The 70089-nt window shown below is 41.8% G+C and overlaps 4 protein-coding genes across 11 annotated transcripts in view; 1 reads left to right on the top strand and 3 right to left on the bottom strand.

Moving 5' to 3' along the window:
* FAS (Fas cell surface death receptor) overlaps positions 1 to 8408 on the bottom strand; it is a 13337-nt gene extending 4929 nt beyond the window's left edge. Inside the window, exons 1-3 of the mRNA XM_071439086.1 lie at positions 8074 to 8408; positions 1731 to 1878; positions 1037 to 1171 (exon numbers count right to left, since the gene is read on the bottom strand). Of these exons, the coding sequence (XP_071295187.1) occupies positions 1037 to 1171; positions 1731 to 1878; positions 8074 to 8211 (421 nt within the window). The 5' untranslated portion in view covers positions 8212 to 8408. The remainder of the gene's footprint in view (positions 1 to 1036; positions 1172 to 1730; positions 1879 to 8073) is intronic.
* A 3183-nt stretch (positions 8409 to 11591) lies between these two features.
* ACTA2 (actin alpha 2, smooth muscle) lies at positions 11592 to 33221 on the top strand. Of its 3 annotated transcripts, none has more exons than XM_071439084.1 (9): positions 11592 to 11663; positions 25635 to 25806; positions 27516 to 27644; positions 28546 to 28656; positions 29148 to 29232; positions 29319 to 29480; positions 29707 to 29898; positions 30805 to 30986; positions 31757 to 33221. In XM_071439084.1, the coding sequence occupies exons 2-9, from the start codon at positions 25678 to 25680 to the stop codon at positions 31898 to 31900; spliced, it is 1134 nt and encodes a 377-aa protein (XP_071295185.1). In that variant the 5' UTR covers positions 11592 to 11663; positions 25635 to 25677; the 3' UTR covers positions 31901 to 33221. The 3 variants fall into 3 exon arrangements, with proteins under 3 accessions (XP_071295185.1, XP_071295186.1, XP_071295184.1); XM_071439085.1 differs by lacking the exon at positions 11592 to 11663 and adding an exon at positions 13583 to 13652; XM_071439083.1 differs by lacking the exon at positions 11592 to 11663 and adding an exon at positions 23074 to 23127.
* Positions 33222 to 33646: 425 nt separating this feature from the next.
* Positions 33647 to 54976, bottom strand: STAMBPL1 (STAM binding protein like 1). 6 transcript variants are annotated; one of them, XM_071439079.1, is made up of 12 exons: positions 54823 to 54976; positions 45379 to 45542; positions 44000 to 44160; positions 42903 to 43120; positions 41418 to 41493; positions 39898 to 39993; positions 38923 to 39277; positions 38200 to 38324; positions 37202 to 37339; positions 36454 to 36566; positions 34890 to 34989; positions 33647 to 33953 (listed from the first exon to the last, which is right to left on the bottom strand). In XM_071439079.1, exons 3-12 carry the CDS (start codon positions 44081 to 44083, stop codon positions 33897 to 33899), a joined length of 1362 nt encoding a protein of 453 aa, XP_071295180.1. In that variant the 5' UTR covers positions 44084 to 44160; positions 45379 to 45542; positions 54823 to 54976; the 3' UTR covers positions 33647 to 33896. The 6 variants fall into 6 exon arrangements, with proteins under 6 accessions (XP_071295180.1, XP_071295181.1, XP_071295179.1 ...); XM_071439080.1 differs by lacking the exon at positions 45379 to 45542 and adding an exon at positions 53954 to 54211 and having other exon boundaries at positions 54823 to 54933; XM_071439078.1 differs by lacking the exon at positions 45379 to 45542 and having other exon boundaries at positions 44000 to 44193; positions 54823 to 54973.
* Positions 54977 to 58282: 3306 nt separating this feature from the next.
* On the bottom strand, positions 58283 to 67406 carry LOC139595661 (lysosomal acid lipase/cholesteryl ester hydrolase-like). Its single transcript, XM_071439200.1, has 9 exons — positions 67272 to 67406; positions 65169 to 65283; positions 64722 to 64920; positions 63866 to 63975; positions 62902 to 63038; positions 61825 to 61965; positions 61044 to 61115; positions 59677 to 59745; positions 58283 to 58516 (listed from the first exon to the last, which is right to left on the bottom strand). Exons 1-9 carry the CDS (start codon positions 67398 to 67400, stop codon positions 58283 to 58285), a joined length of 1206 nt encoding a protein of 401 aa, XP_071295301.1. The 5' UTR covers positions 67401 to 67406.
* Between the last annotated feature and the right edge of the window lie 2683 nt (positions 67407 to 70089).

Genomic DNA, 70089 nt, shown 5'->3' with positions numbered 1-70089 from the left:
ATATAAAATACTGAATTGTTTCACTCTTACCAATTTCATCACCCACACAAAAATGCTTATTTATAGCAGAAAATGAGAGGAAAGTTTTCTATCCATATTGAGGTCCTAAAGGAAGGAGAGGGCAGTAAAGATTGATATTCCAACAGGTGATCTGAGTACAACCATATTGGAGTTGAGAACTGTCTGTCCATTCACTAAACTTAATTTTGGGTATGAGGAATGAAGAACTGTCATTCCCTAAATCCAAGCAGAGCAGATCTACAGGACACCTGGTGGAACTGGTAGGAGATGAGTTTAATGGAATTTTTAAAAAAAAATCTGTGATGGGTATTTATGCAATGGGTAGTGAATTTCTCCTGTAACCCAGCAGGTTCATGAAAAAAGGGCTCATAAATAGACACTGAAATGACTGGGTAGGGACAAATCTTCCAATGTCCTTTCCCTCAGCTGTGGATGCTGATAGCCTGCAGGGCCCAGACCAGAAAGCAGACAGGTTGGTTTGTGTTCTCTCTAGCCAGCCCCTCCTGCCTCCACTGCTGAATGCAGAGCTGGGTGGGTGGGCCCCTGCTCTGCCCCAGGAGGGCTGGCCTTCCAGCCTGACACACTGTCCCCAACTGCATCCTGAGTGTCTTGCAAAAGACAACAATCAGCTTTAAATAACATTATCCATTATGTGAAAGGCTATTAAAAAATCATTACTTTTTACACCCCTCCTTTAAACAGAGGGTGAAGAAGAGGGAGAACTTGACTCCCTTCCTTGACTCTAACCGGTTTGTACAGTGTCAGCTCAGCAAGGACTTTGGCAGATATTTGGAGAAATAATGGACCAGCTATTTGTCTTCCTACTTTGTGCTTGATGAAAGGGAGCTGCAGGATAAACTTACTACTTTCTCACAAATTCATTCATGTCCTACCACTAAAAGTTTTTTTTTTTTGACTCTGAGTGCTAACCACGACTAGGTATTGTGGAGACTTTTCAGTGAAATCCTGTGTAAAAGAGGAGTCATTGCTACAGTTGCTATTTCTATAGACATACCAAAGTTGCTGTCACACAATCTGCATCTAAAACACTTGTCTAAGTCATTGGGGTGATTCATGAATTCCTTTCCTTTCTGACATGGAGCACAGTGTTTGGTAACATCTGTTGGGCAGGAGACATTTTTAACAAAACCTGTAGAGACAGAAAACCAACAATTTAGAGAGCAACCATCAGCTCTAAGCCTAACATCAGAATTTCATTTTTAATCCCTAATACTTTTGATTCCAAATATGGAATGTATATTCTTTGTGCATGTGTAGATGCACTCCAGGAATGTAGTATACATAACTTTTGATTATCCCCACTCTTCCTCCAATTTAATACTGAAGGAGAACACACTAAACAAAACTGTACATGAAAAATTGGAAAACCCACAAATGTATGGAATCCTCTAGGCAAAAGCATGTGTTTTCACTTTTTCAACCTTTTTCAAATATGCATATGTTAATTCTTGGCTCTTTTGTAACAAGCACATTATGAGAGAACTGGTCTCTGTAGTGAGAAGTTATTGGTGCATTGAGCTCAAGAAATATCTTTGAAGTGGCTAATGTCCTGTAGCAAAACAAAGATACAGCTGGAACGAAGCACTGCATCCAAGAAACCACCTCATGCCACTTCAGTACCCAGCACAAAGCAATGTGCATGCTGTGGTGTCCCCTGTTAATGACTTCTCAACACATATCATACTCACCACTTCTACATTTCTTGCAACACTGAGAATCTGAACTGTATTCATCCTCCTTGCAGTTAACTTCCCTCCTGGAAATGATCCTCCTATTGGATGTTATTGGAGCTTCAGTATCATTTTTGCAATGTGCTTCAATAACTAGGAGAGCCACCTAGGAGAGAACAGAAAATTGGACCGAAAAAATGTTTAGGACTGTGCACTAAAACTGTGTGTTTTAGTACTAGAAGAGTCACATTAATAGTGTTACTCTATAACTAAACATATTAAAATTCACTCCCTTATTAAAACTGTTCATTACTTTAGATTTAATAGACAATGAGGGCCCATATTAAAGCCATGAACCCTACCACTACGCTCTCCTTTCAAATTAATTTACAACAGATCCATTTCTTTGAATTTTTTGCACTGTCAATTTGCACTGTAAATTGCATAGTGCTGGGAGCTTTTTGTTTGTTTGTTTTTATTTCTGTCATTAGGCAGTAGAGGTTTACTAGTGGCCCCTGCCCTGCCTCTTCTCATGATAATAATAAAAGACTGTGGCCCAGAGGCCAAACCATGGTTTTTATATTATTTTGGAAGAAGGAGGAAGAATGATAAGGATAAATCTGGCATAGTTTGCCTTCTTCTCAGCAACACTTTCTGGGGAATTCTATATTTACTGTGCATACACTAAATATGAGATGTCTATATAATGGAGCTATGGATGCTGACCACAATTTCAGTTAGATGCTGAAAACTCTTTATGTTAAATTACCGAAAAAACATTTTGGATATCAAACTGGCCTGTCAAGTGAAGGAAGTGTTATCTGTTGCTAACTAATGATGTAACCAATAAGACCATTGCCTTCTACAGGTAGCCATTTCTTGTCATCCTCTAGTCTATTCACAAGTGAGAAGGTGAAAAGAATTTTATTTCCTTAGCACCTGTCTGTTTATAATATATATAATATTAGTTACTGGATATAATTAAGAAGGCCTTTCTCTGCACCTGGAGGTGCAAAGCTCCAGCAGCTGAAACAGCATAATTAGCACTGGAGAAACTCTGAGTAGGGATGCTCAGCCCATCCCTTCCCCTGTTTGGTGCTCTCTCTTCCTTTGCTGCCAGAGCTTTCGGGGTGCTCTCCTCTGAATCCTAGTGTAACGATGTTAAAAAATTAAAGTTTCCACAGAAGCTTTCAAGGGGATGTGTCAAATTAGTGTGATTTGTTTTCCTTTTTTCTAGGAGAGCTACCTCACTAAACACTGGATTAGAATGTCCAATTAAAAAATAATCACTGAAATATAGTCAGAGATGTATGACCAGTCTGGTTTGGTTTTTCCTAAAGCACTATGAAGGAAATGTTGAGAGAGTCATGCAGAAAATAGAATATAATCAAAGAAGGAAACATATTTCTAAATTACTAATACCAGTAAAACCTTGCTTATTTTACCAAATGCCTGCAAACATAGTGTGTGCAGAGATGTGTTCCCTCACATCCACAAAGCTCTCTGCCTCTTTTTTATGCTTTTGTACAAATGGGCTCTGCTGGTATGAGGGGCTACAGAAGCAGAACATTTTCTGCTGGATGCCCTCTGCTCCTGCTCACGGAGATGAACTTCCTGGTACACTTACAAGAAGTGGGGGTGACTTCTCAGAATTTGACACTAAAGCAGCACCAAGCACCTACATTGGCTCTGCTTGCAGGGATGTCTTACAACATCTTCCTGTGGAAGGAATAATGATAAAGCTGTGCAGACTTTTTTTCAAAGTAACGCCCTAATTTTTTCAAACATTTTTCCTCCTGGATTTGCACCCTCATAAAAGCAATCTATTTGCTATTTACAAATTTTGGGGTGTCTCATAGGAAAAAAAAAAAAACAGAAAAGAATCAATAGTCATTTAGCTTCCTGTGCACACCTTAGTTGCTTTTTCTGTAGTCACTGAGCAGTAAACACTAATATCAGAAAGGAAGCAGTTTAGGGGCTTTTAGACAGGCAGGGATGATAGGTGCTTTTTTATGACATGTACACTCAAGCAGGGGTTGTATGTTTTCAACCCAGAATGAGTCACGGAGACTCTCTTTTAACTTTCTCAACCTAAAAAAAAAATAGTTTTGGTATCTAAACTGAAGACTTAGATTGCACTAAGCAGTCAAAGGGAATAAGATCAATCAGCTGGGGACATCTACCCTTAGCAGAACCCATAAAAATATGAGCCCAGATTTTCTGCTTTTGCTGCATTTGCATTGCCCAGAAAACTAAAAGAGATTTCTACCTGCTCCCTCTCCTTCATTCCAACAGAGCCCTCCAAAATGCTTTCAGGTATTTGCTAAGGACTTTTATGAAACCTGTTTTCATTGCGTTTGTAGGGCACAGTGACAAGAACTTTCATTTCTTTGAATACTCGTGTCATTTTGGGAATCTCAGGCCTCCAGTTCTTCCTCTGTCAAAGTATTCTTCATGATATCTCAATCTATTTCAACAGAAAAGCTTCTGAAAGACACAGCTTATAGGTATGTAATCTCAGCTTTGAAAGTGTGTGAACTTGTAATTTGCATACAGGACTTTTTCAAACTTTACAATGTCAACTCTGAGAAAAAAAAAAATCACTGTTTTCTCCTGTTATCTTTATAATACATTTTATTTTTAGCAAGCCCCTTCTTCCATTTCTCATCTATAAATGCTGATGGATGAGTAGACTGATGGTTACAGTATGTGGCCTTTTTTTCCACTCCACATTTGTTACATGGACCAAGGTGCATGAGCTCATCAGGGGCTTTCTAAGTGTTAAAAAAGGACGAGGAGCAGGGATTTTTCTTGCTTTTTTTTTGCCTCGTTGGAAGTTAAGTTGCCAGAACTAACTTTATTTTAATATGTTTTTCTCTGTAATTAATTTCCCTTGTATTAACTCTGTCAGGCTGGCCTTTTCAAAGAGTAATTTCACTCAAACAGTAATCTTAAGAGGATACTCTGCTCTATTTCTTTCACTATGATGAGAAATTTCTTTTTCCAAAACCTCGAGTATCATTTTTCCTCCAAGTCTTTTTTTCTCCCACCTAGGCTGAATCTCAGATAGTACCAAAATAACCTCTAAAAATAGTATTTCACAATCTAAAATCTTTTATGAAAAGAACAAAAATAATCCAGTTCCATTTTTTAAAGCCCAACAATGGGAGTTGGTATTTCCCCACATCTAGAAGCACCCCGAGCTTCTTAAATTCCAAGGGAAATGCATGTGAGAGCAAATAGCCTCAGACTGTTCAGCACCTTAAAACACTCACTGTTCAAATTCAATCCACTACCTTTTCACATCTCAGCTGACTCACATGCAAACTGAAACAACATACTGGGGCTGGGGGTTGTATGATTGGTTATTTTGTTGGGTTTTGCTTTTCAAAAGTACTGTACTACTAAGCACCTACTAGTAAATACTACAGTAGTAAGTGTAGTAACTGCTACACTATTTGGAGAGTTGGGAGAGATATTGACAGCTCTCACCTCACTTTGTTGAAGCTAAGCATGAATTAGAGCTTGTCAGATAGAAATCTAGCAACTCTCACCCTTTTCCTTTTCTAACACAAAATGGTTTTCTTACGATTTTCTCTTTGTTCAGTGAGTTACTGCAGAGATGAAGGTGGTTCCTGTGGAAACATGCACAGACATGTTTCCAGAACTGGGGCCCTTACACTTTTCACTTGAGTCTTGGGTCATCCCACCATTTTATGGCTGTTTATGCATGTACATGTAAATGTGTGTATTAGTTTTCCATGATATGAGGAAGAAAGGCCAATGCAGTAATGCAGGAACCTTGTTTTCAAAGGTACATCTTCTGAACTTCTAGAAAAGTGCCTGCTCTGTAGTCATATCGTAATTACAAAATATTTACATAACAGTTCACTCTCTGGCCTATTCCTGTGGAGGGCTGTCTTGAGGTGATTTTATGGTGGTCCTTCATTCCTGCATGGCCAGGAGAGGTTGAAGATGAAGCAGGAGGCTGGGCTGGGGCCCGGGAAGGCCGGGCGCGGGCTCGGTTCAGCTCTCTCTCTCTCTCTGGTGTGCTTCGGGCTGTGACTCGGACTGTCAGCTCACTGCCTTTGCTCCATCTGTATCCCTGCTTGCTCAGGAAAGAAGCTCTTGTCTTTCCCCACCTTTTCCCCTGGACTTCAGCAGAAATCATTCAGTGGTTTCTTTTTGGTTTTTTTTCTTTCCACGTGATCTGTTTCGGCTTGCAGTCCAGGGAGCCTGCGGGGGTGGTGGGAAAGACCCAGGCCAGCAAATAAAGGACACTAAAACCCACCAGTTTCACCTGCTGTGAGGAGCAGACCAATGCCAGATGCTCTACAGGTTCCTATCTACTTTTTGCCTGAGCTGCTGCATGGATTTTTTTTTCTTCCCTTTCTTGAGATAAAGGGAGCAGCCACCATCCTTGCCCCCTGGCCATGGGGCTGGGTTGGGAGTATAAGGTTCAATTTCTTTTTTCTGTCTTGTGGGTATCTTGCTTTGTTAATAAACAGGGTTTATTTTCACTTGCACCCACTAGTATTCATTTCTCTCATTGGCAAAAAGGGATTATTGGAGCCCTTCTCTTTAGGGGAAACATTAATTCCAGAGCATTTTTTCCTAAAATCTGTCTCTAAACTGATACAAGTGTGTTTCTCATTCATATGTAATTCTGTAGCTTTTTCTACATGGAGAACTCAGATGTTTTCTAACTTCATAGACCATGGCTATTTTTGCGTGACTACCCTAAATCTTCTTTTACTTGAGTGCAGCATGGATTCCTTGCAAAATTGAGGTCTCATTCAACAAACTGTTTTCATGTTCTGGTTTAACCAAGTAACATGCCAAACTCTGACCACGTTTATTATTTTATAAGTAGTGAAACAACACACTAATTAAAACAAAAACCTTTTTAAAAATAGAGATTATGTAGGAATGCTACAGTCTTTCTAAGGTATACTGAAATTTGGAAACAACTGGAAAACAAGAGAAAATATATATATTCTCTGGAGCAGTGTTATAAATGAAAATATTTTTAATCTTAAGATATATATTCTGAATTGTTTCAACATACTGAGCTACACTGACATTTCTGCCACTAACTGGCTGCTCCTGTACAGGAAAAGGTAATACACACTTCTGTCAGCAGATGAGAATCCTCCTTTGTATTTAATTATGCTTTGATGATTTGTGCAGGGGCATGGATAGAACTCTCTGAAATAATTTAAGTATTTTACTGCCTGTTATGCAGTTGGTCAGATCACAATTTGATTTGTTTATACGCTAAGACTAGATTTTAACCTGACAAATCACAAAACAAGCTGTGTTTGTTACCAATAAAACCACATTGCGAAGATACTTCGGTCAGCTGCAGTGAGATGTCTCTGGAACAGGAGAATTGGGCTGGGCAAGCAATGTGTCTGCAGGCACACTTGCAGGTGGCTGTGCTGTCCAGCAGGGCTCACTGCCACCCGCCTCATCCCCCTGGCATCCCTGGGCTTGGGGCAGCCCTGCCTGGGCAGGCACTCACCCTGCACCTGCCCAGGTGTGCGGCCCTGGAGCTCCCTGCCGCGGCAGCAGCGCACCCGGAGACCCTGCGCTGGCACTGACACACACTGACACACTTCCTTCCTTTTCCTGCTGACGGCGGCCGTTCGGAATGGATCTTTGTCAAGGTAACTTTACTGATGAGAGTGAGACAGAAGCTCTCAGAAGCCGCAGGGACTCACTGTGTGCACAGGCATGGCGAAAGGGAAGGCCCCGCCCTACTGTTCCCGGTAAATGCTGACGCCAGGCTTGGACCATTCCTCTGGCTTCTCCTGGGCCACTATCATAGAGGTTCAAACTCCTCCTCCACAGGTATTTGCTTTTATGTTGCTTTCCTTGCTCGCTGGTAGGGATCGGCTGAGGTGCAGCGCAGGTCGGCTCTCGCCGAGCCCGGTTTTAGCCCGGGCACGTCCCGCACCTCCCCGCGCTGGCGGAGCGGGGACTCTGCACCTGCCTTGCCCGCGGCTCCAGCCACTATGGGTGCCTGCGACCCGCGCCAGCTGTCCCTGGGTGCCCCCACCTACAGCCACCTGCATCCATCCCCCCTTCTCTTCCGTCCGCTGGACACAACACGCACTTCACTGAGCACCCTTCAGAAGTGCCTGAAGTTGAAAGTGAGTTTTTTCCACTTAAAACATCGCCTAACGAACTGACTGAAATGTCGGTAACAAGTTTGCCACGGCCGGTGGCGAGCAGCAGCCGGGCAGCGCTCCCCGCCCGGCGGCGCCGCGCTCCTCGTCCCCAACCGGCCCCGCCGCCCCGGCCGGGGCTGTCCCGCCGCCCGCCCGCCCGCCGCCGCCCCGCTCGGGCGGACACTTACGAGGAGCAGGGCGAGGAGCCCCTGGGCCACGCCGCCGCCGTCCCGCACCGTCCCCATGCCGCCGCTGCCCGGCGCCCTCCAACGGGAAGTGGCCCGTCCCTGCGGGACAGCCCGCGCCCTGCCCGCCGCTCCTCCCATGCTGGCAAGCACGGCACGGCACGGCCCGCCCCCGGCCCGGCACGGCTCGGCACGGAGCGGGGGGCCGGGCTGGGCCGGCCGTGGGGCAGGGCGGCCCGGCCGCGGTGCTCCGGCCCCGGGCAGCGGCTCCGGCCGCCGGGCGAGCCGCGGACACCGGCGGGACAGCCCCGAGGAGAGAGGGCTCGGAGCTCCCGCTCGGGTGTCCCGGGCACCGCGGGGACCGCGGGTGCTTGGCCGGGGACACCCACTCGGCTGCTCGGGGGTGCCAGGCACGGCCCCGAGGTCACCGAGCCAACAGCCTTAGTGCTGGGAATGAGACATTCGATTTCTGTGCTACAGGTGCTGGGCGGAGCTATTGCCTCCCTACCAGGGCAGAAACACTGCTTCTCAATACTGCCAAGGACGGGCGGTCCTGTATGGGTAGAATGGAGCAGGCGCTCAGGCTAAACTCACTGCAGCAGGCAGTACTGCCCTTTGCTGTCTTATTGAAAGGGTTGCTCAAGCCCGTGACTTCTATTTTCTACCTATTTCCAGTCAGTTCTTGTGTTTTTCTGCAAGCTTTCAGAGGTTTGAAATGCTGGTAGTCTGGCCTCCTTTGTAGAGTTAGAAATGACGTGATGGAGTCAGTTATCGATATGTGTTTTCATCTTTCAGGTTTTGACATGATTCGATTGCCTTGGGAGGACCATGGTTGCAATCGAGCTGGCATTTTCATTTTAAACACCATTTTTCAGTGGTTTATGACTCAGATTTTCAAAAACTCTTCAGCTTTTCTGCTGATATGGCTCTTAGCTGCAATACATAACATGGACAAAAAAATAGCTACTGTTTTAAATACTTCAGGCTTTTAAACCACTTCCGGATAAACCAAAAGCACTGCTGACACACTTTTAGAGATGCTGCCTTTGGAGTACCCTTGAACAATCTACTTTTTGCCTTCCCAGTGGCAGTATGGAATGTAAGGAAGGAGAGGCATCTCTCTTGGGTGCAGTGCCTGGGTTACACGTCTCTGGTTCCTACTGGGCAAACCCAAAGCAGCGTGTCTGTGAGGCTGCTAATTTTAGTGGAAATTTGCGTGCGGGTAGGGGTGGAGTAGGGACTGCAAGCAATGTTGCCCAGATCCGGATCATTGCTGCAGCAGAAAGCTTGGTAGAATTGTTTCCAGATCCATCGCTCGAGGGGATTGTGTTTTGTCCTAAAATCCAAACCTTATGTGGCCGGGCCCTCAGCAGGCATTGCTCAGGGTTCAGTGGCACCTCGGTGTGCCTCTTGCACTATTTGCCCGATACCTTCCTCTGATGTCACTCTAGTCTGTGGGGTGCATGTGGTTTGCACTCCTCCCTGCCCCCAGGGTGTGATGACTGTGAGCATGTAGCTTCTTTGCGGTGAGCTGTTTTTCTCCTAGGTAGGGAGCTTTGAGAGATGTTTGAGAAGCCACCAGATTCATGTCAAAAAAACAGTGCCTGCGTGTGATGTGAAGTCGTACCTTATGTAGTTAATAACTGTAATTGTGGGGAGGTTTTATATATATAATAAAGAAAGAGAAATGTGTTTGGAGGACTTTTTTGTTGTTTGATGAGAAGACAAAGGACTCTGCACGATTTAATGTGAATCAAGCAAAAGCTGTTTATTGTTCTTCTAAACATTGTTTATATTTACTTCTTATCTTAGCCTACCCACATTGTTTAATTGGTAGCTCTGCTTTGTCCATGCATCTCTTGATTGGTAGCTCTGCTTTGTCCATGAGGCAAGCACGCATCTTTTCCTTAATCTAATTGGTAGATGCTGTGTCATTTTACTTGAGTTGACACCCCTGTGTTTGTTCAACAACTTTTCTGCTTCTTCTTTCTTCTTGCAACATCAGCTTTTTTATCCACAAAGATGATGTTGTTCTTTAGTTCCAGAAGGTTAGGCTGGTTCATTTAGTATATATTCATTGTCCTGTAAATATGACCCTACACTTTGACTATTCTGACTGTGAGAATAGTCAAACAAATAGTTGGTATCAGTGAGGACTATAAGGCCAGTGTTTTCATCTTTGCTCTGTTCCTTGTGTTGCAGCAGCTTCTTTTCAGCTGGTGAAAGTGGAAGTATTGACCCTTTTCTTTACTCACCCTTCATCTAGAGCTTAATTCTTGTTCCAGCAGCGGCCTGCCAAGCAGTACAGGCTCTGCAGTTTGCCAGCAGATGGCCTTGTGCCTTGCTTAATGTGGGAACAGGGTCAGGCTGGGGCAGGATGCAACTCGAGGAACACACACTTTTTAGCTCCTTTGCAATTCCAGCTTTAAAAATGTAAGGTTCTGGAATAAAAGTGATTTTTTTTTTAATTTTTTTTTTTTACTGTGATGATTTGATTTGTGTGTGGGTGTGCATTGTGTTTCTTTTTTCCCCTTGTAATTGCTGTCCTATGTCACATGTACACTGCTCACAGGAAATTCTGCTCTGAGCAAAACCACCCAGGGAATAATTTTGGACACACATGGTGACAGTATTCTTGCATTTGTTGTTTCTGAGTTGGAATCATTATTCACACCTTAACTGGCATCCAACCTTTTCTTCCCTCTCCAGAAAGCTGCTGCACCTAAAGAAGCAAGCTGATTCTGTTGATGTGTTATGATATTGTGGATTGCTAAGTTTTTGAGAAGGTTAACTTAGCTAGTTGCTCCAGGTGAAGAAAAATTTGTCAAGGTGCAATAAAACATAATTGGGCACCCCGAGCCCTGTGCATTATATTTGTCTCACCTCAGAATATTGAATCCATATTTATATCCCAGAGGGAAAATAATGGGGGAGGAAGCATAAGATCTGACTTGCTTTCTACTACATTTTTATCTGATAAATTAATAGAGATTTTTAATTTTAATTTTTTAAGAAAATATTTGGTTTAGATTTGTTTTGGCATATTTGTAATCTTTAGCAGTTCTTTTGTACTAAGATTGGGCAATTAGATTAACTGTGTAGTATAACTTAACCAAAGTAGTTCCATCAAACTTAAATTCTCCTTTGACCTAAAATACACATTAGAAGACCGTTGTTGGTTTGTTTTTTAGTTGTTTGTTTCAGTTTCTGTCTTTTGTTTTCTTTTGCTTTCCTGTTTTGCCTCTCCCCTCCCTCATGTATGTTCAAGTACAACCAACCTTTGTTGGCTGTTCATGCCAACTTTTGATTTTTTGTTCAAGTACTAGAGTGAGTGATCCATTACTCATGCAGTTCGATGGTATCTCCTTCATCTTCGATTCAAGCCTCTTCAGTGATGTGACTCATGTCACAAGCATCAGCTAACACTATTGGGAAATCATTAGAGTGGCATCAGTCTTTAAATAACTAGCTCTTGCCCAGTAGTTTTATGATGCTTGCATTGTTTTCCAGGTCCTCTGTGAAACATTGGAACAGTGACCTTGCTGCACCCTTTGCCTTATGGCCTCAAAGACCAGAGAAGATCTGTAACCCCTGTAAGTATGGCTATTTGGTGCAGTGTGGTGTGGCCAGATTCTGACACCCTTTGTTCATAAACCGCTCTGAACCACTACTTCCAAGGCCCTGGGTTTGTGGTGCAGTGAAAGGTTCTTTGTCAGGTGATGTGGTAGTGAAATGCTTTGTTGGCCCTCACACCCTGTTCTGTGTGTGCAGAAGCTGACATGACAGCACAGAAGAGGGAAAGCAGGGTGTGACCAGAGAGGTTTATGAGGACCCTGTGGGGTTTTCTCATAAGGGTGCTGCCTGGTGTTGCATCAAATCACAGATCAGGGTGTTCTGGCATGCAGTGTACTTCTTTTAGAAGTAACAGTGATCTGATATACCTGCCTGGGGAGCCATAGATGCTACTGTTTATCTGAAAAAACCCCACACTAGCAAGAAAACAGAATGGAAACAAAACCCCAGCCTGGAACAAAACAGAGTGGAAACCGAAACTCACAGCAAGTGACTTGTGTCCTCTAGCAGTTCTCCTCTGGAGAAGGAGATAAAGGAGAACTGGCCATAAACCCTGTCATTCTTAAAGAAAATCGAAACATATATGTGTCCTTTTTCTCATAATTTAACTTCCCGACACTACCCTGGGTCCATGCTTTTGTTCAACAGACCCAGTTTGATGACGTCAATGCATTCTTCACAGCAGGAAAAAAAAAAAAGCATTTTCAAACAAACTGAGCATTTCCTTAGACTGGAAAAGCAAATTGGCTGGATGCCTGGTGGCTCCTACAGCCAATCACCATAACCTTACCATAAATGTAGATGTGTTTCTGTCTTAGGGTTGATTATTGACTTTATTTTAGACATGGGACCATCCTGTCCCAGTCCTCTGTGTGTGCACTGTACAAGGGAATGCTGAGATTCTAAATGCTGCATTATTTACCAAATATTTTGCACATTACATGGACTGACATAAAATTTGACTTGTGACTTGATAGATTGTAAATGCATCAGTTTTAATTGTTTTGCAGAGCTCCATATCCATCCAGATCTTGCAGCAGGCAGCTTTGTTTCAGAGGCTGGTTGGTGATATTTTCTCTTTTTTTTCAAGCAAATTGGTCTTAGTGGTTTTTAGAAGATGCTATTACTAAGATTAAGCTTTATACTTTCAAAGCTTGGTGTACAGCAAATGCTGTCAAATGCATAACAGATCAACTGTAAAAGTTTTGGAGATAATGTGCTAGGGATGTTAAATGTTCTTCAGAGATGAGTGAGGAAGGGTTCAAACCTTTTCCCTTCAGGTACTGCCTGGACAGAGCACTGCTGATTTAATGTGTGGGTTTCTTCCATTTGTGAGATAAACCCAGGGCTGAATCCTTGTTCTAAGGATGAAAGAGGAAAAAAATCTATAGAGAAATGTCTGGAGTTAAAAGGTAAATATGAATAAAAGGAGATCTTTAGTTCTGCTTTTGACCTTTAATCTGAAGATGGCCTTAACAGGTGCACCAGATGGCTTCATTTCCCATGTTGAGTAAGTGATGCTCAGAGCCACCCTTCAAGGATGTTTTCCTTACAATTTTAAAGAAAACAAATTTTAGTAAATGTGGTAGTGAGGAGGAGAAGCTAAAGGAAACATTTTAAAGGATCTTAGCGTGCTGTAGTTTCTGATATTGTAAGAAATATTACAAGTTTGGAATTCAATTCCACTGTTTTGCTTTGCTCTGTCATGCTTCTCTTTCTGGGGCATCATCTGACAAGTGAGACTAGCAGGCTTAGATAAAAGCAGTGTCTTGTGGCTGAGACTCCAAACGCTCTTGTTTTGGTTTCTTTTGATATCACTTAACCTTTGAAATTCTTTGGGGGTGGGGAAGACACCAGAGTGATGTGAAAAGCCTTATCCCTCCCACTAACCTCTGATGCAGCTTGGCATCCGCTGTGACATCAGAGCCAGAGCAGCATGCAGTGACCTTACTCTGGGTGTTTGTCTCCTGGGCATGGCTGTGTGCTTCTCAGCAGGACTTGTGCTTCAGGTAAAGCTGCTGTGCAATAGCTAAATCCTGGTAGAGAGGGGCTGTTGTGGTAGGAACAAAGTTGGAGGTCGGGGGGTTATCCCTGCCTTCACCAGCTCCCCCACTTGTACCACACATTTGCACAAACAGAAGAGAGGCCTGGCTAGCTGCTGAAGCTACAGGAGTGAGTCATATTTTCTCTATTCAGCTGCACAGCCCACTGCATATTAAGGTTTTGTGAGCTGTAGCAGATGGACTGAGTATGTAGTACAGACTGATTTATATTTCTGTCAGAATGCAGTGGATTGTTTTCTGTTGGTGGTTCTCATCAGCAATTAAATGCTGTGCTTAAATAGCTGTGCATCTCTAAGGGTGGTCATAACCAGAAGGAATGCAGTGGTGTTAGCTGTCTGAAGCAGTCTGTTCAATTCCCAGATAAGACACCAGTGTTGTTTTTCAGCTGAATAATTTCTCAAATACTTGGAGGCCAGTATTTTGAAAGAGGCATCCTTTCCACACTGCACAGTAGCTGTCTCTCCTGCTGTCAGCCAGCTCAGATGCAGGAATGGGATGAGGGACTCTGCAGAGGGATGGGCAGCAGAACATGCATTTCTGGTTCCCTGGGATGGGCAGCAGAGCCTAGTGGCAGTGCAGGCCATGGCTCTTAAAGGGACAGGTTTCCCATAAGTCTCTCCCAGCTTGGGGAGTCTCAGAAACCTTCCTGCCTGGAGGCAGCCAGCTGAGAGGAGAGCAGCTCCTCAGTTTCATGTGAGAAATGAAGAGGAAGTCACATGCCTTTGCTATTAGTGTAGGGAAATGGTCTTACCTTCTGGATGTAGAGGTTTTGGACAGAATTCTCATCTTTCATTTATTCACTTCAGAGAGTCATCATTTTTTAGTGTTTTTTTTTTTTTTTTTTTTTTTTGAGATCAATGGTAATTTTGATATTGCCTTGATTGAAGCTAAGATTTCACTACCTGTGCATAAAGCATATGTAAAGATATGTTGTATCAATACCTGGGGATTTGCCTCTCATGGGCAGGCAGGGCTGGCCACCAGCCCCTTCCCCATCCACTCTCTGGAGGGGCAGCATGCTCTGTCCTGCACGGCCACATGGCAGAGCCTGGAGTGCAGTGAAAGGCTGTTGGTACATGGAGTTTATTCCTTGTCCTCACAGCTTCTGCCCCACTGTTCCTGACTGACCTGGTACAAACCCCACCTGGTTTTCTCTTCAGGGGGCCCACCTGAAAAACAGGATCTGACAAAATAAGATACTAAAGTATAATAAGTCATTAAAATCAAGGTGATAGGGAAGGTTTAGCCCTCATGAAAACAGCTTGTATTGTATGCAGAGAAAAAGAACACAGATGTTAGCCCTTTTTCCCAAGTGTGGTTGTCCCCTGTTCCTTCCAGCCCCTTTTCCTGAGAAGGCCTCACACATTTGCAGTGTGAGTGGTGCTCAGTCTCTAATGCAATAAAATGCTATAGCAACCCTGTTTTATTTAAATGCAATTCAGAAAGGGGGATGTATTTGTGCTGAAGATCTGCTAATTGCATCATTTTCTCTTGGTATTAAACAATGTGTCCATGCTGTGTAGTGCAGAGTAATCAGCGTGCAGGGAAATGATTTATTTTATATTGAAGAGGTCTGAGCTTTTGACCTTGTAAATGAATTCCCAGAGACAGCTAAATACAATGCAGTGAGTAACAGGCTTTAATTAGGAAGCTGGAAGAGTTGTACATAGTTCTGGTATCCTGATGTGGAAACTATCCAGGCATTTTCAGGATGCTTGTACAGCAGTGTTTTGCAGCAGTGAAAGGAGTTACTATGCCTTCAACGAGTTGCTAGCAAGGAACTGAAAGAAAGGGAAACTTGGGAAGTACTTACAGGACTGACAGCATGGTAGAAACTATAATTCTGAGACTTGTCTTTTGTTTAGTGATGTTACTGGCTTGCAAGAAGAACAGAAATGGATCAAAAAGCAGTTGAGTTTGCAGAAATCTCCCACTGGCAGGCTAGACCTGAGTCCAGATAGTTTGCATTCCCCTTGAGACCAGTGGTACAATAATTGGCCCTGAAATGGGCTGGAATGAAGAAAAGCTTTAGAGAATTCTGAGTTTTTCCATGTTTCAGGAGGATGGTTATGTTTGTTTCAGAATTATGTATCTAAGTCTTAAAAGGAGAAAGGAACACAATTTTGTTCTTTGGCCTAAAAGGGAATTTGAGCAAGTAGTTAAAGCTGGGCATGTAAAACACATTTAGTGGAAGAGGAAAAGAAAACCCTAAGTTTGATTGGAAAATGTTTTTACACCTTCAGAAAACCAAATTATTGAACAAAAATAGCACATTATCTGTACTTTTCAATAGTTTCTTATGGCTGCCTGTAAGAAAGAGGAAGAAAGAGCAGCCTTTTGTAACTTAGATGCATCTGCACAGCAAGGACCAAAAGCCTGCCTGCTTCAGTTTTCTTGTGAGGCTTTAGCATCCTTTGGGGAGCAGTTTATAAATGGAATATTCTAGAGCATGAGACACAGCTGTGTGCTAAGTGCCCAACCATCGCCAGCTGTCTGTCTCCTGGGGCACCACACTTTGTAACAGGAGGGTGTCCCATGGCCAAGCAGCAGCCAGGATGAGTGCAGGGAGGTGTGACAGGGCAGGTTGGCACTGCACATGGGCCACAGGAGAGCACCAGTGAAGTCCTGTCCTTCCTGCAAGCTGCACTGGGTCAGGCACCGCATTCCTGGGGGTGTTTTCATCAGCCAAAATGACATTCAGCAAAAGTGCCATGGGAGCATCGGGTGGGAATCCTTCTGCACAGGTCACCATGAAAAGAGCCTTCTCCTATTATAAATTCTCTACTTATTCTATAATATTCTCCTATTATAAATAATTCTCCTATTATAAACAGGATTCTGTTGGAGAGAACTCTGTTTTATCTTAGATCTGTAATGTAGGTTGTACCAAGTTATCAAAATACATACATGGTCACACAGATTTTATCTGTGACTTTTTTCTGTAACCTATGTTATTGTTCAGATCACTGATAAAGGCATTAAAGTGTACAGCCAGTGCTGGGTCCCACAGAATTCCTCCCCCTCAGCAGTGATTTCCCTGCACTGTTGTCCTGTAAGGCTTCAGAGGCAGCTCTCATGCTATTCTGTATATGTTGGATCTGCAGTTGTTTTGTTTTTTTAATGTTTTAGAATGTAAAGGGATTTAAAGGGCTTTTACAACTATGTTTATAATATTCCTCAAAAAAAATTTACAAGTCATTTTTATACAGCCTCGTTCTCAATGTTTATTATATTTTCTCCTTTTATTTTTGTTGTTTGAATTCTGTATTGGCAGCTGTGATAGGTTGACTTTGAGTGGTGTGTTCATCTGGCATGTTTGTAATTAACTACTTCTTGTCATTACATGCTTGAAATTTTTGTTAAACTGCCTTTCTTCCTGGGGAAAACCCCACAAGCATTTTTAAGGGCTAATGAAAGTAAGTGTTGATTTTTCTGGAGGCACTTTGGCCTATTTGTAACACCTGTGTGGATGCAGGCTATTCCTGCCTGCTGCAACGTCCATGCCCAACTTTATTGATGGCTCTTTTAACGTCCTCTTGCCGGGGAGTTGAAATCAAAAAAAGCCCCAAACAGTTTTTGCAAACTTTCAAATTGACTTCTGACTTCTTTTTTTCTGATACAGAAAATGCACATGTATTCAATATGACTGCATTTGCTACATTACTTTTTACTTTTTGCATATATAACAGCACACACTTTCATATAATGGTATGCCAATTCCAAAAGTAAGTTTCTTTTTTATCCTTTTTATTAAAAGTATGTGTTCACTTTAGTCACAAAGGTGATAGAATTCCCCTTGTATATTTTGTACATTCTTTGGTTTATTGCCACTTAACGCTCATTCCTTCACTGTTATTTAGTGGTTCCTGTGAAGTTAAAAAAAAAAAAAAAAGTTCAGCTGTGCTCTCAGCTGTTTGTAGGTTGTGCTGAGTGACTCATACAGAAGACAAGGAAGTTGAAGTGTGGCCAACATCTCCTTGTCCTGCCCAGCAGTGACACCTAAACTCCAAACGCTCTAAACCCAGTGCCAGGAGCAAGAGATGGAGACCAGGGCTGGGCCTTTGGGAGAGGCTGGTTCTGCCTTGGCGACATTTGTGGTGAGTGACTCCACAGTTTGCCATCATCTTGAGCCAAAAAGTGAAACTCCAGCACTACAGCAAATGATTAAACGTGCCAGTGAAAGCCATGACCTTGTTGAGTCTGGGAAGTGTTGTGGAGGAAGGGCCCCCGTGCCCTCCCTGTCCCACGCACAGGCTGCGTAGGCCTGACTTCCCTGGAAGTACAGCACTTGTTTGCCGCAGCGGCGGGGTGGGAAGATGTAACTTACATTTTGACAAGTTTGGATAGCTTGTTGCTGCAGAGGTTCTAATCATCATGGGGAATGTGGCTTTGAGAGGTGTTCCAATGTAACATTACTGTGAGGCCTTACCGGCAGTGCAATTTTGGGCAGTTGTGTCAGTTCGAGCTGTGACCCAGCACTGAGGGGCTGCGGAGAGTTCGCACACCGTGGGTCACAGCTCTGCCCTGGCCGTGGCCTGAGGGCTGACCCAGCATCTCTGCTGGATTTGCAGCTCTTGGTAGACACTGTGTTCCTTTGACTATCTTTCTGATTTATTTGTTGCTTTCCTTGTAACATTAGGGATGTCTACACCAGTTGGATTGTGAGCTATGGGAGGTGCCTTGCAGACAAAATGCAGAGTTTATTTCTACCAAAAAAAAAAAAAAATCGTGAAGGGCATTCAAAACTATGTATTTAAACTAGTCAAATTTATGGAGGGAAAATTTGAAATATATCTGCATCTATTAATCTATTATGCATGAGGATATGGGTACATATGCCTGTCTCAAGAAATCCTTCTGCTTTACATAAGGAAGGAGAGAGGATATAGGAAGTGTAGGTGTCCCATTTCTTTCCAAGCATCTGGTATCAGGAAATCTCACACACAGGATACTGAGCTATATGGATATCAGCCTGACCCAGCAGGACTTGTGCTGATGTGCTGTTTATTTATCTAAGAAGGATGATGGGGGAGACATTATCTCATTTTTACTTTGAACATCTTCCTTTGATTTTGAATGAAGGATAATTTTACCCCATTACCAGAGGAAGATACCTTGTTAAGAAGATGAAGGAAGGTTGTGAATTAACATTCTTTATCAGCCTACTTAAGAGGCCCAGATGGCAAACACTGTCTCCTTTAGCTCTTGAAGAGTACAAGCAAAACTATTTTCCAAATTTTGAGGGTTGAAAACTGCCATACTTGAAAATGATTAGAGCACTTTTGTCTTAGTTTTTAGAGAGGGACCAGTGCAGGAGCCTGACAATCACAGAGAAAGCTAATCTATGGGTCTGACAGTTTATGGTTAATCTGACACTTTACAGAGGCTTACTGAGTGACAGCTGCAATGAATCAGGTTATTAGAGTGACTTTCTGCTCCCTAAAGCTTATTTATTCCTGTCTTTCTCAAAATAGGGGGTGGGGATGTGTAAAGCCTATCAATGAGATAGAGGAGAGGGCCTGAAGCCAGACAAACCAAAACATTAGAGATTCTGCTAATGTTACGAAGATGAAAGGAATCCCCAAATAAAAGGGAGCCAGAGACATATTTAGCAGAGCCTCATTCCTAAACAGCCAATTGGATGGAGGCAGGAAGGTCTCCACACACATCTCAGAAGTTGTTTTCCCTTATAAAGTAAAGGAAAGAGATTACTTTATTCACATTCTTCTATAGACTGGGAGAAGCCTGCAGCTTCTGTCCTCCTTTACCAAAAAAGTATGGCATCTACCCACTGGTGCTGGGCCTCTGAGCTGGCACTCTTGGGGCCAGCTGGAGCCCATTTCCTAGGCATGGGTGGATCTACAGCCCCTGCTGCCATGGAGTGCCAGGCACACTTTGTGTCCAATCCACAGTTACTGAAAAGAAGGAGCTTAAGGAAGGTGTAGCTAAATTTCCACTGATACATGGAAGGATGCTGGAAGTCAATAGGAGAGTATCCAATGTGCACTGGAGCATTGCTGGGATCTCTATTAAGAGATCAGGGGAAAAGATACTGAAGAAAGGGGCAAAATTAATTTTTCCTCTCTTTTTCTTTTTGTGATTGTACTCCAGACATACTCTTGTCATGCAGACTGCAAAAGGGTTTAGCATGGAACACCTGAGAAGTTCTCAGGGGAGTTAAATAAAAACCATAGGTTTTGGCTATGGATATAAAGAAAGAAGAGGAACCTTGGGGTACAGACACACCAGGAAAATTTTGCTGTGCAGTTTCTGTACAAATGAGTGGGATAAGGACTGAAAGGCAGCAGAAGCTGGTGTTGGAAGTGGCCTCCAGAGGGAAAGCTAAACTACTTTCAGGAATGGTGTTTTGTTCTTTTCCTTGAAAAACAAACAAAAAACCCAAATCCATATATATAGATATATTTCAGATGGGCTCTTATTTGCCCATAGCTGCAGAGGAGGGTTCAGAGGTTTGATCCCCAGCATCTAGGCTTGATTCTCAGACTTTTTCTATGCAATTCTTTTTAGGTTCTCACTCATGTCTCATGCCGAGTTCATTCTTCCCTCTCCCCTTGCCCCTCTGGTAATGACCTAAGTTACTGAGAAGAAAGGTGTAAGCTATTAATGCCATTTTTTTCACATGAGCTTTTATGTATAGAAATATTTTTGTGATCATAACTTCAGCATGGAGCCACTAAAAAGAAAAGAAATTCTTTTATTCTATAATGTCCCTGGAGCTAGACTGACCTAATTTCCTTGTATAGTTCACCTGTTTGCCTTCCTTCCTTCCTGCCCTGGCATTTTCCATAGTGTCCCACTGCAGAGACAAGCTGCCTGCTGAGCACTGCTCTTCATTGTGCTCTGGAGCTGTGGCTGGGCAGCACCTCTGCATTTTTCCTCTGCTGTTGCTGTGTATTCATCCCTACTGCTCAGTCAGCCTCTGGGCTTACTTTTCCTTGCAGCCTGCCTATGCCTGCCTCTAACAAATATCCTTCACAGGGCAGCTCCTTCCAAAGAACTGGTGTTCACTCTGTATCCCCATATCAACACCTGCCTGCTCTGAGTGAGACTCTGTATCTTTCAGCTGTATCTCTTTCATGATCATCCTGAAATCCCCTGTGCCCAGGGCGGGGAAGGTGATGTGTGATCCCCACCCAAACAACCATTCCTGAAAGCAGCCAAGGGGCTGCTGCTGCCACTACTGCCAGGAGCAGTAATTGTGGTGTGCACCAGGATAAGGTGACAGCAATCATGGTGAAGCTTAACAGAGGTCCAGTCTCTGGCATCAGCGTGGCCACTGTCTCCTTTATGTTCTCAAAGGTAGAAAACTGTTGCCTGTATTTCTAGCTGTGCCAAGGAGCAGTGTGGATGATGTACCAGCTCTGCTGAAGCGTTGTTTACTTGGCTCTGCAGTCTCACTTGTGCTGCACCTGCCATAAGTTTTTTTGGGATTGTGAACTTCTGCTCAGTAAGGCAGAAATTTAGGATTCTTTTGAATCTTTGTCCTAGTCTAGGTATTCAAGGATGATGTTTCTGAAAACCTTGGAGTGTGCTTCTTCTGATCTAGAAGGTAATTGATGTTTGTGTTGAAATCAGACATGATACTGCACTGAAGGGTTCTGCTGTGTGAAATTCCCCTTCCCCTTGACCAAGGTTTCCTGATCTGATACCATATGTTCTATATGAGGTATGCAAGTTTTCTCAGCTATGTTGTTGAGTGTTGTTTAAAAACTAAGAATTTGGTTTTGGCTGTCCTTTGGATGCCAGTTGGAGATATGCAAAAAAGGGCCTGTTTAGAGCCTCAGTTTTGAGTTGCTTACCTCAATGGGTATTTTAATTTTCTTTCTCTTTTTCTTTCCCTTTTTCTTTCCACTTTTCTTTCCCTTTTTCTTCTCCTTTTTCTTTTTATTCCCCTTTTTCTTTTTCTTCCTTTTTTTTTTTTTTTTAAGTATCTCTGTCTTTTGCCCTGATTATGGAAGTGAAATAACAAATAGCTTTTGCATGGCTCACGTTCCAGCACTTGTTAGCTTCTGTTTCTGACTCTCCAAAGCAGTTACATTCCTTAGAAGTTCCTTTCCTTAAAAGTTAAATTCCTTTTGGTGTTCAATCCATAATTCTGCCTATTTACTATCTCTGCTAGTAGTTTATTCCTCACATTTTCACATCAGAAAAACTTTCACTGTGGTTTTCTGGGAGGTTTTCTTGCATGAAAGCTACTCAGGCAAGCACTCCATAACAAAGGCACGGTGCCTCTCCCTGTTGTAACAAGACTTGCAAAGCAAGGATCTCCCTTGGGTTATCACATCTCTCTTGGCTTGTGTGCCTGGAGATCTTTTGAATTTGCAAGGTTTAGTATTGGAATTAAGAGATGCTGTTTCCTGTCTGTTGTACAAACTTAATGACAAAATGTTGTTGGCTGTGAAAGGGCTGCTCCACCAGAATTAATCTGTCCACAGAACAGTTGGCTACAGCTGTAGAAATCCAGGCCTGTGCTGAAAATAACTTGTGCAGTGAGAACTGTTCCTTTGTTTGCTAAAAGTGAAAAAGATAGCTGGGGTTATAAAATTCAACAACTTTATTATGAACAATTTGGGATGTGAGTTTCTCACAGTCCAGATTTGTGGGCATCAGTGGAGCAGCTCTAGGGCAAATTTGGCCTGAAGAGCCTAGAGCTGGAAAATAAGCTTTCAAAGAAACAGAATGGATTCTAACCCATCACAGACCAGAGAGGATCATAACAATCTTTTAACTGAACATTTTCACAACCTTCAAGGACTTCTCTGTGAATCTTGTACAACAGCTGGTACTTTTTTAACTACCCTTAAGCCTGTGGGCAATATTCATTATACAAGCAAAATTATAAGCTTTTAAAGAGACTTTGTAGAAAAATTGAGCAGCTGTTTAGCTGGTCAAAAATATTTATTCATTGTTTTTATCAAAATCTTCAGTGACAGCAAGGTATTTGTTTAAAAAGACTTTTCCTGTTATAAATGACTGCTCTTCTGATTTCTCATTCTGCTTCTTGGATGTTACTGTGGAATCCTGGACCTCTCTTGTTTGAACACATGATCCTCCTGCCAGAGGATGTCTGCTGTGGGCACACTCTCTCTGGATTTTAGCAACTCTCCTGAAGTTTAAAAGTGTTTATCTTACACAGCTGAAAGTCTCCTCCTGTTTCATGAGCTCTACACTGGAATGCAGTGGAAGAGACCCAGGGCCTGTGGCCACCCAGATTAGAATTTTTTGTATTAAGGTCCCTATATGGTTTTGTTAGAGACTTCAGCTCTGTCTCTGTCTGTCTCTGCTCCTTGTTTGGGAGGCTAGTGGGAGGAGAAGAGCTGAAGGGGCTATAAAACCTCTGGGGTTTCAGATACAGAGTGTACCACCCTAGAGCAGCCATCCTCAGCCAAGCGCTGTCAGGGTAAGTGGCACGGAACCAATGGCATGATTTACAGGTTGCTGGAGGATTTCAATTAAATAATGTCAAGTGGAAGCTGTTCAGGAGGATGTACTGCTGTGCTGTAATTTGCTTAAAAGACTTATTAGAATCAAGTTGATAAAATGCTTGCAGTATCTATACTGAGTTGTCTTTATTTTATATTCTGAAAGGAAAAGTTCTGCCCTAATAATTTTACTGCTTCTACCATCACTTCAGCAACTGTATAAAGAAATGGTTTGTGTAATGCCGCTGCTGGAATTGCAGATATACTCTGGTTTAAATGAACCCGTGTGACATTGGGGTGTTAGGTTGGGACAGAGTTCCTGATGGGGTGTGTAGTTGTGTTTCTTAGCAGATTTGCTTCAGTGCTTTAAATCAAGTGTAAAGTGAAAGAGTGTTTCGTGGAATGTGACTGCAGGAAGAGCTGGAAGTATGCAAACCAGCAGTGTCTAATAGGATAAATTAAGGATGCATGGGTATTCATCCTTGTCTCTATGCATATGAAACTACTGTTCTGTAAAATGCAAAACATTCATTAACAAACAGGCTACACTCAGCACTTGTGGAGCTGGAGTTCTCTTTATAATTTATTGTGGAGATTGGGGAGGTGATTGATTATATTTGCATGTAAAACGGGGAGAAGAAAGAGGCTAAAGACTGTTTACTTGGGAGAAAAATTTCCTTTCTTCCACAGCACTCAGTGACATTTACTGCTCTAAGATCTTGCTACTGCCTGCCATGACAGTCCTGAGCTGTAACTCATTGGTTGGTAGCAGAGCCCTCTGTCTGATTTTTCAACTTTTTGTGCTTTATTACTAAATATGGTTTTCATTTAGAGTCCACTAAGCTCAGAAATGTAGCCTCTCCTGCCCCCTTCTTCCCCTCCCCCAAGTGATTTTTGGCATTGCATGAGCTGCATTGGTTTGAGCAACCCCCCTGACCTCAAACGCTGTTCCAAAAACAGACGGCTGAAAAGCATATTTCCTAATTAGGAAATGGTTTGTCCAAACCAGGCTGTTCATTCATGTTAGATAACAGTTGTACTCCATTCAGTAAATCTTTTAATATAAAGAGCCTAAGGAGTTTAATAAATGAAAAAATTGTAACTTGCTTTCCTTCCACAGTTATAATGATAAAATATCTGGAATACAAAGTTAGGATTTCCCTATCCTTGTCTTTTCCTGGGAGCTCTGCCCACACAGCCTGCAGGAGCAGGGCTGCAGCCATGTCTCGTGGCTGCCTGGCTGGGGAGAGACAGAGGATCTCAAATGAAGCATTTGGGAGAACTGCCTGTGCCTGTTCCATCCATTGTAGAGGCTAAACAGATTGTGGCCTCCCTTGCTCATTGGCCATGGCTCTTGCTGACCCCATTCCCATTTCTGCCTGCACTTCCAGTATTCCTGCAGCAGAAGGTTTTGGAGCCTGCATGTGGAGCCAGCTGGTCCGTGGATGACAGCTGTCTCCCTTAGCTGTTAACACACTGCAATTTGTTGAACTCTGTGTGGAAGCCCAGGCTTGGAGTGGGCCAAGTGATTCCCTACCACGCTATAAATTGTGAGCAAATAGTTCTTCTTGAGTCCTGGTATTCAGTGCTTGTTTCTGTAATTGACTTCAATACAAAGCCTTCAAAGCATTTTTATTACCCATATTATCTTCCTGTTGCCAGAGGAGGAAAACAGTTTCTTTTTACTGAGCCAAGGAGCCAACATAAATTGATCTGTCACTCTACAAATGTAGTTTATTAGCTGCTTTGAAATGATGATAGAGCAGACGTATGGCCTGTTTTTAAAACACATACTGTCTCTGACTTAATTTTAAAGGTGGGTTTATTTTTCTGACTGATTAGGGGAGAACTCAAAAAGACTTGCTCCTTTTTTTCTCTTTTTTATTTGGAAAATTTTGACCTTTTTAAAAGGTTAAATGTAAACTTAATTGGCCATCTTCACCAGCAGATTAATATCTGCATCAGGAAAACACCCCTGGTACATGTACAGCATTTAATATAGCTAGTTTTTGGGAAGCCCAAGACTAGAATGGGAAGTTGAAGTGCTCTTACCTTTTAACAGCTATCCACATGTGTCAGGATTTTGTCAGGGTGATAGAAAAGCAGGAGAAGTTGTGTTGAATTCAATGCAAATGAATCTTTGTTTTTGCAGCTGTCAGTCCAGTGTTCTCTTTCATCTCCCTCCCCCAGCCGTGGATTTCTGAGACCAAATTTAGATAAACATTTGCTGCTCCCTGATCTCTCTGCCTGTGCTGCAGGGCTGGAAGTCTCCTCTGGAATTCCCTGGGTAATCTCTAGTGCACCCAGGCATGGTTGATAGCTCTCATGCTTTCAGAAGGAAGCCCATTCCCTCCCACAGCCCTGCAGTCCTTGTGATTCCCAGCCTGGGGCCATTCCCCTCCTTGCAGGTTCTGGTGGCCAGGGGGGCTCTGCTACCTGAGTGTGATTTGGGTATTGATTTAATTCTTCCCTGCTGTTTTCACAGGGTGGTTTTCTGTCTGGAAGGCCAGCAGGCACTGCTGTAGAAGATGTGTGAGGAAGAGGACAGCACTGCCCTTGTTTGTGACAATGGGTCAGGGCTCTGTAAAGCCGGCTTCGCTGGAGATGATGCTCCAAGAGCAGTTTTCCCGTCCATTGTGGGTCGTCCCAGGCACCAGGTGATGAACTACTTTGGTTGTTCCTTATTGGGCTTGTAGAAGGCTTTGCTGCCCTGTCCCCAGCTCTTCAGGCAGGACCATCTGTGTCTGGGGCTAGTCCAGCCTGGAGTCATCTGTGTAACACAGTATTTCCAGGCAAAAATGAGTCCGGCAGCGCACTCCCCTGGATCAAGGGAGGTCTCATGCCTTGTAAAGGAATCCTTTTAAAATTTTTCACTCCCTTCTATGCCATCTTTTCCCTGCCCCTTAATTTTGAATCACCCAGAGAACTTGGTGAATAAAACTCGGTTAAAGAAGCCCAACCCAAAATCCAAATAAGCCCAACACAGGAAGATCTGGAAATTCTGATTGCTCTTAAAGCTGATAATAGGTAATGTGTGGAAGACTAAAGGAGGAAGCAGAAGTTTTCAGTTAGCTTTCTCCTAACCTTTCTGACTTTATTCATTAGGCTGTACCAGAAATGGGTGCCTGTCTAGGGCTAAGTTTCCTTAGCTTCAAGGTTTACATTTGAGTATATGATGCACTCCACTATATTTTAATAGTTTGCAGAACATATTTATTATCTGAGCTGTTAATTAAGAGAGTTTATGAGACAGATCACCATAAGCATGAATTAGAGCAGCTTGTCTAGGTCACAACAAACTAATCCAAGTAATTAACAGATCCACCTAATTGCTTCTATGTGATCCAAGGCCCTGGTGGAAAGAGGCAAGCTCTTTACAAGCTGAAGACTTTATATACCCAGCAAATTAATTTTAAATTCTCCAGGATTGGAGAAATACCTGCCTTTCAATACAGAAACTAGGACTGAAGGGCAAAATGATGCCTCTGGGAATTACCATAATTTGAAAAGTGCATTCAAATGCCATCATCTGTAGCTAGTGTAAATGATAATAATTGCTCAAAACCAAGCCATATAGTTACAGTGGAAACAAATACAGATTTCTAGAACCTTTCTTTCCTGATCATTTATGATGGGTCATCCCATTAAAAATTGCAAAGCTGGGATGCCTGTTTTTAAGACATGGATTTAGAGAGGCCGAGGTTTGGATTCTCTAATGACTAAGTTCTGATAGGAGTATTATGCACTTAAAGGATCCTAATATATTCTGTTTTTCTTCCATTATTTCTGATTTTAACATAAAGTCTAGTGTATATCCAGAGTAGTTCCCAGCTTCTGGTCCTTTAATAATTTCTACAGGATCTACGAAAATATCTGTAAAGAAGTCCATACAGTAGATTTAACTTGTCCATCCCTAATTACAGTATTATGGCATTGAAATAAAGGATTAAAAAATGTTGAAACTGAAGTTTTGGGAAATGTAAATTGTGTATCACTCAATCTTGACCCTTAGATGGCACAATATCACTTTCTGCTTTTACTCCACTTTATTATCATTTAGCAGACTGTTCATCCCTAAATAATAACAAACATAAACCAACTCAGTTTTCCCATTTTATCTTGATGCATTTAATGTTGTACTTGTTCTGTTTACTCAACTGTAGTGGAAATATGAACTCCAGAGATTTAATAATGAAACATTTAATATTGGCAATTTAAGAGCAACACATAATATTCTATTTGTTAGTATTAGTAAGCTATGTTGTAACTAGTATAACTGGCAACTGGATTTGTTTCACAGCTAATGTTCTGTCTACTTTATGACACTTTTCTCTGAGAGACTGACACAATTTGTATTATTTTATAGGGTGTGATGGTTGGTATGGGTCAAAAGGACAGCTATGTGGGTGATGAGGCTCAAAGCAAGAGAGGAATCCTGACCCTGAAATACCCCATAGAGCACGGCATCATTACAAACTGGGACGACATGGAGAAGGTATTTCAGCTTTGAAAAGTCAATGTGTACTACCGATAAACAGAACTATTTGAACCAAATATTTGCAGAATATCCACTAAATTTTAGATGAAAGTGTCATGCTACCCAGTACGGTTCAAGGAGAAACTTGTTATTTGGAATGGTCTGGACATCCCAACACACTGTAAGTGTGTGGAGTCACCGAGAACCTAATGACTCTCAGTATTGAAGAAATTGCTTGAAAGCAAAATATCTTAGATGCCAAACATATCAACCAGTACTTAATGACCACCAGCTTGAAAACAAGCTTAGGAAAGACTTTTTGGCCTTCAGATTGAAATCTCTGGTTGTTTTACTTCTTATCAGTGTATTAACCTCCTCACTGCCTCATTTGGCCTCAGATTTTTACAACTTGTAGGAAAAAGTTGTGTGAAGGTGATAAACACAAGACTACTTTCAACCTCATAAACCATTTATCTTTATTTCTTTTCTTGACTTCTTGGGCTGGTCTGTACAAACCAAAAGAGGAAACTGTCAAGAGACCCATTATCCATTGAACTCTGTGTATGTTCTCTGAGTTGTTCTGGAACTGTTTCCCTTTCAGTCATTATTGAAATAGCATTGCTGGAACCAGGTGTGTTCTGTTCTGTCTTTTCTGTTGTAAGAATACTGTATTCATATTCCTTAGGTGTCCCTAAAGTAAGTCATATATTACTGGTAGCACCACCTGAGGATGGTGCTTTTCTTTCTACAGTTGTTCTGGTAGTCTCTGTGGAGGCAGTAAGAACAGCTGCATGAGAAACATCACCAGCCTATATCTACAGCTGTAAGCAGAGTGCTGGAGCTCAGTACCTGTCTGGAAGTGATGCTGAGCTGCTGACTGATGGTGTTTCTTTCCCTTGGCTTCTCTCACTATCCTCAGATCTGGCATCATTCTTTCTATAATGAGCTCCGGGTTGCACCTGAGGAGCACCCAACTCTGCTGACTGAAGCACCCCTGAATCCCAAAGCCAACCGTGAGAAAATGACACAGGTGAGCCACACTAAAGCTATGTCATAGTCCAACCTTTCTATTCAACAGGATGTGAATGCCATCCTTCCAGGTAGTCATGCTGTCCAGCAGTCTGTCTCTCTCGGTTATGGAAGATGGAAAGCACATAGTGACCACCTGTCATATTTACATATTATTACATATAATTTAGAAAATCACTGTATTCACGTTGAATGTGAGCACTCCAGTCCGTCCGAACTTTGTCATCTTAATCTGTTTTTATGTCCTGGCCTATTACAAAATTATCTTTAATATGTGCATGTGGCTATATTAATATGATAAAAATACAAGCCAAATACAGGGACATACCTTAGAGGACAAATATTTTTGGATTTAGATTTTGTATTTTCCTTTCTTGCTTTTACCAAGCATAGAGAAATATCAAAATCTTGCATTCTGCCTCTTTTTCAGTAAATTGCTTCAGCTAAGCTAAACCCTCTAGTGTTACGACAATCATTTTAATTGCATTTCAGATTATGTTCGAGACATTCAACGTGCCAGCCATGTATGTAGCTATTCAAGCCGTTCTGTCCCTCTATGCCTCTGGACGTACCACAGGTAAGCCTCAGGGGAACGTGGCACAGGTGTTTGCAATGGTTCTGTGGGGATGACGGGGATGAACCGTGTGTGTTACCGTCCCAAAGGGATCGTGCTTGACTCTGGGGATGGCGTCACCCACAACGTGCCGATCTACGAGGGCTACGCGCTGCCTCACGCCATCATGCGCCTGGACCTGGCTGGCCGCGACCTGACCGACTACCTCATGAAAATCCTGACGGAGCGTGGCTACTCCTTCGTCACCACCGGTAAGGGCACGCCAAAACAGAGCCTCCTGCATGGGCCTCAGAAGCACTATCAGTGGTTCTGCAGTTGAATAGGCATGGGAAGGTCTCCAACATGAAAGCCCCTTGAAAGGCTAGCAGAGGATTTGTTTAAAATATGGGGAGGGTGTTGGAGGGTGAAAGGGAACAAGCAGTCAACGTGTCTGGGTCCTTCCTGCATGCCATTTTAAAGATTGAATCCTCTTTACAGCGGAGCGTGAAATTGTCCGTGACATCAAGGAAAAGCTCTGTTACGTGGCCCTGGACTTTGAAAATGAGATGGCCACTGCTGCATCTTCCTCGTCTCTGGAAAAAAGCTACGAGCTTCCTGATGGCCAGGTGATCACCATTGGGAATGAACGCTTCCGGTGCCCAGAGACTCTCTTCCAGCCGTCTTTCATTGGTGGGTTCAGTGACTGTTCTGCCTTGGTAACCTGCACAGAAATACCAAGCCCCTATTTCCTTTTGCTTGTGCTCCATTACTAACTCACCCAGACCTATACATGTGTCCTAGCACCTATTATAAAACAATCTTTTAGAACAGGTCTATTAATGTGGTGGGAAGAACTTCACGTTAAACAATTAGCCAAATTGCTTTCCCAAAATAAACCCACAATGTTTATTCCTGCCTTCGGGCATTGGGCCTGTGCCATTTTGCATCTTTGAATGTTCTTGCCAGGAGTGGGAAGAGGTGGGAGGGGCATGCAGGCAGCAAGACCTACTTTTATTTTTCCAAAAGACTGCTCCAAATCCTGAATCCACGGTTCATTGCCTTTTCAGAGCAAAGTCAAGATGATGCCATGCTAATCAACATCCATGAAGGCAGATTTGCAACTAGGTCACACAGAAATCCAGTGTCAGTTCTGCCAATAGGCAGGATTTCAACTCAGAGATAAAGCAGTTGCATGCCTAGAGGTATTAGGACATATTTTGACTGTTCTGTCTCTGAGTTGACTTAATTTGAAAAGAAAAAAAAAAAAGGGAAAAAAAAGAGAACAAATTATTCCAAGACCATATAAGGAATTCTTAGACAATTGAGATTGCCTGCAGAAGCCTAGTGGAAACTTTGCTATTCCACACCCCCAACTTTCTTTTTAAGGAGGACTTGTTGTGTGTAAGGGGGAGAGGAGGGCTCTTAAGGAACTCTTAAGCAAATAATTTAGGCAACTGCAAAATGACTTTCCAGATTTCCAAAGCTCTGAGACTGATGTCTTCCAAAGAGTCACTAAACAGCACATCAGTTCTGCATTAACAATGTTAAGTCTCTGTATGGAGTTGCTTCCTCAGTGTTCTTCTGTACCTTCCCCAGGCATGGAGTCTGCTGGCATTCATGAAACCACTTACAACAGCATCATGAAATGTGACATAGACATCAGAAAAGATCTTTATGCCAACAATGTGCTGTCTGGAGGCACCACAATGTACCCGGGTATTGCAGACAGGATGCAGAAGGAAATAACTGCCCTGGCTCCTAGCACCATGAAGATCAAGGTATGTGTGGTGCAATCATTTGTAGATTATATGAGATGGCATTTACAAAGTCCTCAAAGATCTAATGAAACATGCAACACCTTACAAAGTGAGGGCTTTTAACACATTCTGAATCACATCTGGATTACCTAGCAAGTAATCACCAACTGGTAACTTTGGTGCTAGAAAAAGGGAGCTTTCTCTCATTTCCTTGTTCATGTTGATTTCAGTCAAATGTCCTAATGTGGCCAAAGAACAGCATGAACCCAGGAATATAAATGTTCCTCTGGGGCTGTATGTGAGCTTCTTCAGCCCTTCTAGTCCGATGGATGTGGGAGAGAGGAGATGCTGGTTTTGTCTTTGGCTTACAAGTTTGAAAGAGACCCTGACAAACTAATCTTTGTTCTGCTGCTTCAAGTCTTCTGTTCTTTGCTTTACAAACATTTTATCAGCTATACCAAAAGGAGTGCTCCATAGGTCATTGATTGTTTTCAAGCCCACCTAGACTGTCATTATGTTTCCAGAGCAATTCTCTCCCCTTTTCTCATATATGCTCAGGAGTACATGAGTGCACCAGGCACAGGGGTCACTGAGGGTTGAGTCAGGCAGGGAATTCGAGGGTATAGATTTATATAAAAACTTCTAAACTTTCCTGCTTGCAGCAATGGATAGCACTAGCACATAGGTGCAGTGTTTTTTTCATAGCACAGATCACTGCTTTAGTATTTTTGTATAAAAATGTAATTTATTCACAGTAGACAGTCATCCTTAATGTTTTATTTCTTACACAGATCATTGCTCCTCCTGAACGCAAGTACTCGGTCTGGATTGGAGGCTCTATCCTTGCTTCCCTCTCTACTTTCCAGCAGATGTGGATCAGCAAACAGGAGTATGATGAAGCTGGCCCATCCATTGTTCACCGCAAATGCTTTTAAATTGCTTTTTCTTTATATGTCTCCTTAGTGTGAATGTATTCAGGGAAGTACATTCTTATCATTTCATTCCATAAATCCTTCATCGTAATTAATCTAATTAATTGGATACTGTGTATTTCTTAAAATAAATTTTAAATATACTATGAAATTGCTGCTCCTATTTAAAACAAAAACAAAAGCCATGCCATGAGTGTGTGGAGATGCCATTACAGCTGGCTTGAAGCTCCATCTTGTGACATGAATTTATTATTACACTCCACTGGGCTTAACAGAAATGGTGGTACCTTTAGCTTGATGATGCCAATGCCAGAAGATGCTCACCTGTCAGGCTGCATGTTCTCATAGTTTAGCCTCAGAAAACATTTTAATCTGCAGACAGAACCAGCCATGGTTCTTACAAAGTTCTAGGCAGTACCAAAGGAGCACGGCATCATTTCAGTATCAGGAATATCATGCTCAATATCACGGGCACACTGCTTTGCATCTGCTCTATCCAGAAATATTATCTATCCACATCACTTCTTACTACACAGCTGTCATGCTGAAAAAGCTAATTTCTTACAGTTCAGGGCCCAGGGGTGTATGATATGTACCACATAAGTACATATGTACCATATGTACCACAACAATCCTGTGTTTTTTCAAAGAAATAAAACCTGTTCCTTTGGGAGCATAGCTAAACACTAATAGTAGGTCAAACATATGACTTTTCTATTGTATGCCCTCAGGATGAGTGCAGCCTATTATTTTTATTTTGTGATTTCTAGCAAGATCTAAAGGGTAATTAAGCTGGCTTAATATACTTTCTTTTCAGAACTTTTTTTTAAAGGGGGGAGTAATGTGTTCAAAGCAGCTAAAATAATTTTGACAGTTTTCTTTTTCTATGATTTTTCTGATTCCATTTATAATCTTAAACACATCAGCTAGAAGTATATGCTTAGAAGCTGAAGCCTATATATATACTGTCTTAGAAGTATATATATATGAATAAAGAATTCACTGAGACAGACCTGGAAAAGGTCACTTCTAAGGAACTTGCTGCAATCTGTGTTCATTAGAGTTCAGGATAAAGGATGCTATTTATTTTTGTTAACCTATTTTCCTCTCTCAACTCAATAGTTTACCTCACTTGCCTGTTACTTGTTACCTTTCAAACTGTAAGCTCTTTGCAGCAGCAGCTGTTATTTACCATGTCTTCATAACCCCAGGGTTTCAGATCTTGTCCAGCTTCTGACTGTTAGCACGTTGCAAACCTCTTTGTACTAACCTTATTATTTAAAGTATAGGTCATCTAGATTCTTGGAACAGTTACTAAATAAACTCTTGTAAAAGCAAATAACTTTGTATGGCTCTTTCTTCTAACTCTGTCTAGATCTTTTTATCTAACTCTAGATAGATTGAGGAAATCCTTTTCAGGATAAGAAGTATCTTTCAGTTTCAAGTCTCTACTGGCAGGTTGCTAGGGAAGACACATTTCTCCAAGAGACTCTGATGCATCCCTACTATCCCAAAATGGTGAGGATCAGCTCTCAGGTAAAGGATTTGGATATTTCTAAGTATCTTCTGCTTAATAGCTGAAACTTGGGCTATAGCAGTTGGACAGGAGAAAAAGATGAAAAAAAAAATCACCTAAACTGATTGATTTGCCTCTACTACATATAAAAAGCCAACCACTACCTAATTCTCAGTAGAAAATTAATGCAAAAAAGTGACAAAAAGAAACATTACTTATTTCAACACAGTTACTGTAGTTTGAAGTTCATTTTATTGTTTTGTTTTATGGGTGAGACTTGTTTACAGATTCAGGGTTAATGCCACTGAACTCGATCTTGACAGAGCAACAAAATAACTCCAAAACAGGCTAGAGCAATAAATATCAAACCATTCAATCTAAAATGTATAAATATAAAAGTAATTTCTGAAAATGTAGGAAAAAACAGGAATTCATTTTTCTCTTTTGGCCTTTTGTAGAGTACATTGGTGTGGTTCATCTGTATCACCTCAGATCCAGCACGATTATCTTTATGTCTTTCCCAACCACATGGGTACATGGCTGCAGAAGAAGTCAACACATTACTCTCAGAAATCTCAGTAAAATACCTAGTAACTTCATCCATGAACTACATGTGTAAAAGACCACTGAAAAGAACCTACCTGGAACACAAATTTTAACATTTTTCAGAGCTGGACTACCTTCTCATTATCCCTACACTTAATGATGAAAGAACAGAACAAAACAAAATTCTCTGACCTCTCCTTTTGAGGCCTAATGCTGATATTCAGAGAGCCTGACAACACAGTAATTTCCAATTTCTCTCAGCATGACTTCTCTGTATTGGATAATTTTATTTTAATCTATAGGAGACGCTTCTGTATTTGAAGTGAACCTCATTGAAAAAAAAAAACAAACACTTAATTATTCAAAGGTAAAGGCTCTTATCAGAAATGCCCGTGTTAGCTGGAAGACAGTTCTGGCTGACTGTACTGTTCAGCCACACACACACCATTATTCTACTGAAACATCAAAAGATTCACCAGTTACAGAGAAATGCTCAGAGATGCCAGGGCAAACTTTTAGCAATGAAGAAAATAGGACTTAACATACTTACAGCTGCACTTTAAAGCAGCTGGGATGTTTTGCTGAGGCACCAAAATTGGAGAGATGAACTGATTCATTGCTTAAAAACCGAAGAGCTCAAGAGTAACTCCCATTTGAAAATGTGAGTTTTGCTCCTTCTGAAAAAGTGGTAACTGATGGTAAAAGTGGTGACTGATAGTAACTAACCACCATCTGAATGGCAGCTTGTAATGCTCACCTCATGGCTGCTAAAGTAGTCTCCTGATGTCTGCCTTGGTCAGTGAACTAAGGGTAATGAATTAGTAAAACAGGGGGAAAATTATTAAGAAATCTAATCTCAAGTTTCTGTTTGCAGCAGAGCCATGGTCAAGAGTTTTGAATAGTAAAAACTGTGTTGAATTATATACTTACATTAAATAACCTAGGGTCCTTTGTATGTGGATGGAATCCCTTCTTTTTACAAGCAGAAACTTCTAGCATGCCAGCATTAGTCAGTCTGAAGATGCCAGTGCTGAAAAGCAGAACATGAAACTCAGTTACACACGGCTCTCATAGTACACATCCAAGGTTTCACACACAAATTGCTTTGCTTAGAAGAAGGACAACAGGAAGGTGCTTGGTGGCCTTCAATACACAGGAGCCCTGACTGAGCTGGGTTTTTAAAGGTATTTTAAATCAAGGGGAGTTGTGCTCCTGTAAAGGAAGAGATGATGAGGGGAAGGGGACAAAAAGGATCCCAGTACTGGTGCTGTTCCTGTTAGGCAGGTTAGGCCACTGAGGGATAAGGCTGGTTCACACAGGAACAGATGCAAACCAGAAACTTGCATGTTCTGGATTGCATTTCACCCAGGGCAACTTAAAGATGACCGCCTTTAAACCAGCTGTGTAAATGACTAGCAGGAGCACATCCTCCCCACTCTTTTAGGTAATCACACAAAGCATTAGAAAATGCACTGCTGCAAGTCCTTAGGTATTGAATAAAACATTACAATGCCATCCTTCTGCAAAGAGAACCTATTACCTACAGAGCAGCACCTGACCATATAAATATTACAGGTTAGAGTTGGTTACAGGGTATCAGCATCAACTGTGAGAGAGGCTTTAAGAGCAGAAATTTGGAAAGGTATGCAAGCATGCTCAGGGTTAGAAATGCTGGTGCTTGTGCCCTTGCTTCTCAGTCTGTATTCACAGCTCTGCCACCTGAAGGGCCCATTTAGGAAGTCAGGCAGCCAGGACAGGATTCACATCTACTGAGGCAGAAGGCCAGCAGGACAGGCTGAAGAAATGCACACTACACACCAAAGGAGAATCACAAATTTGTTGAAGCTGGAAGGGACTTCTGAAGACTGTCTGGTCCAGTCCCCCTGCTCTGGCAGAATCACCTTGAGCAGGCTGCTAGGACCATGTCCAGTCATGTTTTGCATATCTCCAGGGATGCAGACTTCATGACATCTCTGGGAAACCTGTTCTATTACAAGCCTTCACATCAATATTTGCACTATTCTAGTTTTTTTCCAGATACATAGTTTGTAATTCATTAAATTCAAAAATAAATCCTTATTATCAAAAAAGGGAATTTTACCCTTCTGCTTTGCAAACTGCAATTTTCACATCATTCTAGAGAAATAAGCCTAACCTCCCTCCACACTCTTAAGCAGACAGAATGAAGACAAATCTGTGGTAGGGCATTGGCTATGAGTACTCCAGAAGAATAGCTCCTGTAATTATTACTTTGTTGAGCAGAATATATAAAAAATAAAATTTAAAACCTGCGTCCGTGGAGGGAAGAGGAGAGAAACAATGCTGTGCATAGAGACTGACTGAAATGCAAGTCTAGGCTACTTACAGAAAACAAAGTCACAACAAAATGTTCATGCCCTTCATCTGACTTGGCATGTACCCTTTGCATTTGATCAGATTTTATGACAAGAAGCACGGAAAAATACCAAAATATTACTTAAAAATCTGAACTTACTCATTATGCTTTGGTGAACAAACAATTGCAATGGCCTCTGGCAACATTAGCTGATAAGAACAATGAGTATGGAGATCAACACTGGATAAGAATGCAGTTTGTGTTGGATGTGTCTACAAAAAAGAAAGGGAAAACTCAACATCATGAAATATTTCTTACAGATCAAGGTCAACATACATTTAAGAAGGAAAAATAATTTGTTACAAGTGAAAGCATCAGTAATTCCCCAGGCTGGTTTCTAAAGCTCTTTTTAGCCCAGGGTCTATATTGTCCTGCAGTGTTCAACATGGAGAAAAGAAGGCTTTTCAGGATGAGTTTCATGGAGGCATGTTCACAATCAGATATACAAGCAATTTTCTGATCATGGGGAGGAAAAGGTGGAATGAAGAAGCATAAGACAAACGGAAATGACTTAATTGTGTAAAATCCCTAAGAGAAAAGTTAATATTAAGTTTGAACAACACAGTACTCCCCTCTCTGACTTTTGAATATGGCATTAGAAAGTAATAAAATACCCCTAAATCAACATTTTAAAAAAGTTGCACCAGCAAAAGTAGGCCCATTGTGTCAACAGGATGCCTCAATTGCATTAAGGAGTTCTCTGTGGAGAACATGAGCGCTTATTTACATCACTGCAATTTGTATTCAGTAAGCAAATTTGTATTACTCCAGTTGTTTCTTTTTTTTTTTTTTTTACATACTATGTAGAGCCAATATGAGAAAACCAGAGTCTATGAGTCATACATACATGGATCCAACCCAAAGTGAGGAGATCATACTGATCCTGAATACCAAATAATTCTTCCACATTCTCCATGTCACAGTAGTCTGGTCCTGCAGTTTGCTTTGGCACTATTACATGTGTAATAGTAAATTCATTATGAGTCTGCAAAACAAACATTGACTTAGGGTGGAACAGACTGCCTAAGGAATAAATGCTGAATCAAAATCTGAAAGATGTCAGCTAACAAAACAGTACAGCTCCACTGATTCCAGTGCAGCTCTACCAACACACTATACCTAAAAATATGCCTTAGCATTTTATCCTAAAAGCATACAGGGTAGTATTAGTCACAAGACAAGGCTGTTGCATTGAACTGCTCTCAGTGATCAGTGTGAAAAGACTGTCCTTTAAAATAATTAAAAACACATAAAAGAGCTTTGAGAAAACTATCATGATTTTCTGTGAAAAAAGACTAATACTGCTGTTCTTTCCCTTCATGCAGTTCAAATACACTTGGGGTCATCTAAAATTCTTCATGTCAGCATTAGCCATGCCATCTTTCCCTGCTCTCAAAGGACATTAAGTGTAATCTAGGTCAAAGCAAAAAAAACCAGCCTGAAAATCAAATGTTCTACAGCTTGATGACGGGATTTCTGTTTTGTTGTGCCATTATTCATTTGATGACTCCAGTGGATTCTGGCAGTCTTTATATTTCATTGTCCTGTAACTAAACCTCACTTACCTTAGATGAATGCCAGAGAAAGTACTCGAAAAAGCCTGTACTGTACAGCATGCTGAAAAACTTGCTAGGCTTTACAACAATAGCAGCACACTTTGAGCAGATGTTTCCCCAGTAAAGCAAGCCCACAGTGCTGAAATGACCACTCAGGTTACAATATGAAGTTCATTACATGGAAGGCTAGCCATTTATATCTGCTTTTGCTCTGAAATCAATACATCACAGGATATTACAGCACTATCAAGTATGTCTTCCCCATAAAAATATGAGGCTTAAACTGTACCAGTTTTCCACAGAGAATTCCACATGTCTCTATTCCTCTTACTGTATTTGCCTCTGCCAGCAGCAGAAATTTGTGACAGAGATCCCTGGGCAAAATGACACCTCTGAGTGCTTCGGCCAATTGAGCTAACCAAGAATAAAAAAAAAAAAAAAAAAGAAAAAAAAAGAAAAAAAAGAGAGAAAGAGAGATAAAAAGGCATTTACAGCTAGCAGCTAACACAATGAAGATCCCTAAAATAAAGAAACACACACAGTATATTATAGTATATTACTACAAGTGGAAGAATTATACTTACCACATCATAGACTTCTAAAGAGAACAAATCTACAGGACAAGCACTTCATCTAAATTGAAGGCACCAACCCACAAGATACACTCTCTAGCCCATCCCTGAGGTGACAGTCAGCTGGGACCATCTCCCAGGCCAGGGCTTTCCAGCAGAAACCACTGCAGGTTCTGTTTCTGTTCCCTTGAAGCCCATGGAAAGATTCAGACTTCATTTCTCAGGAATATTAAATCTCAATCTCTGTATCCATCCATTGTTACGCAACTGGAAAACGTGAAACTGTGCAACTCTCCCTCTTAAAATGAAGAAACTATAAGGAACTGCTGTGTTTGCACAAACCTGTTCATGGTTATTTCAGTACGGGCATCCTCACAGTGAAAAAAGACATATGCAGGTAGACAAAATAAAACAGGGAAAAAAGAAATGCCTGCACTTACTCTGAACAGCACCTAGAGTAGCTGCTGGCTTTAAGACCCGTTCCACGGGCGGCGAATGTCCAGCACAGCCAGAGGTGCCGCGCCTCTCCTTTTTCTCCAGCAGTGCTGCAGATAAGGAGCTGTTCTCTGGTACAGAAACACAAGACAGCATACTTCCATCTATCTGCTCAGACATAACCACACTCTCTTTGATTTTCTGATCTCGAGCTAGCTCTTGCTTCTTAAGTTGATCCTCAAAGAACTGAAACTGTTCTGATTCGAGCTGCTGCTGCCGCATGTGTGCGACTCGTTTCTTCTCTGCCTCTATTAGCTTTTGGTGCTCCAGTTTCTTCAGAAATTCAGTTTTACATTTGTTCTGAAACATACACAACATAGTGACATTCTCAGAACACCAAAAATGCTAGGGAAAATGGAAGGAAAGGAGCAATCTAACAGTTCAATAAAACCATAAAATCCTGTCATTAAAAAGGAACTCTTTTGGAACCTGGTTACTGAACTGGAAAATACAACTATATCCCCAAAGGTAGGATGGAAAACAGAGCATTGATGGATGGAACAAAAAAGATGCTTCTCGGATGCTTTTTCCAAGTAAAGGGTTTAACCTACAGATTCTGTTTTCAGTGGCTTCAATCTCAATTCAAAATAGAGCACATTTGGAGCCAAGGAATCTTTTCCACTTACTGACACGAGTATCAATTTCAATCTCTTTATAAGGCAGAATCAGAGTATACCAAAAACCTAATTGGATCTTTGTAGACACTTATTAAGTAAATATAGCAGCACATGTATTTCCTAGAACACATTTGCATTACTTATTTTTAAATGACCAGCTAATTCTCAAGAAGAAATGAAAAGTCATTCCTAAGCAGCTCAGGAAATTATTAGGTTTTCCTAAAACTGACATTTTAGTGATTAATTTTCAAGTTTTATATGAAAAATATTCATGTCAACATTTAATAATCATATAAAACTTACTTTGTGTTGCATGTATTCTTGATATTCTAAGTTATATTTTTTTAAAAGATCTCTTTTCAGTTCGTCTGTCCGTGGGAATGCAACCTCCTTCAATTTCTTTGAGGTGGGATGGGGAAAAAGATAAATAAGTTTACTTTTCACTTTTTAAAAGAGCCACCTGGAAAACAAACTCAGCTGTAACACAGATTTTTTTAAAAATACAAACCAGAAAATAACCTGCTCTCCTCACAGGAAAAAAAAAAGGCAAAAGAGAAAATACACACTATATCATCAGTTTATGAAACTTCTATAGTACATTGTTTTCAATAAATCTATTGATTTATATTAGTGAAACATGTGACATGGCTGCTTCTTATCTCAAGGAAAGATTAGTCCTTTTAGTAGGAGTGTGTTATCTCCGTCTTGTTTAATAGGAGTGTGATGACTAATGTTTTTGTTGTAGGCATAATTCTTACAAAAATGCTAAGACCAGCTTAGAGAGTTTCAGGTAGGATCATTGCATTTTCCTCTAGAACTTCCCAGTCAGAAATATGTCTGAATATGCCCATTTCCAAGTGGGAAAAAAAAAGGTTTTTTTGAAGAGGTAGTTATACCTGTAGCTTTCTGTCACAGACCTGGCAAAACAACATTTCTTACAAAACAGAACCAATTCCCAATGCTTTCTACTTATGTGAAGGCTACTACAAAATAATTCAGAGGCTGTAGGCAAGGGAGGAAAAGCAACCATGTACTTAATCCTGCTGAGTGCCACAGGAGAAAGCAATGTTAGATGCCCTTTCTCAGTAGGGATGTTCTCCTAGTGGACCACAGTCAGAACTTCGGCATGGATTGTTTTGGTTTTGAGTAAAACATTCAGTTTAACAGTAGAGAAAGCAAGCAAACATGGGGGCACAGAGCAAGAGACACTCATGGTCCTACTAGCAACTCTCACTGGGCAGTTCCAGCTGTTTTAAGTTCAGTATAAGGCTATACTTAAAATTTATTTAGGATTTATTTTCTAGAGGGGAAAAAAACAAAAGTAAAACGATTTTGTATGGAAGTGGAGGGAAAAAAATCTGGTAAAAATGAAGTAAATAAATATATGGTAGTAAAGAAAAAAATATACTTTACTTATTTAGCAGAGTAAGCAAATACTGCATAGGCATGAGTAATGTCACACATTTCTCCTTCTGTTTGCAATAGTCAGTTTGGACCATTATCCATTCACATAACTGGGACCAGAATCAAGCTAAGTACTGTTAACATATGCATTTTTAATATGCAAACTTTCAGAAATAGATGTACCTGGGCTCCCAACAACCTACCAACTTATTCAGACCATTCTCATTCACATTTTAGATCAATAATTTAATTTCCAAAATAAAACATGTATGAGTAGTGGAGAAGCATATCAGAAATTGAAGCTGTGATGGCTGCTATGGATGCTCTGGGGAAAAAGAAGCTATGGCCTATATGGGCTGGGAAAAATGAAGAGGCTCTGAGTAAAACATTTCATAAATACCAGGGAGCCATAACCCTACCTTAATAATATCTTGTTTTTCTGGTACTGCACATTGGTGATAGTCTCGGTGACTGGGCAGCTTTTCTACAAACAACCTAGAAAATTAAACATGCATGTCTTTAGTCAGAAGAATATCCATAATAGCTTGCATGCTGGCAGAAAAATCAGTTTCACATAACTGTTCAACACTGAATTCCAGATGACTTGGACCAGGGTTCTACACATGTGTTTATATTAACACATTATGGTATGGACCTGTATGGGACACACAGAATAAGGACAGGAGATTATTTTCCACATCTGATATATATCAGTTTCCATTAGTACTGGGTTAGGTTAAAAAAAAGGGCTAACTAGCAGCCAGCATCTAAAAATATCCCTCAAACCACCCTCCACTCTAGTCAGTGCTAGTAAATCTTATTTCTACTCTCTTTATCTGTTCTTAGCCAAAATGCTGACTCTCCAATGGAAGACAAGAATGAAACACTGTCACTAAAGCAGGTATTTTTTCCAGACCAAGCTGCACAGTAAATTATGGCAACACTCAGCTGCAAGGAGTTTGTAATGCACAGCTGCTATCATTTTTTCAGCAATTTGCACAATATTCACCTCCAGACCCTCTTTTTATAGAGACAGATGCATTTGAAAACAGGTGGGCTAAGAGAGGTTTGGTCTAGTTTTCAGAGTATGAGGAAAATAAGGAGGGAGGAAGGATGTTTCCTTTACAACAATTTTAAAATATGCACATTAAAAAAGCCCCAAACCTTTCTGAAGTAATAAAAGAAACCAATCAATTCTACAGCAAAACTAGCTAGGTTAAAAGTTTAAATCTGCCAGTGATATATTTTTCAGCTGTCTATTTTGAGAGTTGTAATGAAAGCTGGCTAGATTTGTTCTTTTGTGGTAAGGAGAATAATCATGAACATACACTGTAGATTTTGCATTTATTCCTGTAAGAAACAATAAATTATATTTAATCCTTTTGGGGGAAAAAAGTAAAATGAAAGCAAGAAAACACTTTTCTCATGCTTTTTAAATTATTGTGCAATACTACCATCCTTAAGATCAGCAGATGCTCATAGGACATTACTACTAAAGGTTTAGAAATCTTATTTAAACATTGCTTTTAGAGTCAAAAATTGTATTTAACCAACATCATGACATATAAAGAATAATCTGGGGGCAACAGTGCTCCTGGTATGGCCTGGCAGAGTAAACTCAAACCTCTGTATGTTGGGTTAAATCATGCCTGGCAGTTCACACATGGATAGGACAACCACATGAAGAGGTGGCAGGAAGTTTTAACAAAGCCCACGCTCAGTGCAAAATATCTCCAGAGAACAGAGCTGCTCTGCAAGAACACCCTAAACAAACTTCTCCTTGTCTAAAGGGTCTCCTAGCAGACCACAGCCAGAACTGTGGTGTACAGGGGTTCTCAGGGCAGCTCTCCATTTCAGTTTGCTCAGAATGATCAGCTGTGATGGCTGATGATCTGCTTTCTTACGTGATGAACTTGTTGTAGAAGACGAAGGCGTTCTCCAGGTTGCCCTCCTGCATGTACACGGCGGCCATGCGCTCCATCTCCACCCCCGAGCGGAAGTAGCGCCGCGGCGTGATGTCCTCGTTGATGCTGATGTTGCTGCCCAGCTTGCTCAGGGCACGCACTCTCTCCTCGGGGCTCACTGAGATGTCTGTGTGGTCAGGAATAGCCACCAGCTTTCTCTGAAAATGAACAGTCTTGTTAGATAAGGGTATATTCCGTTCCACTTTCAGTAAGTGGTCTCAGTCAAGAAGCTCAAGGGAAATATTCAGCTAGTATTTTTCTGAAAATAGGCATTGGTTTCTCCACCTCTAGCCACAGTTGAAACATTATAACATATTTCTCAACTGCAAGTAATTGTGATCAAAAAGAAAAGCGATTTTATTCCCTCCAAAAACAACAACAACAACAAAAAAAGGAAAAAATTAGGAAAATACCTGTGGAAAAAAAAATTAAGTAAATTACTGTAGAAATTACCAAAGGCAGTATAAAGTGTGTCCTCTTTAAAAGCTCCCACACATGAATTCTACAAGGTTCTGTCTTAAGTTACTGAAATAATTTGATGGATGTCCTGAACACTCAGACTCCTATTACATGATGTATAGCACTTGACTGCTAGAAATAGTTCAGGAAACAAAGAGCAATAAGTTCCTCTGGTGAGTCAACAGTTCACTTCAAATCTTCATTTCCAGTTTTAAATGAGGCCGTTAAAGACTAAGAAGTTCAAACTAATTACTGAAGAAGAACCATAGCTGCTTATGTCATTACCTTCCTGGTAATAAATAAATAAATAAATGGCTACTGTGAGTTGTTTCCCTCTTTGATGAATTTTTTTACTCTTTCTATTTAAAATACTCATTTCAACTTCTTAAAAATCTGGTTGCTGACACCCCATAAATCATACATACAGAAATATAATAAATTCCAACCAAACTTTCAGGCAGCATGCAGGAAAAGATCCATGGAGCTGAGAGCCACCACTGCTAAATTGCTCTCTTGAAATTTATTCTAATTGAAAGAAAAGATTCTTAGCCACTGAAACATTTTTCTGTAATACATACCAAGGAGCTGACAGTGAATGATTGCTCCATGTTGTTGTCTGCCTGTAAGCCAAGGAGATTGCTCTTTTCCTCCAAAGTCTCCATCGGACTGAAAGGCCAGTACCAATCCTGAGCTCAGTATTTGCCACCAGATGCCTCAGGGTTTAATAGACCAAGGGAAGCTGGAATATAGATATGCTGATTGTGGTTGTGTGCTGGAAAAAATAAGTCATCCAGATTAGAAATACATTCAAATGTCAAGTAACTTTGCATGCCAGCACCCACTCATTACTTTGGTGGCACAGTACTTATACATTTAATAATAATTTAAAACTTACCAGGTGTCTAGAATTTAAATTGGGAATGCATAAGTGCTTACAGTACAGTTGAGAACTAGTTGACCTGTACTAAGGTTATTTCAGCAGTTTTGAACACAATAAATTATTTTACAATTTTTATAGCAACTTAAAAACCCCCTAACTTTCAAGTATTAAGTGAAAAACACAGAAGTTTGAGGACTTAGAATCTGTGCTTCCTTGAGCATATGTTTACAAACATATTTATAAAAAGTATGAATCTGGTAGCTTAATTTTCTGCTAAGACTATGAGAAATAAAACTTTATACACAAATTTGTATCAGTATTATAAAGCAGAAAAAATATTTCAAACACCATGTGTTCCACCTGCACAGCTTGCTGGTTTCAACATTCAAAATACAATCAATTCTGATGAGCCAACTAATAAAAATTCCTCCTTGCACAGTTTTGAACAAGTAAAGAGAAAAAATGTAGATGTTGTGGTCACCAAAAAAACAACCCAAAAGGAAACTAAACCAAAACAAGGAAACCCAACTCTGAGAGAGGAATGAAATACTCAAATTACACAGGAAATGTGAAAATTAAGTTTCTAATGTGTTTTTTCACTTGTGTGCTCAGTCTAAACAGATTTGATCCTTCATGTCATAGGCTCTTCATAGATTGCAATAAACATGCTAATGCTTTTGTAAAAGCATAGAGTGGGTTCAGCAAAGATATTTTCTCAGCACACCTCTCTCTAGAGAGAGGCCAGAGGACTCTGCGTTGAAGAAAACAGCCCTAATGTGTTTTTAGATAGCTGTATTTCTCAAGTATTGATTTTTGTGTTTGTCTCTTCCTCGTTTTTCTTCCAAAAAGCAATACTATCTATTAGATCGGTCCTGAATTTTAACCATTAGTGCCATTCATTTCCAAGAAGTTTTGCTAATTAAGGTATTCAAACTGCTTGCATAATTTGTAACCAAAAAAAATAAGCAAGGCTTATACATCTGAGAAAACAACCTTTGTTGTGGTTGCAGTGCTAATTAAAATAGTTCTCTAAACCATTTAATTTTACGGAGATGGAGCTCTCGTGTAAATGATCACCTTGGCAGGAGAGCCTATTCATTGCCTGTTCACAAACTGCAGAAAGGCCCCATGGGACAGTGATAAGGAAATATTTCTGCTTTAGCCTACTACAAGAAACTTTCTGCTTTAGGGCTTGTTCCACCTGAAGCCCTTCTTCACTGAAGCCCTGTAGATGTGGAAGGCTGTAAAAGGAGAGAGCGAAAAGCTTGGCCAGTGCACAGTTTGTGTCAGACTTCTGGCCCTGCAGCCCAGATTCTAAGCAGAAATAAAACCTTCAATGAAAGACTCGGCATGCATATGCTTTGTGGAACTCAGGAACGAAAACCAAAAACCAAACCAACCAACTAAACAAAAAAGGACTTAAAAAGCATGTATTTTACAGATATTTATCCATTCACTTATCCATCACTTGCGACTTTTAAATTTTATTTCCCCTAGAAGCATCTGGGACAGCTAAAATACCTGAATGGAGCAATGGATTTGGTCTAAAGCATGCATCCAAGTATAACAAACTGCAAAATGTCCTAGTCACTCATGTATATAAAAATCATTCAAAAGTAAAGGTGCAGAAATGTATTTCTTTCCAATTTCTTATTTCATTTAGCAGCTTCTGGCAAGAAAGCTTTTCTGTAGCAGTTTTTCATTCTGCTTCCAAGGCTTTCTCCCTTAACAGTCCTTCTGCAAAGCCTAGAGAGGAAATGGACATTAAGGACAATGCTCATGAGGTGCTTCCCACTGAAGACATGGAATATGGATCAAATGCTTCTTTCAGCTGTTACCACTCCTTGGAGACCTTTTAGTCCAGCTGGTAGGAAAGTGCAAAAAAGTTATTGCAAGTGGCAAACACAGGAGCCACTAATTAGGGGTTTGGGTGTTTTTTTGGTGCCAGTACTCCCAAAGAGGTCTTTATTAAAGAAGCTTATGGTATTCCACCACCAAAATCTCTTTGGAAATGCCACAGGAAGACATCATGGAACCCTTTACTTGCAAATATTTCTCAACTTAACTGGGTCTAAGAGTATTAAAATTATAAACATAATTCAATATTTTTTAAAGTGTAATACCAGGTATTTTAAACAGGAGACATCTGGCAACAGCAGAAAGTCACACTTCCTCAAAATTGTGTCAGAGCCTGGAAAGGATGAAGAAGCTCTGCAACAGACATAAGACATGTCACAGTGCAAGAGCTTAGCAGAAGAATGCCTGCAAATAAAAGAAGAAACTGTCTTTTTAAATTTAGCTTCAGGAACACACTAAAAACGAGACACTGCAAATAAAGAAGAAATACTAAGATGAATTTGTATCCCTTTTACAAAAATGTTATATAAGAGTCAAATATATTCACTATTAGTGGCAGTGTAACTTAAGAAAAAAGAAGTCCTATAAAGACTGTGGGCTGACTTATGAGTGCACTCCAATAAATTATCATTAACATGTGGATGCACTGGCAGAATTATGAATGATTAAAATGCTGAGAGTTAAGCTTCACTGAAAACACCACAGAGGCATGTGTGCCAGGTGCCTGGAATGCCTCTGTGCATAATGCTCCTCATGCACAGCTCCACAGTCACCTTCAGCTGCTCCAAGGGCGCGGCACTGCCAGGGGCTCCCCTCACCCTCACCATCCTTCCTTTGCTCTCACTTTGCTGCCTCCACCGACTTCAAGGCAAGCTGTAGCTGATCCAAGTTAAAACTAAATGGACTTTTACTTCATTCTCCAAATCATGGTTCTGGCAGCAAAGGAGCAGGCAGAGCCATGAAGCCAGCAAAGCAGAGAGTTTGTCACTTTCTGAGGCACTGCTGTCCTAGATTGATATGAGCTGGCTTTGGAAGGGCACCCTAAGGATTTGTATAGTTCCTACAAAAATTGCCCTGGTCTGGCAAGTGACTCTGTTTTCCAGAAATATATTTCATTTTACAAGAGTAAAGATAAATTCAAATACCAAATCTCTCTGTATAGCTGAAACTAATTATACTCAAACATACAAAATGCTTATGCTAAGACAGTGAAATTCACTCCAACCTCAACCACAGGGGATAAATACCAATGCTAGCTCGGAGCTGTCTTAGTCTATTATACTCTAAAGTGCTCAAAACTCCAAGAGTGAAGATGCATTTTTCTACTTCACTATTTCAGGCATTCCAGTTAACTTAGATGGACTTAGGTAATGTTTGTTTGAGGAGAAATGCCAGGACATTTAGCATTCAAATTAAGGTTTTTTTCTAATGATGAGTTTTCTGATAGTCATTACCAGATAACAAGAATAATCTAACATCTATCCAATGGTAAAGAGACTTTTCTTGATTTCATTGGAAATAGCACTTTTCATCAAATCCCATTTCCTCCTCAAAAAGCATTTGTTTTCCCATATGTCCCATCTTATTATTGTATGCATTATTCCTTGACAAATCCAGGTTTATTAAATCAAAGCCATTCAGCTGCAAGAAAACAGAGCAAACTGAGAAAAACAGCATTTTAAATGGCATTGAAAGTGATTCCTTCTGTTCAGGCTAACAAGCATGGTACCAAGTAGCAGGGAAATGAAAAGCAGAAAGAGCAATTTTAAATGAAAGTACATGCCAAGAGTAGTACATGAAGACAGAATAAGCATAGCAAGTACCTCAGGAGCAGGCTCATGAGACAGAGGTGGTGGGAGAAGGCCTGGGGAATGCATGCACAAACAAACCCTTCTGAGAGCTGCAATATCCCAGTTCACCACAAATTCCCCAAGCCCTCACAGTTTGCTGCAGGCTGGCACATCAGGCAGCAGCCAGGCGGGCTGGAGCTGCCCAAGAGAGGCCGACAGGCCCGGGCCCTGCTGGCTTTGCTGTGACCCACGCCTGGGGTGGCAGCAAGAGGTGACACACACGGCTGCACTGCTGCACGGGTGGGGTTTGCAAGGCCTGCAGAGCAGCCTGGCACAGCCTGGCACAAGGAGTGCGTCTCTGTGCCTTGCTGGGACAGACCCTGAAATGTCCTTCCCCGACAGAACCTGGCTCTGGGAGGTGACTGTCCCCGCCAAGGCAGGGACGCCAAGCAGGACCGTGCTCTGCCCAAGGATGCCCACAGGGACTGTGGCACCCCAGTGGGAGCTGTGCTGCTCCAGCTCTCCACAGAGGACACAAACACAAGCTCAGGGCATCAGGACCTCCCAGAAACTGACTGCAGAGTGCTAGCATTGAATTTCAACTCCTTGGTGTCATCTGGAGGCTGCTTTCCCCTCTTCAGTTCTTCAGAAGAGGTTGAACAGGCAATGTTGCTCGTTCTTGAGAGGTTCCGAGAAATGCTGAATGAGCTTTTGGATTTTTAAACAAGTAACTGAGTAACTTCCATAAATATTATTAAAATATATATAATTTTCCTTTTGTAACATTAGTTACTTTCAAACATTTGAAACTTGAAAGTTTGAAAGAGTTTCCTCTTTGTAACACATTTTTAAATTTCAAGGGAATTAATGATAACACGGACTGCACTGCTGCCAGCAACATTTATCAATATTCTGATTATTTGTCTTACAAAAAAAATTTCGTTAAAGAGATCACTGGCAAAATGTTCCAAAGTACTTTCTTCAGTCAAAGATTACGTTAAAAATAATCTATGCAATAATATATTCTCTGAATATTTTTAAAGGTGGATTATTCCAGAAATACTCATAATTTTGTTTGATATTTTTGTGGAATGCAAAGCCTAGATGAGGTTCCCACCAAAATCATTCACTTCACTCCATTGGGATCAGGATTCTTAAAGTATATCTGGAAATATTTGCTAATATAGAAGCTGAAATGTAGTATAGTTCTACTTTTTGAATCTACTCTTGAGAGAGCTGTTCTGCAGCAATCCCGTGGCAAGAAAAAGCTTACTTTAATATTGCCATGAGAAGTTAGCACAATCATACTTCATGTTACTATACTAGGAAGTGTGATGATTACAGAATCCTAGAATAAAGATGCATGTCAAACCATAAGGAGGTCAGTCCTCATTAAAATAGCCAAATTAGCAAGTGCAAATAACACCTTTCAATTACCCATAATGGAACGAAGTTGTCTCAGCAAACTTTAAACAGGTCACACCAGCAATTGCCAGATGAAGGTAAAGGACCATTTCATGCCAGTAAGTCACCCATGAAGTAGATCCTTAAAATTCTGTACTTGGAAGTGGATACTCAAGTGAATTTGGTGAAAAACAGATTAGAAATACAGGCACCTATCTCATTCAGCTCATTTTGAAATTCCAGGCCATGTATTGGCACAGCACATGATTATTTATATACACACACTTAGGTTTGATATATAAATATGCTAAATACCAGCCTAAATAGCAAACTGCCTTCTGTTGGTTCTCTCCAAAAAGAAACAGCATATTCATCTGTCAACATGCTTTTTGTAACAAGCATTCATCATCACAGCAAGTGATTCAGCTGGTATAGTAAGCAGTCTCTTCTGGGAAAAAAACCCAACAAAGCACTGAATGTCACAGCAAGATGATTCTCTTGTGCAGAGGAAATACCCAATCCACAAAACTCAACAGAATGGCCTTTCATTAAAGGAGTCACTGCGAGGAGCCAGTTCCTGAAAACCCTGTGCCTTTCAATGGAGAAATTGCTCTTTACAGCTACTACTAAGCTGAGCTCTAGACAAGCCCATCTCAGTAACAGCTCATAGTTTGACAGTGCTCCTTAGCTCCACAGCTCCATTTAAACTCCAGCTCCCAGACCACCTCCCAGGCTCCATTACCTGCCAGGAGCAGCTGCTGAGCTATACAAGCATCTCTCCTAGAAGCAGGTCAAGAACATTTCCTCTTTCTCACTGGAGAAGGACCGTGCCTCCCATGTCCCAGCACACTGCCTAGAGCTCCTCTGTCAGTGGAGGATTGACAGTAGCACCTTCACCTGCTTGGGCACTGAGAGGGAGAAATCACGGGCAGGGAAGATCCTCCATGCACAGCTCGGCCAAACCCAAGCCTTACATGCTTAGGCCATTCAGTGCTGTACCTTGCATAATGAAACTGAGCTTTATTTTCATCTAAAAAAAGAACAGGTGACACAAGGACCTGTTTTTCCACTTCAAAATGAAGTTTGAGTTAATTCCCTGAAGACTGTTATAGTTGTTTTGCAAATATTTGGACTACTGCAATTAGTCAGTGTAGTTTCTTGAATATCATTGACTACCTGTTTTCTAAGGACAGCATTCCTCTTGGCACAGATACAAACATTACTGCATCAAGAAGCTACGGTAATAAAATTAGATTGGTAATGGTTCTGCTAAGACTCTGATAAACCACTACAATATGCAGATAATGTCCAACATGGCACATGCAAGAACCTGACTTTTGCTCCCTACAGAGAAGCTACAGGCTTCTCTCTCCTATTGCTTCACAGCACAGAGGAGACCTCTGTCTAGCAACTATTTTCTCATTCATTTTCATGCAGGCTGTTTTGAAATCAATAATTAGTATGTTTGTGCTACTACAACATAACTCTATGCATTTGAGCTGCACGTATAGATGACAGCTTCCTTCCAGATTTATTAACAAGCTCTGTCTATAATGATACTAGTGACTTTTAGGAGAATGTCCTCAAAAATGGACTGGAAATATTAAACATTCAAACATGCATTCCTGAACTGACAGTTCTTGGTCTTGTGGATTCTTGTGTTAAAACAAAACACAATCCCTCCTCCCCCCTCCTTTCTTTAGTGACACCATTCAGTTTTAGCAAAGAAACATTTTTAACATAATGGATAAATATCAACCATGGTAGAATGTCTTGGATTACAAGCAAAATCTTTCTTAGGCAGTCAGTGAAATATTACTTATGCAACACAGAACACCATCTTTCCAGTGACCCACTAAAAGGATGTTCTAGACATGATGTAGAAAAACAGTGCCATTTCCTTCCTTTGGGAAATCCACAACAATCCCCCAAGAAAATTGCACCAGGGCACAGTAACCTAGAAGAGCACAGAGGTACAAGAAAGAGCTGGTTTTATACAATTTGTTCTTTGATGATTCAACTGAAATACTGAAAAAAGGAGATACTTGCAATCCATTACATCAGTGATAAAACTAACTTCCACCATGAAGACAAGAAGCTGTGTTGCTAAGGGAAACAAATGAGAGGTTAAAATCAGCACAGAGGCCTGCAACTTCATAGACTTCTGAGAAACAAAGAAAGCAGGATTCCTTGCAAAGCCTTAGGTTTCACAGATTTTTTTCTATCTGTATCCCTATTTCTCTCAGGAACAGGGTCCTGCTAGGCTAGAGGGGTTAAGAATCTTCTTGTTCTTCCTATGAAAAGCAATGATTTTTTCTGGCAAAATATATCCTACCTCAATTTAGAACACTTGAGACTCCATAGCATCTAACAAGGACACTTGTTGATTGAGTGAGTAACTGCTTGCAACAATCAATTTCTGTTTCTATCAGATGACAAATTCTTATGCTGTCTTACTTTCTATTGCTCAAAATATAGGGGACAAAATAAAAGTTAGCCAAATTTATTTGAGATTTCTGACAAACAAATTCACAGTTTATTTGAAGCCTATTAAAGTACCTATAAAGAATGAAGCTTGTTTTTTTGGCCTCATATCTAGAAAAAAATAATTTGGGGCATTAGTTCAAAGGATTCTGATTGTTTTGTACACAAATGGTTAAGTAAGGAAAAGTAAGAAATGGATAGTGAGATTACCTACAGGATGAAGTGTGATCAATCAATATGAACAACTACCATTTTATCTGGCATGAGTCTGTTGTACAATGTTTATATTAAAATAACATAGTTGATTTCATAAGGAAATCTTTGACCTTCTGCCCTATTCCACATGATTCAGGATGTAACATGCTATGAGCAAAAAACAACCCAGGAAATCAAGAGGAATATCTGGTTCTATGAGAAGAATTCTGTGAGCTTTAGACTGCTTGTTCTACTTGGATAGTTACAATATTTCATTTCTCTTACTCAAGTTTCTAAGATTGACAGTGTTAAGCACATGTTTTATAGCAGCACTGGCTGTAACACAGTCAGCTCACAGGACTGTTTGAGAGTCAGCTGAATGATCCAGAATATCAAAGCTGAGCACGATGATTTCTGGCTAACATTTTGTACCCCTGCAGGCCAACAGCTTCATCCCAGTGCAGCTACCCACAGTCTACCTTTGAGCCTTTCAAATTATCTGCTTTTCCCCTCAGGATGAGCCCATTGATCTTTGCAGCCTATACAAGCTCCTTTTTCTACCAACATCAAGCTTTAGATGTCTCTGAAGGCTTCTTGACAGCAGTGCAGAGATGCTAACGGGTCAGAGATGCTAAAGATGCTCCTACGCTGATTGTGTGGAGAGCCCACAGCTTCCATAACGCAATTCCGTGTGTTGTGAGCGGAATGTGACTCATCCAGAGCTGCCAGTAGGAAGTGGTAGGCAGAGGGTTGTGTCTGAGGAGCTGCCTGACTCACAGCACTTCTGAGAGGCATCAGCACCTGGGCAAGATTGACAAGGCTGGCTTTTTGTAATAGGAATTTCTTTGCAACAACAGTACTAAGCCACTGCACAAGGATTGTTCAGGAACTGCACAAGCAAGATAATTTTCTTTCATGGATTGATACTTCTATTTATAATGGAAAGCATGACCAGAAAATATGTTTCCTGGCATGACAATCTAAATGTTCTAATTTTATTAAAATTGTATAGACAAAGACTTCCTTTACATGGCAGCAGACTAATTTTCAGAACAAAAATTGAAGTGTAACATTTGGTGCAGAAATAAAATTTCAGGAGTCTGATAAAACCAGAAAAAAAACATTATTCATACATGTCCAGCAAACAGAGACCAAAAACTTAGTTTTATATGGTATTTGTTCAGTGCCTTCATGCACAAGTCACCTTCCATTCCCTCAGCAGCTGAAGAATTTAAAACATCCCTCACCTTGAGCTATACTGTTCCTGATCCTGGCGATTAACTTCCAGGAAAAGCCTTAAGGCCTAACCTTCAGCAGGTTTAATGCACATAAAGAAAACCACACAAGAAATGCTTTCACAGCTGTCTGCAGAGCAATATCAAGTAATACAAATGACTGCGGGATTGATCAAAACAATTTTTAAACATAATGCTACAAAATACCTCCCTGCACTTACAGCCATTTAAAATGCTGCACACACACACCCACACAAGGACCCCCAACTATGGAATTGCTACCTACAGAATTATACAGAATTTGGGATGAATGCTTCCCGCATTCCTACAGTATCCTGTGATCTGTGAAACTCCAGACTTGTAAACCCTGGCCTTTGGTTTAGTTATCCAAACATTTAGCGCTTAGACATGCAATATACCAGCTGCAATGCATTTAGTACATGAGAAAACTCATCTGTTTCAGAGTAAATTTCCTGACCAGCACCCACAACAACAAACCCGGGCTCCATTCTCCTGGGAATATTCAATGAAGTTCTGGGTCTATATCCTATTCTCCAGGACTTGCTTGTCTAAAGGCAATTCATCGATACATGCTAACTACAGTTTTGGATAGTAATCCACTTAAGCCTGCAATGAGGAGAAACCTCACTTCTGTGCAGATAGAACTTTCTCCAAGCTGGTCTTCACCTGGGCAATAAATGTCCTGGGAAGTACAGCGTCTCCAAGATCTCATAATCTCACTACTTCCCATTGTCAGTAGAAGGTGGGGGGTTTCCTGCCCATGACTTCTCAGAGCATTCAGAACCACGTGCATATTAAACACAAATAATTCCAGATCGAGAGGAATTCCCCCAGAAGAGACTTTTTGGCATCTTCCTGAAACTGGGCAGCATGTGCAAGAGCGAGATACATTCCTCAGTGCACTTCAGAAGGACACCTGAGATCCTACAGAGGTCAAAAGGAAGCAGGTACAAAACCAAGTACATGAACAGAAAAAGCTCATCACAGAGTTACAGATGCTCAGCAACCACAATTTCTACTGGTTTAGATTCTTTCACTTTCTGTTCCGATGACCATCTTTCACATATATACGGAAATAATTTAAAGCCAGAACACTGTTATCGGTTTGATTTGCCTCTGGCACACGGCCACATTCCGGACTCCCCCCACACCGCCACCAGCCCGTTGCGAGACGCAGCGGAGTCAGCAGGATCGGCCGGCCGGGCTCGCTGCCCGCCGCCCCCCGCACCTCCCCGGCTCCCCGCTCCCGCCGGGGCCGCGCCCCGCTCCCGCCGGGGTTCCGCCCTGCCCGAAGGGAGGAGGGCCGTCCCGAGAGGCCTCCGCGACTCGCACCTGACACCGGGGCGGGGACGGGGCGCCGGCCGGGCCGAGGAGCGGATGGAGCGGGTACCGGCCCCGCTGCCGCGGCCCCGGAAGGGGTCCCGGCCCTTGCCGCTGTGCCCGCAGGGGCCGCTGGCGCAGGCGGCGGGATGGACGGAGGCGGAGGCAGCGCCTCGCCGCTCCGCTCCCGCAGCGGGCAGGGCGGTGCTGCTTACCGGCTCTCGCATCCGCGCTGGCGGCGGCTGCCGCGGACAAAGCGCGGGCCGGGGGGAGGCAGGAGCGCCGGGGCGGCCTGGGCCTCCTCCTGCTTCTCTCTCTCTCTCTCTCTCTCTCTTCTTCCTCCTCCCGCCTCGCCTCGCCTCGCCCCGCGGAGCCGCGGGCGCCCTGCGCGGGAGCGGCCCCGGGCGGGCGGGCAGGTGGCGGCGGGGACCGAGCGCCCTGCGCCGCCGCAGCCGGGCCGTGCCACCGTGCGGGGCGAAGGGAGGAGCCTGCGCCGCGCCGGCCGAGCGAGCTGTGCCGCTCCGCGCTGCGGGGTCCGGCCGGCACAGCCCCGCCGCCGCTGCCGCTGCTGCTGCTGCCGGGGGCGAGGGCAGCGGGAGGGCCGTGCGTGGGCGGGGGCAGAGGGCGCTGGGGGCAGCACGGTCCGTGCGCACCTGGGATGGTCCCCTCCGCATTCCCCACGGTACCGGGGCCAGCCCGGCCGTCATTGAGTCAGTGTTTATCTGCTTGGGTACCGGAGGGTATGCACACCTCACCTGGGCACTCCTGAACTTTGGGAAGGGCTAACTCGGGAGAAACAGTGTTAGCAGCGTTGCGGAGGAAGTTGTGGGTAAGGAGGAAAAGGACCAAAGATAACTGTAGGTGTTGTCAGTGCGAGGCTGCTGTACCTGGGAAGAGGCAGCCTGGACAGGAGGCCCTTCCTCCTCTGAAGCACAGGAGGTAGGCTGGGTTTCTGAGGAGGCAGGGCAGAGCTGTGGGCTGGCCTAGATCTCTGCTGTTCTCTGAATGTTCAGCCAATGCAGCAGTTAGTCAAGCCGTGATAAGTTTGGATGACCTTTGTGTTGTCTTTTTGCTGAACTTGCTCAGCAGGTATTGATCATATTAATGCCTTTCCTGGACCCCAAACCTGAACATGGAAGTCTAGACATGGTCTAAGATACTTGTATTTAGCTCATCCTGCACCCCCAAACACAGTAATGTATTTTTCCTTCCCTGCTTTCATTGTGTGTGAGGCTGTTCTGGCTGCTTGGCTTCCCAGCCTTGAGGTACCACTCCTGGTGCTGGTGGCTGTGGAGTGACACCACAGGTCTTGGTCCTGGCTTTAAGAACAGGAGGGACTGATTTGGGCAAGCAACAAAAATCCAGAATGTTCAAACATCTACCTTGTTATCTTGGATTTGGCTGAGAGAGTTATGAAATAGAGGCTCCAGTTTATGCCATGGAGGGTTTTCAGTGGACTGTTGAGTTAATCTTATCCTGAAGCAGTCATGGGAAGGACACTTTCAGTGCTGCAAGGATCTTGTCTGGATAGCTAATGGTTTTCCAAGGGGGAGTGTAAAGAATGGCTATTCCTGTTGTCCAGACCCTGTGCATTCCAGGACTGCATTTCTGATGGATGGCAATAAGAAGATAAAGTTTGGTTGCAGGAAACTTTGGTAAATTGAGAGCCTATCATGTGGGTGCTTGGAAATTTTCTTCTGTTAGAAAAACTGGCAATCTTTTCTAAAACTCAGTTATGTCAGAGGTGAAATTAGGCTGAACATTAGCCTGATTTAGGTGTTCAGTATTGAAGACACTGCACATGGTGCTCTTTCCCAAGAACTGTTGGTCACCGACCTAAATGTTTCCCTGTAACCTCTAGCAGGGTGTGTCTTTGGCTGGTTCTTCTTCTACAGCATGGGAAGGTGCTCTAGAAAAGATTGAACTTGATGTCCTGGGGCAGCCCTTGGTGGTTGCTTCCAGGATGAGCAAACTTAATTTCAGACCAGTGTCCACACAACCAGGTTTTGAGGAACTGCTAGATCCACCTTCCTTCACCTCCCTGAAAGGGCAGTGTGTCCCCACTGCTTTCTTCAGCTGGGCAGAGCCATGTGCTCTGGTTCATGGAGAATCAGTTCTAGTTCATGGTTAGCCCTGACTCTGCAGCAGGCAGAAGGCACCACTGGTGAGGATGGAAGGAGTTCAGTGCTGTGATTCTGGTTTTTCCGTCCCTTTCATTGTATATTTTGTGCAGAGTCTCACTGTCAGGCTCATCCAGTGCACCATGTCTGAATGCTGGGTGGTGCTGCAGAAGTGTGAATGAGAGCAGAGCTGAAGGGCTTTGCTGCCAGATCCTCCAGAGGCCCTCTCCTCCTCTTTGCCTGAGCTGGAGTTGTGGATCCTGCTCCCCCTCCCTTCAGAGCTGAGCCCGTGCTGTGTGGGGTGCAGTGTTTGCTGTGCCAGTGCTGGCTCTGCCCTGCTGCTTTATGGGGGTGGGCCAGGTGTGCTGTGAGTTCCCTGGGACAGCCAGGACACTGGGGTTTATAAATGTTGTGGTGTGGGCGAGAGAAGCCACTGCAAATGTCCCCAGGAGTTGAGAACTCAGTTCCCAGTGGTACCACAGGTTGCTAGAGGAGGTGTGTTGTTTGCATATGTTTGCATGAAGGTGGCCTTTGCATGTGTTTTCTATATTACGAGAGACAAACATGTTTTGTTTATATTGCTCTCTATCTCCCAGATTATTATCAAATGGGTTTCAGTTTCCACAAGTCTTGACTGAGGAATCTGGGCTTATGCCCCCACCCAGAAACACCCACAGTGCCTGAGCTCTCCTGGCTTGCCCTGTAATGATGAACCCTTTGGTGTGATCTGTACCCCCTGGAATAGTCTCATAGGCAAGCACTGACATGGTGAGATGAGGACCTGGAAGAACTTCAACTTGTTTACTGATGGTGGCAGTAATATTTATTGAGATGGGTGCAGTTGTCTTTTTTGTACAGTTTGCTGCTATTCCCAGGTTATGAGCATGAAGACAGTTGTGCTCTTTGTAGTAAGAGGGCTAACAAACCATTAGTTAGTGTGAGGGTAAGATGGTATCTGCATCTGTCCAACAGTCAAGTGCTTTTTCTCTGACATATATGTTATGGTGTTTGATTTCTTGTATTTGGGCCAGTATAGCCAACTCCTGTTTGCTTAGATGCCAGGGTAGTTTTACAAGTGAAAACCTTTCAGGTCTTCCTTGCTGCTGTTGGTGTTGTGAGGAGAGGAAGACAGGTGAAACACTATCAGGATGACAGATGATTCAACTTCAGCAAAGTTCAGTAAACAGAGAAATTACCTCCCATTTTGGGTTTTCAGGGGAAATCACCTTTGTCTCAAGTGAAATATGTAGTGCAGATCAACAAGGAAACAGAAAATGACATCTTTGCAAAATCAGTCATAAAAAACCTGAAATCTTCCAAAGTAAGGGATCCCTGAAGTGTTCTATGTAATATATTTATAATTTCAGTGGTCATTCACATGGACCTCAGCTTCTTCTGCAATCACCAAAATAGTGTAATGCCAAAGGAATCAGTGTAAAAATATTGCAAACCAATTGTCAGTAGTTTGTAAACCTCTATACCTATCCCAATAATCAACTGCTAAATAGAAATATCTGGAGTTTCTATTGCATGAATTAAATCCTTCTGTAGCACTCTAAGCATATTTTTTTAGAAGTTCAATGATTTTCAGATACATTTTCTCAGCTGCATCGAGGCCCCAGAGGAAATCAAGATGTCCCCATGTAGGAAAATGCTCATGGTAAATGAGATTAGTGATCCGAGGAAGAAGCCTTGCTATGTCTGTTGGATCTGCCAATTTGTCCTGTCCACCACTCCAAACAGCAGTTGGTGTCTTTATCTCCTCTATCTTGTACTCAGGAGGAGCAGTCTGTAAGACAGGGAGGAGACCTGAGTGAATGCTGCTGTATCAAAGTTGTGTTTGAGAAAGGTTTCTGTGCAATCACCTCTCTTTGCTTTTGCTTCTGCACTGCCTACAGTAAAGCCATAAGGATGAAGGTCACCCTCTTACTGCTCATTGCCCTAAGCCCATTCCCTGCCTTGCTTGTCATCACAGAAGTTAAAGAAACACAGAAGATTAAAATGGAGATTGTCTGAGATCTGAACCAAAAGCCTTAGTGCAGGATGGTTATTTGTCAGTGAGGGACCATGCACAAGATGTTTTGAAACTTACTCTTATGGAAGGACAGTTCAGTTATCTTTCTTCTTGACTGCTTTTTGGGACATTTCCTAACCTTCCACTGGGAATAATACTGGGAATAAAACATTGCCCATTTCAAAGTTTAAACATCAGGTATTTAAAGACTGTATGTGTGTATGCAAGGTGTCTGAGAAGGAAGGTGTCCTTGGGATCTTTATCCACTTGCAAAATAATGTGCCACCCATGAAATAACCTGCCCTGACTCACAAAGCACTCTACAAGTCAATTGATCTGATCAAACCTCAAAAAACAATCAGATGAGTTATAAATGTTGCAAGAGGAGCAGAGCATTCTCAGGTGTTGACTACACAGTAAATAAAGCTCCTACACACCAAATTTTGCCTGTTTCCTTTTTCCCATACAGGATACTTCTCCCCAGAAGTCTCCACCGTGCCATAATGAACCACCCCTTAAGTTTAATTTTTACAGCAAGTAGCCTCTGAAAACCAAGGTATGCATTTCCACTTTTTTTTTTTTCCCTTTTCATCCCCATTTTTGTGTTTAATCGAAATGCAGACTTTGAGGATTTTTGGGGAAGAGCTCTGTACTTATCCAGTCTAGGACCTGGACTCCTGGCCTTCTGGGAATGGCAGGTAAAGTGATATGTTCTTGGACACATCCCTGCATCAGTAGGGGAGGCTGCAAGAATCTGTATATGCCATGTTTGTGAATAGACTCTGACAATTATGACTATTAGATTCAGATGAAGCTTTACCTAAGACCACCCTTCCCTTCTTTTTGTAGCATTCAAGGTGCTAATATATGAATTTTTGTATTCTTAGTTTTGCCAGGACCCACGGATGAGTTCTCAGAAAAATGAATTGCCTTACCTGGTTGTATTTCTTCATGTTTTCCTTACAGCCATAGTCATAAGCTTGAAATTGGTCTGCATATTTTATCTGTTAATATTGTAACAAGGACAGATAAAATGAAAATGTTAAGAGACAGAGTGCAGGAGTTGTTTTCTTGCATATGATTGAACTCAGGTCTCAGGCAGTAGACAGGATTCCAGGGGTACTGAGGAGGGATTGTGGGATAAGTGGTTTCACCACCTTTCCCCTTGCTAACATTTTCTCCTGATCTTCAGCCACCACCCCTGTTATGTTGAGTTATTAGAGCCTTGCTGCCCTATTTAATTGGCTCTTTAGTCAGCTAATGTAGCTCTTTGTGATGCAGGACCGTGTCAGGGCTCTCACTAGCCTGGGATACCTCCTCAAAATCCTCAACTTTTTGTGCCTGCTTGGTCTGCTCTGGTCTGCTCACAGTAGTGGCAATGATATCAGAGGCTCTGAACTGCATGCAAGCATATTGGGAGCTGAGTGTGATTACTTTAGCACTAAACTCTTGTCTTCTGTGATTTGTCTAAAAGGAATATCAAAATAATAAAGGGTTAACCTGTCCTACTGATAATGTGTGTGTGTTTTTTTTAATCTAAACCTCTAAGTAACTGAGGATATGATAGAAATCTGTTAGCTCATCTCTATTTTCTGGCTCTGGATGCTGGGTTTCTGTTCTGGATACCAGGAATTTTAGGCAGGGGATGTGCAGCAGCACATATGTATTTAAGGGCTGCTTTAGGTGGCACAGTTCCCTTAGGGTTCACCTAAGTTCACAGTTCCCACAGAGTGGTGTGTTTCTGAGCCAATGCCATCTTGCCCTGGTCTGATTTGGAGCCTAGGCAGAGCAATCTTAGGTCTGAAAGTGCCATGAGGTACCAGCAGAAGAGGCAGTTCCCCATTTTGCCATTGTGCCAGCAGAAGCATTTGTGCAGTAAACTGGCTTTTGGAGTAATCAGGGCTGCAATTAACCCTCTGGGAGATGAGCTTTAACCTAAATCCCTTCTTTGTCTGGTTCATCCCTGACTGTAAAGTTCTCACTTATCCCACCTGCCAAGTGCCTAGACTGTGCTTGTATTCACTTCTGCAGCTTTCTGCACACATCTCCATAAATAAGGATGAAGGCTGGAAGCCATTAGAGCCGAGAGAGGTGTGATGTGCCCTGGGGAAATCTCAGAGCCTGGTGCCAAAGGGGAAATTTGGGGAATGATCTGGTGAGCCACGGGGAACAGGGCTCCCTCTGTGACAGGTGAGAAGATGTGATGGGCAGATTTCCAGATCTGTCACCTCTGGATTGCCCTGTTGGCTGCCAGTTGCATACAAAGCCATGCTAAGGTGTTTATGTGTCAGCACAGTTATACCTGGTGCCAGTGAATAACGTTCTGTACCGATGTTCCAGCTGGGTAATGTCCCGTGTATGAATCTGTTCGACTCTGCAGACAAAGCAGAAGTGTTGTGAAGGCAGAGATCCAGTGCTGTGACAGAATAAAGCTGTGAAGACCCTGAGGCACAAACTGCTACATACCCCATTTTTATAGGATATTCTTCAGATATAAAAATGGAGATTGAGGAAAGATTCACAAATACACTAGTTTACAGTAGGAATGAGTACATGGGATTTTATATCTTTGGGATAATCTTTTCAACATTCTCAACATAGAGAAAACATAATTTGAGAAGTGTGTATGGCCTTTGTTTTCCCAGTTTGTATGATTTGTATAATGCTTTTAAATAGGGCTGTGCATAATCAATAGAGAAAGATTCTCTACAGTTCTCTTGGGCATAATGAAGCTGTGTGCGTGAGAGCTTTTTATGGGTACACTTGTTAAATAGTCTGAGAGATGAAAGGTGACTGGAGAACAGACATGTGAAAGGTCTCTAAGAACAAGAGGTAGCAGCCAGAGTAAAGCAATGCAATCTTTCTGCTGGGAGAAGTGTGGAGAAAGAGCTTTGAGTTATGGCTGGAAATGTTTCAATGTGTAGAAAGAAAAAGAAATCTTCTCTTATGTTCAGAGGACTCAGATGTCTTGTTGTTTAGGAGGGAAAATACATGAATTGTGCAAAAAGAGAAAAAGATCTTTGTCCAGTTGCCCTTCAAAGCTTCAGATTTATTTGTATGAAGCTTTTCTGGGAGGCGCTTACCGTGTTCATGTTTTGTATCATGCCCCCGACCAGGTAGCAGAAGATGTTGCCACAAACTTTCCCCAGACATGCACAGAACTGTGTTACAGGTCCTTTCATCAGCTCATTGTATTGAAGAACTCCTTTGCAGCCAAGTAGTAACTGAGGGCAGGAAAAGTGCAAAACTTTGCTTAGCTGTTGCAAGATTATCTCATGCAATAAACTCCCTCTTCAAGTCGCTCTCTCTCCTTTAATGGCCTTGCCTCTTCTTGAGAGGCAAGATTGCTGAAACTGCTTGCCATCCCACTGTCCTTTACAGTGTTCTTCCCAAGGGCAGAGCACATGTTCCTCCTTCTCCTTGACACAAATGCTGGAGGTCACTATCCATCTGATTTTAGTGTCCTCATCTCAGTGAGAAGGGAAGTTGGCTGCACTGATGGCTGCAGAATATAGGAAGTCCCTTTTTGCCCTAATACCTTTTCCTGGCAGGTGCAAACTGTACTGTGAGTACCACTCCTAAGTAAAGAGGGATCAGACAAATGAGACAAATGGGAAGGGTGTAGAGCTGAATGCTCTATAGTCACATCATGGGTGTAGCATGGACAGAAATAGGATGTGCTTCTGTGGTTTCACATAAAGTATAGCACGCATGCTTTCCACATTCCCAGCAAATTCTATTAAGTTGACACCTTCTGGCGTTTAAGTTTAAATTATCACTTTAAAAATAAATACTTTACAAGCATAAATGTTCTGCATGTCTGAAAAAATTAAGATGTGAAATATTTTACTTGTAGTTTTTATTAGTCCTTAAGGCTAGATTTAGTAGACTATATTAGATTACTTTTGTTCTGGTTTTTGAAAGTTTTCTTCAGAAATATTTGACTTAAATAAATAATGGTGAAAGTTTGCCTGTTACCTTAAAGAAATTGCAAAAGCCACACCATGTGAAACCTTGCAGTTTAGCTCTTTGGAAAGTCTGAAGTCTGATACACTGAATTCAATTCTAACTGAGCACCCCTTAAAAGTTCAGGTTGAGTGAGTCCAGTAGAGACAAAGCAGACAATTAAGTCTTTCTCTTTAGAAGGAGAAATTCCTTACCCTGATCAGTGGCTGGGGAAGCAGTGCAACTGTTATCAGAGGACTGGTAGAATGTGTGATGGTGGTCACTGGTGCCAAAGCGAAGAATGCTTTAATCTTCTGAGGCATATCAGGATAAGTAGAAAGTGCTATGAAGCCTGCAAGCTCAGAAAAAGAAGTCAAATTGATGAAGAGATGTCCACAGACCAAATAAATAAAAAAGCAGTAGGCAGCAAAGGAATGAGGCTAGGTTAGCGTCCCATTGGCTGTTTTCTATTTCTGTGCTGCAGACCTAAGGAGAATGTTTGATTCTTGCTTAAAACCTTTATTTGGAAGATAAAGTTCATTCTAAGGATACAAGCTCATTAGAGCATGTCCTCATATTGCTTTTGTCAGAACTGATAATTTTGTGTTAGGGCCAGTTTTGGTTGAAAAGTTATATTAATTAGATTTTTGAAATTCAAATTCTCTCTGAAGTTCCCTGAATTCAAAATAAAGAGTTTCTCAGTTTGCAGTCTCTAAAAGACTGTACATGTGTATGCTGCCATTCAGCAATACAAAATTTATCTGAAGATTAAGAATAAATCTTTTCCTTGTAATTAAGCACATACTTGCATGAAAGTGAATTCACACGTAAAGGAAGAGTATAAGGGAAGACACTAAAGCTAAAAAAGGTTTGTTCCATCCTGTTTTCTGAATGTGTTTAAGTTTCTCCACTGATGGATTTGATTGGCTGACATAATTATCTCAAGACAAAGAAGGTGGTGATTTTTTCTGAACTATTAATTCTGTAAAAAGACTCTTAGAATGTGCATATGGGAAGAAAGGAAAATGATTTTCTAATAATGCCACTTCCCCCCATATTCTCCTCTGTTTCTGAGTTTGTTTTTGTAAAAGGACAATGGTACACTGTGACATAAACCCCAGAGTCTCACAGACCTTATCTATAAATCATAAACACCAACACTGACTGTTCTAACATTACCTGCAGCTGACCCTTCAGAGTGACCAATATAGTAAACATCCTTCTGTCCAGTTTTATTCATGATGAAGTTCAGCTCTGCTGGAATATCATATTTACCTATCTCATCGAAGCTGTGGGGAGAAACACAAAAATCTGGCAGACAATTTGACTATCACAGTGTTGTCAGTTTTGTTACTGACTGTGAGTTTTGTTCATTGCACCGAGCAGGAGCCACTGGAGGAGGAGGTTGCACACAGAGTCTGCATCCTTGCCTGAGCTGGGGAAGTGGGCAGAGGGTGCAGCTGTGCAGCCTGGCTGCCTGGTGCCCTGGGCTCTGTGTGCATGAGGTGCCAGCTTCACCTGACAGCTGCAGCCCTTGGGGAACTGAATTTAATCAGGGCTTTCACCTGCATGGGTTACGAGAAATATTTTTCTCTCAGATAACATCAGTTGTGGTAGATCAGATTTCTAGGCTGAGCTGAGCAGTCTCCTATCCTTTCTGCACTTGGAACATGGTGTCTGGTGGGAGACTTCAAGGTGACAGATGCCTCCCAATTTTGGAAGCCTTTTCCCACAGAAACCAGCAAAGGTGACCTGAGTACTTCCAGCTTTGCTTCTGTGTGTGCTGATTCCAGAAGAGCCAATTCAGCTCATGCAGCCAATTCCTTCTTATAACCTCCCTGATATGCCCAGGAGTGGCTGCATCTGTGGAAAAGAGTTTGTGGAAAAGAAAACATGTCATGTTTTCATATAATTTAGAAGGGAATTTTTTTCATCTAGCCAGAAGGGGAAAGGTTGTGCATTCTAATACCAACTGCCTAATCTTGCTAGTTCCCTGATAGTTGCTTTCTTCAGAAATTCTTTCTCCAAAGAGTACCTGAACTGCCAGAACTCTTTCTGGCAGGGCTTAAGGGTCTTATGTTTTAAAGACCAGGTGTCTCCTCGGCTGTTTCCCAACCAGACATCATAGCCAGCATCTGCAAGGATGAAGCCCAAGCTGTTGTTGGGCAGGTTGGCAATCCAGTGAATAGAATCTGATAAAAAACCATGATGTAGCAAGACTGCAGGCTTCTTCCCTACAACAGAAGAGATTTTCTTAAGCTGAAATAGTAATAGGTAATGTGTACTTAAATGTGGGGTTCAGAATTTGGTTTTGCAGGAGTGTTTTAGCCAATACACAGAATTCAGGCCCCATTCTAGGCTGAATGACTCGGTACCCTTGCTGAGATGGAAAGGTATGGAACTTTGCATTTGCAAAGGGGAAGGATGGGGAATCCATGTGAGAGTTGGCTCTCAGACTGTCCTTATATCCTATATGTCATACCTGTATTGTGGCTGTTCCTTCCAGAAGGAATTCTGAAAACACCAAGAATGTATCCATCCTCGGTTGGAACTTCATATTCCTCGCTGGGGAATCCATGATATCTGATAATTTCACTCTGTGGGAGGCCAGAGGAGAGTTTGTTATCATGCATTTACAGTGAAGATATTGGTATAAGAACTGTTTGGAGACTGCTTCTGCCCAGGAATGTGAAGCTAGCCAAGAACATGCCAGGGAGATAAATGTGATAGCATGTTGCTAGCCTTTCTCTACTGCTCTGTGTTGTACTGGTAGGGAGGGACAGGGATTCCTGCAGGAAAGCAAACCCCAGGTCTCTCTTTTTTGTGGATGATCCTAAAAGCTGCCATGCTGTAGTCATGGAGGCTGGAGGATGCAAACAGCAGCGAGAGTAGTTGGGGTTGGTTTCTGTAAAGTGGTTTGTGTATTCTACTTAATGCCTAACATCACTCAAATGGTAGTAATTGCTGTATCTGTGGCACTCAAGCACTACACAGATTTATAAGAGTAGCAGGATGTGGTAAAGTCTTCATCAGACCTGTTTGATGGTAGTTATCTGGAATTCGATTCCCTATTATGGGGCAATGTGAGTGACTAACCTTTTGGGAGATAGTTTATCCTGTTTTGCAAGGGTGACACATCTGTATTATGATATTCTGCCTTGGAATGTGGTCAAACCACTCAAATAATGTCCTATTTTGCAAGCTATCAGTGGTAGGCTGAGAAAGAGCATCATGTATTCCTGTTGGTGTTGAATTATGCTAAAACAGGTCTGACACATCAACCCCAAATTAGCATCCTGATAATGAGACAAAGATCTGGCAAAGATAAACTGCTAAGCCAACCTGCAGGCATAAGGTTGGTAATCAATCACTTTATACTTTCATTGCCCAGTCCACTTTCATATGGTTAAGTTCTCCTAATATAAACACTTCTTGGAGTGTGTATGAAGATTTCTCCTTTGGGTTGGGATGCCCCTTAAAGTTACTCCTAGAGGCTGAGCAAAAGAGATTTTGCCCACAGATGTTGGTATGGGTGAGGGTTACATCAATCTCTACTTTAATAATTGTTTCTTTTTGCTAGCTTTAATACAATTGCTTTTATATGATTGCTTTGATATAATGCACTGAGCTATATTACCCTATACCAGTAGTTTTAGCTACTCTTCTGTATAGTAAAAAATTCTGATTAGGGTATTTTTGTCTAATAATTAATTATAATAAATCATTTTTTAAAAATATAAATATATCTGGTTTGCCATGGTTAGTCCTACAGGACAAAGCTGTAGAATGGTTCAATCACACTTTTATAATTCCTTAGGCTTCAGCAGTGAGAGTCAGAGGCTGAGACAGGATTCAGCTGCACCCAAACTCCTCTTTGAGAAGGAGTTTAGAAATCAAGGGGGTCCCTTCAGCAACTCATGGCTCAACAGAGGGGCTTCTCTAATGAACTTTGTCTGAAGCTCCCACTCTCTCACAACAAGGTTGTACCTTTCCAGACAGTAAATATGCAGCTGTATCTGTATCTGATCCACAGTGAATCCTTTCTTGCCGAAGTGTGGTTAAGCAAGCCATGGAAGGTGGATCTCTTATTTCAGACTCACAGCACCACCTATTACACTGCTGCCACAGTGAGGAAATCTTTGATTTACAGCAAGGGTTTTTGTTTTGACAATCTGTTATTTGAAGAAGGGATACAAGCACCCTTTCCACTGTAATAGGCAAAGAGGTTGTTACAGAAGGGCAGGCCTTGAGATTAGAAGCCAGCCTTTGTTTCCACTGCAAGGAATTCTCTCTAGCTCAGGTTGTTTGGATAGGAGCATTGACATTTCCTCTTGGTCTGTGGTGCTGGAAGGACCCTTTGAAGGGAACTTTAGCGCCCTGATAGGCACTGTTAGTCAGTGGTAGTGCTAGTGGTAGAGATGCTTTAGAAAGAAAGGAAAGAAGGTGACCCAACTTACAACATTCATGAAGCATTCCGGGTTGGAATGTTTGTTGGAAAGGAAAGAAGGTGACCCAACTTACAACATTCATGAAGCATTCCGGGTTGGAATGTTTGTTGGAAAGGAAAGAAGGTGACCCAACTTACAACATTCATGAAGCATTCCGGATTGCGGCGCTTGCAGCGGCTTGTGTCAACACCTGCAGTGGAGGCTGCTGAGAATCCTGCTGAAAAGGCAATTCCCTGGGAGCAGAGCAGCACGAGGAGGCACCACATCTTGGGGCTGTGTGGAAGAGTACGTTGCTCTTTGTTCCTTAGGAAGAGAGTGGTGTGGAATTCCACAGGAGGACCCAAGAGCAGAGTCTCCTGAAGGTTGCCCAAGGTCTGTTCCCCAGGGACTGACAGAATAAGTACCTGTGTAAAGGAAGGATTGTCTACAGTTTTCCTTTTTAATATGGATTACAAATGAGTCAAAGGCTCCAGGATGAGAAGGAACCAACCTGAGGTCCTGTGTTTATATGACATTAATGCTAATTTGTGATGAGTACCTTCCTTTCTCTCTACATATGGTCTTTTCTATTGAAAATCTGTCTTTCTTGGAGAAAAGGCTGAATCTTCCTGGATTTTAGGCATTGTCTGGTGCTCACAGTAAAGCTTGTCTGAGCAGAAATTGTAGTGCTTTCTGTGTAGTTAAGCCCTGGTTTTGGTTGTAGCCGCTTTTGTAATTAGCATGGATGGAACAGGTCATAAACCCAGAGTGTTTTATCTGAACCACCATGGGGAAGATCATTAAGGTTTTGGGGTTTGGAAAGGACAGGTAAAATTTCTTTTATTTGTTTCCTCTGAATTTCTTTAGGAGGGAGGGAGGGAGTGAGTGTGTTGTCAATTATCTTCATTTTTCATTAAATCTATCATATCCCTTGAGTGACTACAACATTTGGATTAAGCCAGAATTGGAATATTATAGATAGATGGATAGATATACTATAAAAGTCATACATCATTATATATTATTAGAATATATATAAGTGTAATATTATATTTTTTATATTGAAATCCAAACTCATTGTGGTCTATCCACTTTGTAGGATACACTCCAATTTTTCTGTCAATACAACAGAAATCCTCCTACCTGTGTGCTCTGGAAGCACAGTTTCAGGGTAAATATTCCACTGCTTTCTGCTATTTTATTTAGTTAAAACAAAAGTAAAAAACACATTCCTCTTTTTCTGCATTGTTTGGGAAAAACTGGAAAAGTTCAGCATAAGTCACATTTTGTACTAAAGACGAATCTATACAGTAGCTAAATTATTACCTTTTTTATGGTGTGCAAATTTCTCTGTACTGTACTGAATATGAAAGCTTTGTAAATCAGACATAATGCACCAATCAACTCCAAGGCTTGGCACACAGCTGTCTCATTAGTTTCAATGGCCAAGTCATAGGGGCTTTGAACAATAATCTAGTCTTTTTATGCAACAAAACAATGCCAAAGAGTGACATTTACCATGGCAAACTGGAAATAACTGAAATCTTTTAAAAAGGAAAAAAAGGTAGAGAAAGATGCCTGAAAGATACATTCAAAAATGCCATTTCTGAAGGTTTCTTGTATTAATGAAAACAAACCTTAAACCTTCTAGAAATTCATCAGTGTACCCTTGAGAGAGTCATATGGCTTTCACATACAGTATAAATGGGACAGAAAGACACCAGGCTAGCAGGTGTTAGAATCTCTGTGTTAACTTATGGGGAAAACCCAAATGCTTTTGCAGCTATAAGATTTATTTAATTTATGTACATGCTTTCAGTGGTGAGACTTCATGCATCCACAGTGACATCCTTAGGGGGAAAAAAACAAGGAGAAGAAAATGAAGCCATCAGTTACTCCCTTTTCCCATTTGCATGGGCCAAAGGCCTTTTCCTCTCCCCCTCTGGCACACCTGCCCTTTGATGCGCAGCAGTCAGGAAGGATGGCAGGCTGGCTGCTCTGAGAACCAGCTGCACAGAACCAGGACAGCACATCTGCATGGAGACAGGCAAGGGAGAAAGAGAGCCTGGATGCATGTAAAAACACCTACCTCTGGTTTGGCTCCTGTGCTTGCCCCTCCTGCTGCTGCTCCTGGTCAGTCTCCTGCTGATTCACTGCCAGAAGCTTGTGCCAATAAAAGGAGCAGCAGGAGTTCTGTGTGAGATCTGCATGCATAGGAGAGCATGTTTAGGTGCTGCTTGTTTGGCAGTATTTAAGGAGTGGACTTTTTCTATGATAAATAGCACCGTTGCATGAATTCTGAAAGACCAAATTGCACCATGGATCTGGTGAGGTAAAGAGGCATCTAACCTGTTATTAGAATACTTATGAGGAACTTGGTTATTCTTGTTCCCTGAGGCTGTGGCGGATCTTTATCTGTACTGTTACCTGTCTTACAAAGTGCTGTAACTACTATATTTTCAGATAAAAAGGAGGAAGGATCCATCTTTCTCAAAACTTTCTAGCTGTGACTATGATCTCTGCTGCTGAGGGTAGTACAAAAGCTGTTTTGGTCACTGGTTCCACACCAGATGCTTGTTTTCTGAATTGCTGATTGCCTGGGACAATCCTTCTTTGTTAGATAATCTTAGAATAAAACCAGAAGTGATTTGAAAGGTGTGAGCCCCACAACATACAAAGAAGAGTTTGCTCTGAATTACCCAGCTTCTGTAGGGATTCTCAGGAACTGAATTTAGTTTGAAAACATTGTAAACTTTGAGTCAAGAGAGGGTGCTAACACTAATTCTTATTATTTCCAAGCCACCTCCATAACTCTGTGAACACAATATATTAGAGACCCCTGCTTAACCACTGAATTAATTGAAGTCAGCCTGGGGGGCTTGATCCTCACTGAAACTGGCCTGGCTTCTTGATGCTGCAAATTCTTTGAAACGTGGGTGCTAATGATATGCTGCCTTGCCTGGGAAAATGAATGGA

This window comes from Agelaius tricolor, unplaced genomic scaffold (genome assembly GCF_023055355.1).
Source record: "Agelaius tricolor isolate 1412-34295 unplaced genomic scaffold, bAgeTri1.0.p SCAF_13, whole genome shotgun sequence".
Taxonomy (NCBI): Eukaryota; Metazoa; Chordata; class Aves; order Passeriformes; family Icteridae; genus Agelaius; species Agelaius tricolor.
The sequence above is the reverse complement of the archived record's forward strand: the minus strand, read 5'-3'. Positions and strand labels throughout refer to the sequence as shown.

Excerpts from the sequence above, each read along its gene's own strand:
- ACTA2 (XM_071439084.1), top strand. The coding sequence starts at position 25,678 with ATGTGTGAGGAAGAGGACAGCACTGCCCTTGTTTGTGACAATGGGTCA. Across the intron at positions 29,233-29,318 it reads TGCCTCTGGACGTACCACAG|GGATCGTGCTTGACTCTGGG; the intron begins GTAAGCCTCAGG and ends ACCGTCCCAAAG. Across the intron at positions 29,899-30,804 it reads CTTCCAGCCGTCTTTCATTG|GCATGGAGTCTGCTGGCATT; the intron begins GTGGGTTCAGTG and ends TACCTTCCCCAG.
- STAMBPL1 (XM_071439079.1), bottom strand. The coding sequence starts at position 44,083 with ATGGAGACTTTGGAGGAAAAGAGCAATCTCCTTGGCTTACAGGCAGAC. Across the intron at positions 39,994-41,417 it reads AAAAACAAGATATTATTAAG|AAATTGAAGGAGGTTGCATT; the intron begins GTAGGGTTATGG and ends CCCACCTCAAAG. Across the intron at positions 38,325-38,922 it reads TACTCTAGGTGCTGTTCAGA|CTCAATTGGCCGAAGCACTC; the intron begins GTAAGTGCAGGC and ends ATTCTTGGTTAG.
- LOC139595661 (XM_071439200.1), bottom strand. The coding sequence starts at position 67,400 with ATGTGGTGCCTCCTCGTGCTGCTCTGCTCCCAGGGAATTGCCTTTTCA. Across the intron at positions 59,746-61,043 it reads ACGTTATTCACTGGCACCAG|ATAAAATATGCAGACCAATT; the intron begins GTATAACTGTGC and ends CAATATTAACAG. Across the intron at positions 58,517-59,676 it reads ACATGAAGAAATACAACCAG|ACTGCTCCTCCTGAGTACAA; the intron begins GTAAGGCAATTC and ends CCTGTCTTACAG.